This window comes from Gymnoscopelus microlampas (assembly GCF_963454915.1).
Source record: "Gymnoscopelus microlampas genome assembly, chromosome: 3".
Taxonomy (NCBI): domain Eukaryota; kingdom Metazoa; phylum Chordata; class Actinopteri; order Myctophiformes; family Myctophidae; genus Gymnoscopelus; species Gymnoscopelus microlampas.
Window position 1 is genome coordinate 9672328 of NC_139940.1, and position 72089 is coordinate 9744416.

The window sequence follows — 72089 nt, forward strand, 5'->3', positions numbered from 1 at the left end:
AAAAAAAGCCTTTATTTCCTTCTTTTTCTTGATTTGTGTTATATTATGAATACAATCTCAGTGCTTTGCCAATTATTTGAAGGCCCACTTGCAATATGCTTACGGCCCACCAGTGGGACCCCGGCCCACAGGTTTAGAATCTCTCTTTCCCCATCTCTCTCATTCCACGCGCTGCATTTAATCACAACTTTCACTTCCTTCCCCTCCCCTTAACCCACCCCTCCCTCTCCCTCTCTCTCTCCCTCTGTCCCTCTCTCCTTCTCTCTCTCTCTCTTTCCCCTCTCTCTCTCTCTCCCTCTCCCTCTCCCTCTCTCTCTCTCTCTCTCTCTCTCTCTCTCTCTCTCTCTCTCTCTCTCTCTCTCTCTCTCTCTCTCTCTCTCTCTCTCTCTCTCTCTCTCTCAGATTCGACCTCCGCCCCTCGCCCGGCGTTCAGTCGTTCCATGTCGGTGACAGACGAGCGGTCCCTTAAGAAGATGGGAGTGACGACGGCCATGTCAGAGCCCTCCATCTCTGTTCATCAGGGTCCCCTCCGGCTGCACTCTACGCCCGAGTGAAGCCACACGCACGCACACACACACACGCGCGCCCACACACACACACACACACACACACACACACACACACACACACACACAGACACTTTGTTTTTACAAACATGCAAAATGCAAACACACCACGTACACAATCTCTCTCTCTCATAGACACGGTCACACGGACACAGAATCCTTGCACACAAACACACCCACACCCACACACAGACACAGACACACACACAGTCACACACACACACACACACACACACACACACACACACACACACACACACACACACACACACACACACACACCCACACACACACACACACACACACAGACACAGTGACACACACACAGTCACACCCAGAGACACCCCCCATCTGCTCAACCAAGGGAGTTGCCCACTGTCACCGGCCACTGTCACACCTTCAAACAACCTTCCATTGTCCTCTTAGAAAGCTCGGACACCTGGACACCTGGACAACTGGACAACTGGACAACTGGACAACTGGAAACCTGGACAACTGGACACCTGGACACCTGGACAACTGGACACCTAGACCTGACACTTTTCATGTCAAGGACCTCCAAATGAATATGTATTTGGCCCAATGTAGTTATTATTTAGTCACTCACAAGCTCTGATAATTGGTTCAATGTTTATAAAACCTTGTAGATCGTTGTAGATCGGTTATTTTCACAAGGTTTTTTTTTTCATAAAAAAAAAAAAAGATATTAACTTTTTTTTACTTGCCCAAAATAGAGATCAATTAATCATTGATTATTTCAACACTGTCTCACTCCCCAAAAGGCATATTGTGACTTAGTGACCAAACGTCAACATGTGCCTTGAAGGGGGGCAAATAAGGCATATGTTGAGTTTTTGGGACTTCCGCGTCCAGTTCTCAGCATTTTTGACGATCCGTCCAAAAAACGGTTAAAACGTCAAAGGCGCGCCATCTCAAGCAAACTTGAGCCACGGGAGGGACCGCCGAGCAAGCTATAAAGCCAGCGTGGATTATTTTATTAAAATATTGATTAAAATTGTATTTGTAATCTATTCAATCGATGTGTTTGATGCGCTGTTGTACCCCCCCCCCCCCCAGCTCAGCCCACAGGCAGCAGCCTACAGAGACAGGTGCATGAGGGGACTAATAGAGTGTGTCTAATGAGAACGCATGAGAACCAAGGGAGTTCTGTCAATGCTATGGATCCTTTCTTCTTCTCTTACCCGGTCACCCAACACACACACACACACACACACACACACACACACACACACACACACACACACACACACACACACACACACACACACACACACACACACACACACACACACACACACACACACACACACACACGTATCACTATAGTTGTGAGGACAGCTACAGTAAACTGTAGGATGGCACTGTATGGCAAAATGAAAATAGCTGTACATAGCACATCTTCAAGGTCACAATGCGTCGCACGAGCTTGTATATCGTCTATTTTCCGCTGTGTGACATCGCCACACAACCAAGTACAAAGCAGGGGATACTCTTAGGCATTCTGAGGTAGGTTAGGTACCTCTAAATGCCTAATCTTAAACATTACCTAATTATAACCCTAAAATGTTTAACTTTTTATATTTCTTTTTCTTTTAACATAAAAGAACCATTTATCTGGTGAGGACCAAAAAAAAATTGTCCTCAAAATGTCTGTTTCTCGATTATATTATACGTGTCGGGTCATTTGGCCCTTACAAGTATAGTAATACTATACTGTGTAGTACACACACACACACACACACACACACACACACACAGTATCAAACCCACCCCTCCTGCCTCCAATCCGATAGGTCACCCTAGGCCTTATTGACCGAGTGTATCGAAGCGTCGTATTGGCTCCTTGATCTCTCTGTCGCACGCACGCACGCGTGCGCGCGTGTGTACGTGCACGGACATGCGTGTGATCCACAGGGGTCGAGCTGGGGCTAACACGCAATGATGGGTCGATAATGTGGCCATTCATTAAAAACACTATTACAGCTATCATTCTGCGGTCCATTCTCATGGAGAGAGAGAGCTGCAGCTGAGTTCTCTGCACGTGATTATGTCTATATAGGTCCTATACTGTACTAGAGAAAAACTAAAGCTGTTTGATATTTACTTCATTTGTTAATGGAATGTTCAATTTCTATGAAGCAGCATGAATATATATAGAAATGTACATATCCGCCCCGGGCTGCTGGCGTAGCGGTCCGGGCACCTATAGGCTGCACCTAGGGTTCGAATCCCGATCCCGACGACCTTTGCTGCGTGTCCACTCCTCATCTCTCTCTCACATTTCCTGTCAATCTACTGTATACTATCAATAACAAAACATATATATATTAAAAAAAGAAATGTACATATTCTTTCCGTTTTTTTTATCAGTGGTTCTCAACCTTTTCTGGATCGGAGCCCACAAACCACAAAAGCGTGTGCGGCCATTCGGCTGCCGTGTTAAGGGGTCAGATGGGTGGGCCGCGTGCATTTTTCACAGCGTGTTCATTTGAACGATCAATCACTCGATTTGTGTTCCACCTGGGATCAATCGAACTAACGTAGTGTACTTACTTCAAGTTCTAATTTATTGGTATAACTTTCTTTTAATATCTATGTTGAATTATCGTTTAGTGCAGGGGTCCTCAGAGCTACTATAGGGGGTCCGCCAAATCTTTGTGATAGGATTTCGTTTTTTTACATTAACCACTTGAACCCTAGAATTCCTTTTCTGAGGGGAACATTAGCCAAAAATAGCAGATCTACAAGCTCTCAACGCCTCGCATCGGCTATTTTTGGCAAAGAGGCTATGTGTAGAGGGAAAAAAGAGCAGACTAAGTAAAAAAAAAACGTTAATCTGAAACACAATTTTATACAATATAGAGTAGGGGGTCCCTGGTCATCTCTCTCTCAGCTAGGGGGTCCTTAGCCTGAAAACGTTGAAGACCCCTGCTTTAGTGTTTTGACAATTATTTGGCGGCCCACATGCAATACCCTCGCGGCTCACCAGTGCGTGAGAGAAAGTGTACTGATGAAGGCTGGATAGCCGAAACCTCAGTCTTAATGTTTTTCTCCTTGCAACATTTTTTGCCTTTTAAATACTTCTCTCTTAATTAAAGTTGTTTATTTTGATTTGTTTTGTAAAGCGACTTTGGGTACTATGACAAGCGATATATAAGTGTGATGTATTATTATTATTAGTGTCCTTGTCAACATTGATTGATTGATTGAATATTTTATTAGGCAAAAGAATGTAAAACAACACATTTACATTTAAAATACTTTGTCTAACAGGTCCGTTCATAAAAGTCCTTGCGGACTTGTTTCCAATGAGGGCCTTGGTATTCAATTCATAGACATATATAGTGGCACCACAGTTCAAATATCATTACACAAAGAAATAAAAAAATAAAAAAAACAGCAAAAAAATTATATATATATATATATATATATATACATACATACACATACACATACATATATACATATATACACATATACATACATACACACATACATATATATATATATATATACATATATACATATATATATATACCCACATACATATATACACATATACATACATATATACAACACTATGTACAGCCAATGGAATAAAAAAAAAGGGGGGAAAGATATGTACAAGAACAGGGGGGGGGGGTCGGCTGTCTAACGGGAAAATGGTACTACCTCCTCTTTTGGCCTCCTGAAAGGTGATTTTTTAAGGCTCTTTTAAATGAGCCCAGCGAACTGCATTTTTTGAGGGATGGGGTTAGACCATTCCAAACCTGGGTGGCAGTGCTGTAGAAGGAGAATTTGCCCATGTTTGTTTTATGGGTGGGTGGTACCAAATTGTTGTTTGCACTCCCTCTGGTATTGTGACTGTGGGTGTCACTAACCTTTTGGAGGTATTTACTCAGATATGCGGGAATAGGGGGCATATCGGGCAAATTTTCATTTACAATTTTGAACGCCAGTCCCATTTTTAGTTGTTTAACCCTGTCTTCCACCCTGAGCCAGCCTAGGCTGGCAAAATGGGTGGGAGAAAGGTGGGTCATGGGCCCCAATCCGAGGAGTAGCCGAATCAGTTTGTTTTGGGAGGTTTGAAGTTTAGTCTTCAGTGACACTGAGGTGTTGGAGTACCAGGAGGTGCTAGCATAGTCAAAATGTGGTTGAATCAGGGCCCCTGAGAGGGTCCTGAGGGCCTGAGGGTTGACAAAAGAGGAAACTCTGCCCATAAATTTGGTTCTCTGGTTTACTATTTTGACCACCTTTGTCCCCATGCTTTCACCTGACAGGTATTAACATGAGTCATATGGAACAATAGAAATTATGGACTTTCATTTCTGAGTGCGACCCTCCATGGTACTTTGTATTCAGAAATCAGGTAAAGGGGATACTGAAGCCAAAAATACTTTCAGAACGATTACTCTACTCCCATCCCCCTCGTCTCCACACGATGGGACACGGAGCCAGAAATGCCCCTTCCGTTGTGGTTTCCATATAACCTTTTTGTTTTTGTTTTATCGGCAGGACCCATTTTTGAGTCGAGATGCCTTCTACCCTTGTTTGAATCCTCCCTTTACTTTTTTGATTCTTATTTTATTCCATTTCTTCATCCGTTTTGTTTCATTTTAGCCTTCTGTTAAACCTTTCTATAGTGGCCCAACCTTGTATTATTCCCCCTTTATTTTTGTTTGTTTCATTATATATTTTCTTTTAAGATAGTCTCATATTTGTTTGCATTTCTAAACAAACTCAATTTATTATGTATTATGTCAATAAATTACTTCTGCTCTGGTACATTTCGATAATTCCATTTGGTCTTTATACATTCTAAAATCCTCTAAAATATACGCTGAGTTAAATCAACCATAAAGACGTTTTAGGTACACACAGTCACACACACACATTTTTTTCTTCTGTATTATGAATCGTGTATCTTTGAGTCTCCTTTCTGTATACAGGGCACCATGGATAACGATTAACCTGAAATAAAGATTTCAACCTTTTTTTTCCAACCCATTATCAAAAGCCTTATAGCCTTCTACAGGTATATAGATGCAACAATGTTAATTTGCTGCTCTGAGGGCAGTTTCTCAATGCTGCTCTCAGGGCAGCTTAAATGATGATATATAGCTTAACTGCCCTGAGACCTTCTATATAGATGCAACAATGTTAATGTGTTGCTCTGAGGGCAGTTTCTCAATGCTGCTCTCAGGGCAGCTTAAATGATATACATACAACAACATTAATTTGCTGCTCTGAGGGCAGTTTCTCAATGCTGGTCTCAGGGCAGCTTATAGCATTCTACAGGTATATAAATGCATCAATGTTTATCTCTCTGTACTGTGATAAATGTTTTGACCCGATATGTGTGATTTGTATGAAAATACTTTTTGATGTATTTTCGCCCATCTCTGGGCATCGCAAACAGCAGACCCACAAGCTCAGACGCGACGCATTATATGAGCTCGTAGCTCTGCTCATTTTCCGCTTATTTTCGGAGTGTAAATCGGCCTTAAGCCTTTCCATCATTCTGTGTGTAACAGAGAGAAAATGTAACAGGCGAGTCCAACGCGCCCCTCGCCCTTTTAGAAAAGAAATAACAGACTCTCACACAGCCCTGCACATGATTAGCCCGTTAAGACCTGGAACGCATCTGTGTCACTTTTTGATTTGAGCTAAAAAGCATTATTTTACACGTTGGGCTATTCAAAAATAGCAGATCTACAAGCTCATAGCGCGGCACCGAGTGCCACGCTACGAGCTTGTAGATCTGCTATTTTTGAAAAATTGTGAAAATAATGTGCAAATCTTTGAATATATATTGTTTTAAAGCGAACATTTTAACTCAAATCTTTGCGTCTGGGGGCTCCCTGGAACAACATATTTTGAGCTGGGGGTCGGTGCCCAAATACATATCATTTTGGGGGTCCTTGACATGAAAAAGTTTGAGCACCACTGACATAGAAACATAGTTTTTTTTTCAAAAAAACTGTTAGGATTTAGAAGACATTTTGTAGAATGGGAACCTCTCAGGTCTTGATGGATTAGAGACGTGTGGATGGTATTTGGCCCTGTGAAGCACACGCTGCAGCGCTCGTATGTAATCAACTCAGCGATTTCACACTGCGCGGTGAAATGGATCCACAGAGCGGCGGCTGGATCACTGTCACACTCAGCCTGCAGTTCCATCGCTGCTTCAACTGTGTGGATTGGAAGCAAATGAGACACTGCTGCGGTCCGTAACCGCTCACTCCTCACCTCTGTTAGGCTCCGTAGCCCGCACTCTGTGTGTGCGTGTGTGTGCGTGTGCGTGTGCGTGTGTGTGTGTGTGTGTGTGTACGTACTTGTTTTGCTATGTTTCTTTGGAACGTATCCCCATTAGCTGCCGCCTGAACGGCAGCTAATCTTCCTTGTAGTCCACGACAACAATATACATAAACAAGATTGCTAACAACGTCGCTGTCGGACAGAAACCCTCTTATCTCCACATTTTAACGTTTTTTTTTGTTGTAAATTAACGCCCTACTTGATCATACAGCGTCACACAAAAGTAAGTATCTGCCAGCTCGAAAACCAAGCTCGAAATGCAGCTCGAAACGCGCAAAGAGGCGTGTTTTGAGCTAGCGCGGCACTCGGTGCCGCGCTAGCGACACATGAGCTTGTATATCTGCTATTTTTGAATAGCCAAAGTGTAAAGTAAGGGGTATAGTCCACCAAAAGTCCATCCCCCCACCTTCTGAGAGCCTGTGACGTCCCTGCAGAAACATGAACGAGCGAAAAGGATTTTGACCAATGGGCTCGACTCACAAGCTTGCGCACGGGGTTCCGCACAGAGGTGACACTACTGTGCATGCCAGACGACACGCAGAGGCCCCAAATAGCCCCCGTCCGTCACATTTCACAACCCGGAAGAAGGGGTGAAAAGGGAGTATGCGCTGGGTGAGCATCTCCATACAAGTGAATGGGCGGGGATTTTTGTTACCTCTTTATTGTTTTTAACTCTATGGGTGTTCCTTGACCAGCTCTAGCTAGCTGGTAAAAATATTTGGGGGAGTTAGACTTACAATTACAAGGTTTAGGGGTTTGGGGTTATGCCTGATTTATACTTGGTTACTTGGGTGTCTTGATCTAAAAAAAAAAATCATGAGCTAAAAGCTCACAACACATCGCAGCTCTTTTTTTGGCTTTAGGATTACGTTTTTTTTTAAATGACTCTGAAATATTGAGGTCCTCGTAAGTATAGTAATACAAATGTGCGTGTGCAATATACCTCTGGGTGCAGAAGTTGAAATTGATGCACATTATTTAGTACGTTCATGTCGACACACGTTCAGCAATTTACATGAAGAGCAACAGTAGGCTACAGGGCAAAATCCAGTCATATTAATCTTATGTAAATAGGTGTAGTTCTAAAACACTTTCATAATGTAATTTTTTTTTGTCTATAATGACCCAAATGAATACAATTATTATATTGCTTATTCAGCTCAGGTCTTAGACTTAGGTAAGGCACACCGGAAATAGCTGATCCACAAGCTCACAACGCTCAGCATAGGCGCCGATTTATGTTCGTGCTCACGAGTGCTAAACCTGAACCTTAAATAGTACAGTGGTACGATTTTGCAATGAATGTCCTGGGGCTTTTTATGACACACATAACTCACTCATATGTCACCAAATACACATTCCAGCACCAAATTAATTATTTTAATGTATTAATTAATTCCATTGCACCGACTTTCTCACAAAAGATAAGTCGTACCCGCACTAGCAGAACGCTTTTGTTAAAAAGATGAAAAAAAATGTGTCTATTCAAATTGTGGAGGAAACATCTCTCTCCCTCGCTCCCTCTCTCTTTCTCTCTCGTTGACTTAGCTCAGAACTCTTTCTAACGCTATGGACCAGAGCTATCGTTGGCTGTGCCTCCCTTCACTCCCTCCAGTTGGTGCTGCTATCTGTGCATCATGGATTGGCAATCCATGACGTGCACGGATATGCACTGTGCGTACACACACACACACACACACCTCTACACACCTCTTATCAAAGCAGCGTGAATTAACCCCTTGAGGCCTGAGGTTCCGATTCTACAAAATGTCTTCTAAATCCTATATGAGTGGTTATCAAACATTTTGATGTCAAGGACCCCCAAAATGATATGTATTTGGCCGCCGACCCCCATCTCAAAATGTTTTGTTCCAGGGACCCCCAGAAGCAAAGATATGAGTTACAAATGTTTGCTTTAAAAAACTATGTATTCAAAGATTTGCACAAATTTTCACGATTTCTCAAAAATAGCGGATCTACAAGCTCATAGCGCGGCACTCGGTGCCGCGCTATGACCTTGTATATCTGCTATTTTTGAATAGCCAAAGTGTAAAATAATGCTTTTTTAGCTCAAATGAAAAAGTGACACAGATGCGTACCAGGTCTTGGCCAGCGAAGTACTCACCGCTACACCACTGTGGATCGCTAAAAAGTCAATGGACAAGCTTTCATTTCAGTGGGTGGGTCTAATTGTTTTTGCAACACAGGATATGCAGCGCAGCCGCAGCGTGTGCTGGGTGGAGTTCGCCATCAAATCCATGTAAATCCGGGCCCGCACGACGGCCGCGCCACTAGTAAAATCAAGGGCACTTTCTAAGGAGGTGCTCAGCGTTTCTCAGAGGTGTGCTCGGGCACCCCCAGGATTGGCGCGCCACTGCTCACAGGTATAAATCAGGCATTAGAGCAGCAGCAATGCAAATTGGCGCTGGAGTAGAAGCAGAGAAAGAGAGACAGGCACCCAGCAGAGATAATCAGCTGCCTGCAGCACTCGAGGAAAGGCAAGGTTTTTAACCCTTTCGCACCGCGAACGCATCTGTGTCATTTTTAGATTTCTTTGGCTATTCAAAAATAGCAGATCTACAAGCTCGTAGCGCGGCACCGAGTGCCGCGCTACGAGCTTGTGGATCTGCTATTTTTGAAAAAACGTGAAAATGTGTGCAAATCTTTGTAATATATGTATATTTTAAGTGAACATTTTTAAACTCAAATCTTTGCTTCTGGGGATTTTACAAATGTCTTCTAAATAGAGTGTTTTGAAAAAAACCTATGTTGCTATAATATCAAGTGGTTCTCAAACTTTTTTCATGTCAAGGACCCCCGAAACGCCATGTATTTGGCTGCGGACCCCCATCTCAAAATATTTTGTTCCAGGGACCCCCCCCCCAGATTCAAAGATTTGAGTTAAAAATGTATAGATATATTCAAAGTTTTGTACACATTTTCACGATTCTTTTTCAAAAATAGCAGATCTACAAGCTCATAGCGCGGCACTCGGTGCCGCGCTATGAGCTTGTATATCTGCTATTTTTGAATAGCCCAAAGAAATCAAAAAATGACACACAGATATGTTCCCGGTCTTAATGGGCTAACCTACAGGAAGAACAAAACTAAATAAAAAAAAAGCTGCATATCCTTTTTCATTTAGAATTGAATGGCTTTGTTTACATCTCCCAGAGTTTGATATCAAAGAAATAATAAGTAAGTATAGGAAGGTGAGTGAAATTAATTCCTGACGCGCCTTTCAAAACAATGTCCTGTGCGATGAGCGACCACGCCACACTACATCAACAAAAGGAAATACATAAAGGATTAGTAGTAAGTAAGTTAAAAAACAAAACAAAATAAGGACAATATCAAAACAATGCACACTACACAGAAGGCAAACCAAAAATAAAGCAGATTGGAACAAGAGTTTTTACAACTTCTTAAAACAGTAAAGTGAGAGGTTTCTTTTAAAACCAAGGATTGTATGGTAGTATGGGTTGTAGAGAGTGGGAGGAGGAATCACTGCGAAGGCTCGCTCACCCTTAGTTTTGAGACTTGTTTGTTTTTTTGGGACAGCCAGAAGGCCCATTAGATCTCACGTTGGCAAGCGGACGCGGTAATTCAGAGATTTAGTGTGGGGCCAGGCCTGTGTGTAGTGCTTTATAAGTGATTAAGAAGATTTGAAAAATCAATTGGACATTCATTTTGCTAATTAGTGTAGGAGCCAACACTATTGTATTATGTGCCCTATGTGTGGTTGAATGTGTTAGGAGTCTGGCGGACGCATTTTGGACTAACTGGAGCAGAGACTCAAGGGAACGGGACGGGATGAAACAAAAACATGAGTGAATTAATACCTTATCTTTTTTTAGATCTTTTGCCGTTAGAATGGGTTTAAATGTTGCCAATGTTTCATAATTGGATGAAACTTTCTTTCTTTTTTTTTTACTTTAAAAATTTAATCCCACGACTTTGTAACCCATTTTTTCACCCAGTGCCAATTGTCTATGTAATCCTGAGCGCTACACTCCCTCTGCCAGCCTAGGGAGAGCCTAGAGCCGAGCTCATGCCTCCTTCAATGCATTAGAGCTAGCAAGCCGCTTCTTATCACCCGACAGGGGCTGAGAGAGGAGGAGAGAACACGCCCACAACGTCCCCGGTGGGAATCGAACCCAGGACCTTCTAGCTGTGAAACTTTTTTTTCTGTCTCCTGTTCAGGGTCACTCTCATAACCTATCTATTCTATTCATTTATAGCTGTTAAACCCTATATTGTCTCTGTCGGGTGGAAACCTCATTATGTCCAAAACTGCTACTTTTCAGGATTCAAATTCAAAAGTAGCAGATCTACAAGCTCGAAACGCGTCGCGAAGCGACGCATTTCGAGCTTGTAGATCTGCTACTTTTGATGCTATTGCGTGATGCTGTAGTGCAGTCAAGTAGGGCTTACATTTACGAATACACCCATAAAGTGAAACTATGGAGATAAGAGGTTCCTGCCCGAGAGCAACGATATACTTCATCGTCCGGAGTCCCCCAGGGCTCTATTCAAGGTCAGCTTCTTTTTCCCCCTCTACATCATCAAATCTCTTGGCCCGAAAATATCCAATGTACAAGCTCACAACAACATGCTGCATTGACTTGTGACACATATTGCGAGTCAGCTACTTTGGTTGAAATGTTCGGCCCAGAATAGGGATGCTAGGGTTCAAGTGTGTACGCAGTCTTACTAAAGTACAGTGATGGGAAAAGTACTCAAATGTTTTACTTAAGTAAAAGTATCAATACTGCAATGTAGAAGTACTCTGTTACAAGTGAAAGTCCGGAATTCTTGAGTAAAGGTATCAAAAGTAAAAGTACTAAAATGTTTGAAAATAGCAGATCTACAAGCTCACAACGCGTTGCAGTGAGCTTGTAGATCGGCTATTTTCAAATAGCCTAGGTATAAAATAGGGCTAATTGTGGTTAACGTATGTTTTATAATGTAATAATTTATATCTGCAAAGTAACCAGTAACGAAAGTTTTCAAATCATTGTAGTGTAGTAAAAGTACATTATTTGCCTCTGAGATGTAGTGGAGTAGAAGTAAAAGTATAGACAATCGGAAATACTCCAGGAAAGTAAAAGTACCTCAAAATTGTACTTAAGTACATTACTTGAGTAAATGTACTTTGTTACTTTACACCACTGCTAAATTATCACATTCAACACTTTATTGTCGAAATCTTTTGCTGTCGGGCAGAAACCTCTTATCTACATAGATCTGTTACTTTTGATACTTTCGAATTGCAATCCTGAAAAGTAAGACATTTTGGATAGAGAGAGACGATATACAGTATGGATGGATACATATTGCTGCTGTCCCGCAGAAAACTGCGTGTCCAAAACCACTACTTTTCAGGAAATAACCTGTGGTTAAATGTAAAGCCACAGATAGACTTAACCACTTTCAACATGTTTTGGACTTATAGATAAAACATTTGCAAATGTTCCAAAATAGTGCTGTCCCGCAGAAAACTGCGTGTCCAAAACCACTACTTTTCAGGAAATAACCTGTGGTTAAATGTTTATGAAAGCCACAGATAGACTTAACCACTTTTAACATGATTTGGACTTATAGATAAAACATTTGCAAATGTTCCAAAATAGCCAAATATTGCCCATCTGCAAGCTCACATCGTGTTGTGATATTATAGATAGGCTGTTTTCGCTACTTTAGTCTGACAGTGTCATAGACAGAGTATGAAATGTTGGGATACAACTGGTTTCTGCTCAACAGCGTCAATAAATAAAAAGAACAACCCTAACTACAACACATTAAAGTTAATCTTTTAAACCACTAAATCGACTATTTATTTGTGAGCTTCTATTTTTGCATCATAACCCTAATCCTACAAATAATTCAAAACGTGAATTCAAAGATTTGTTTGAAAATAGCAGATCTACAAGCGATGTGCCACGTTGTAAGCTTGTAGGTCGGCTATTAGCCGACAGTCGCTTCTTTTGGGCTTGTTTTCATAGACCTGGTTGCTTATTTCTCTCACAAAATCTGTCAGAACACTGATCAAGGTGTAATAGTTGAGCCACATGGCTCGTGGCCAGATAAACACAGTGTCCTTGACATACAGTATGACCCCCAAATTGCAACATGCTGTACTGTCAGATATTGCACTAGAGACGTAATCTATGAAGTTCCATGGCCTTGTGTTGTGATCTGTTAGAGATCGTGATTAGGAAGGAGAACATGATTTACAGCTGAAAACAACGACAACATGAATGACTGTGGTTGAGCTGTACAATAAGCTTCACTGAACACAACACACACACACACCGTCACTGTCGGGTGGAAACCACGTATGTCCAACACTCTCTTTCTCTCTCGTTGACTCAGCTCAGAACTCTTTCTAACGCTATGGAGCAGAGCTATCGTTGACTGAGCCTCCCTTCACTCCCTCGACTTGGTGCTGCTATCTGTGCATCATGGATTGGCAATCCATGACATGCACGGATGTGCACTGTGCGTACACACACACACCTCTACACACTTTACCAAAGCAGCATGCATTAACCCATTAAGGCCTGAGGTTCTGATTCTACAAAGTATTTCTGAAAAACTGTTTTTTGAAAAATAATGTCAGTTTTTCTCAAACTTTTTCATGTCAAGGACCCAAAAATTTGTCCGCGGACCCCCATCTCAAAATATTCTGTTTCAGGGACCCCAGAAGCAAAGATTTGAGTTACAAATGTTTGCTTTAAAAATATATATATATATTCAAAGATTTGCACACATTTTTACGATTTCTCAAAAATAGCAGATCTACAAGCTCATAGTGCGGCAGCAAGGGCCGCCCATACCTTCTTCTGATTGGTTGAAATGAAAGAACAGGAACTAGCTGTTTCTGCCTTTTTTTTTCGTCCATAAAGTATAGTTTCTGTCTGCGACAGAGACGTATACCGTCTTCGCAACGTTCGGATCGGCGACTCACTCGCCTAAAGCTCGCTCTCGTGGCTCAAGTCTGCTTCAGCCGACTCTGAAGTTATGAATCATAAGTCATGTATTGGGGTGTGCGTTTGCCCCAACTGCCACTCAAAGTGACTACCGGCCACAGCGCGTCTTTGCCGGGACTTGGCAAAACACTGTCGTAGATTGTATATAGGCTGCGCTGGGCAGGGCCGTCCATCCTCTAGATATATCATAACTCTATGATCCGAGGTAGTTCTTGTTTAGTCACAACAAGCTCTTGTTAATACTTTTCATTGGTTTAATATTTATAAAAACAACAGGAAACCACTGTCACTTTCGCTTAAACAATTTCAAAAATAGCGGAAAAAAATATCGCAGATCTACAAGCTCACAAGGCGTTGCAATGCGAGGGAGGGAGGGAATGAAATTACAAAAAAACATAACAATTTAAAACATGGAGATACAGGGTTTCTGTCACCCGTACCGTGCCGATATTGGATTGCGCTACGCTGAAGTACTTCCCCTACCCCCATGAGGACGCTTTGTCTGCCAGCAGCTTCAGCAATAATGTCAACTTGTTACCATTTAGAGCAGAAAGCACAACCGCACGCACGCACGCACGCACGCACGCACGCACACACACACACACACACACACACACACACACACACACACACACACACACACACACACACACACACACACACACACACACACACACACACACACACACACACACACACACACACACACACACACAGCTTACTGTAGCGCTACCCCCATTACCCAGTGTCCCTTACTTCATTATGCAAATTGATTCTGCAAGATCGGGGAGTCCAGCGGTTGTCCAGCGCAGACGATAACAACTGTCACACATCAGGAAGACTACTAGGCTGGGGGGAAGGCAGGAGAAACAAAAACAGGGAAAAATCCTATTAAACCATTAAAGTCTGAGGCCGATTCTACAAAAAAAAATTTAACCATTTTTGGGGAAAAAAACTATGTTGCTACATCAGTGGTGCTCAAACTTTTTCATATCAAGGACCCCCAAAATGATGTGTTTGGCCGTGGATCCCAATCTCAAAATATTTTGTTCCAGGGACCGGCAGAAGCAAAGATTTGAGTTACAAATGTTCGCTTAAAAATATATATATTCAAAGATTTGCACTAATGTTCACTATTTTTCAAAAATAGCAGATATACAAGCTCGTAGCGCGGCACTCGGTGCCGCGCTATGAGCTTGTATATCTGCTATTTTTAAATAGCCAAATTGTAAAATAATGCTTTTCAGCTCAAATCTGAAAATGACACAGCTGCGTCCCCAGTCTTAATGGGTTAACAAACTAGCGTCTGGTGGGTGGAATGTGATGATGTGTATACATCTCTCTAGCAGTTCACTGCAGGTGGCCATGATTAAGCTGCTGGCTGTCATGTGTCTGGATAGCTGTTAGCTAGCAGTAGTTATTATGCTTGACACCGAGGTCACCTTAGCTAACGATTGTGTTGGCAAAATGTAGAACGTAAACAGCAGCGGCAGTGCAGACAATGCAGAAGACGCCCGGCTGCAACAGTTCAGTGGTGGAGAGTTTTAAAACCGGAAGGCTTGTAGAGCATTTGATGTATAGGGCTGAAAGAATTGGGGAAATATTCTGTATATTTTTTTTACCAATATGTGATTCGATTTGCAATAATCTTTTTAAGTCCATTTTAAACCATTAAGACCTGAAGCCGATTCTACAAAATGTCTTCTAAATCCTAACAGTTTTTTGAAAAAACGTATGTTGTTACAGTATGTCAGTGGTTTTCAAACTTTTTAATGTCAAGGATCCCAAACTGTATGTACCCCCATCGGACCCCCATCTCAAAATATTTTGTTCCAGGGACCCCCAGAAGCAAAGATTTGAGTTACAAATGTTCGCTTTGAAAATATATATATTCAAAGATTTGCACACATTTTCTCGATTTTTCGAAAAGAGTAGATCTACAGTACAAGCTCATAGCGCGGCACTCGGTGCCGCGCTATGAGCTTGTATATCTGCTATTTTTGAATAGCCCAAAGTGCTTTTTAGCTCAAATCTAAAAAGACACAGATGCGTCCCAGGTCTAAATGCGTTAATTAGTTCTGTTGACAGTATAACCACAACATTTGATATTGTTTCTGTCGGATGGAAACCTCATGTCCAAAACTGTTACTTTTCAGGATTCAAATAAAAAAATAGCAGATCTACGAGCTCAGATAGGCAATTTTGTTCCACTTTTGTGTGACACTGCAGTATGACTAAGTACGGAATTAATTTACGTATAAAAAAAAGGTTTGAAAAAAGTTTAAAATGGAGATGAGAGGGGGCACGAGGGAGCGCTTTCTGCCAGGAAAAGTTGGCCACCTTTCAAGTCTCTTCAAGTTGAAATGAGTGGAAACCAGCGACTCCCTGAAAGGCATGACACCGTTAGGCCAGAAACCTTGTATGTCCCAAATTATTTTATAACAATCTTTATATGGTGAAAATAGACGATCTACAAGTTGACAACTGAGCTTGTAGATCTGCTATTTTGATTGCTTTTGCGTGACACTCGTACATGATGAAGTGGGGCATAAATTAGGGGCAACATCAACATGACAATGGAAGCCTTTGTGGTTTGAAAATGGCAGTAATTGATAGGCTGTTGCAATTTAGATTTTCTTTTTTTTCTGATTACTTTTTCAGCCCTAATTTAATTTACCTTAATATACTGCAGCATCCCAGGGTGCACATTGGACAGAAGAGGGACCCCCCCCCCCCTCTCGTTGCCATGACTACTCCTTTGGATCTGAAACCCACCAGTCATTACAGTAGAGTAAATCCATGTACTGCCACTCACTGTCACCGCTATAGCTTCTAAACAGAATTCTGTTTTTACTTCCTCTCCCTCAACCTGCAGTTGTACTTTTTTTTATGCAAACCGAGCCTCAAAGACAAACTTTGAAACATAACATGAAAGAATATGGAATAAAGCAGTCTGGTGGTATAGCATTTGAATGTTTCAGAGTGTTATTGTTGAATAGAACAACAGGATCTGTGTGCAGCATCAAGCCAGCTTACATAGAAATCAGACAACCTTTTGTAATAATGTAAAACATGCATCTTTACTTCCTACAAGATCATTGTTATGGTGTCGCTTTGGCTTGCACTGATTGGGCACCTGGCTTATTATCAGCGGTGGAAAAAGTACTCAAATGTTTTACTTAAGTATCAATACTGCAATGTAGATGTACTCTGTTACAAGTAAAAGTCCGGAATAAAACATTTACTTGAGTAAAAGAACAAAAGTATTGGTATCAAAATGTACTTAAAGTACCAAAAGTAAAAGTACTAAAATGTTTGAAAATAGCAGATCTACAAGCTCACAACGCGTCGCGATGCGACGCGTTGTGAGCTTGTAGATCGGCTATTTTCAAATAGCCTAGTTATAAAATAGGGCTAAAGTGGTAAATTTATGTTTTATAATGTAATCATTTATATCTGCAAAGTAACTAAAGTTTTCAAATAATTGCAGTGGAGTAAAAGTACAATATTTGCCTCTGAGATGTAGTGGAGTAGAAGTAAAAGTACTGATAATTGGAAATACTCCAGTTAAGTACCTCAAAATTGTACTTAAGTACAGTACTTGAGTGAATGTACTGTACTTAAGTGTATTTCTCGCCAAGTACATCTACATCAGACATGTCCAATGTCTAGGCCTGGGGGCCAATCATGGCAGGAGGGCCACCGATGTTATATCTGTTTTATATCTTCCTTCCTGAAATGTATTACTGCTGGCCCGCCGGTGATGTGAAATCCATACATTGAAGTTTGAGTGCTTTGAAATTAACCTGGGCAGATAGGAATCCGTACAAAAACAAGCCGCTTGTTCCTTCTGTCGTCTCATTCTCAAGACGTACAAGAAAGGCAATGTTTATTTTTGTAGAGACCTTTTCACACCTGGTGGTTACATTTGTGGCTACACTGCCATTTGAACAAAAGACACATTTATCGGGACTGTAAATATAGCAGCAATATGCTGTGTATACATATATAATAATAAAAAACAGGGGGCATTGTTTTTGGATTGTTCACAGCACAGACGAGTGGATATTGCACCGTAGTTAAATACGGTAAAAATTGTATGTGGCTTATTTTGTATGTGGCTTGGTCCAAAGGTACAGTCGGCTCTGAGGTATTTTCAGCTCAGAGACAATATTATTTGAAAACTTTAGTTGTCACGGTCTGAGTCCGGGCAGATTGTAGGACCCAAGTGCAGGAGGGGACAGATTCTGAACAGGTCGATTCAAAGTGTTTATTAACTCAAGGTGGGAATACAGACTAAAGGAACCGAACCAGGACAAACTACACAATGACCAAGCAAGGACACAGTGTAAACACAGGGTTTAAATAGACAGGGAAATAATAAGACACAGGTGAACTCAACAGACAATCAATACTGGGATAAGCTGAGGGACTAAGATGACACAGGAGGAGAACATGACTAATCAAAGGGTAGGAGAGACCAGAGCCGTATAAGAGAGTTATGACACTAGCGTTGACTCCCATCGTGAATGGAATCCGGAAGTGTTCTGTCTATCTCAATGAGATAGTTCCAATGTTTGGAACTATAGCCCATAGCAGCCCGCTTTGCGGCTAGATCAAAGCGTGACGCTACTCTCTCTTCTACACTCTGGGAGAGACAAGACAGGTAACAGTAGCAAAGAGAACAGGAAACAAAGGAACGATACTACAAAATAAAGGTACAGGATTGTAAAGAAAAACCTAAAACGGCCCATGTACATTTCGGCTATTTGAAAATAGCAGCTCTACAAGCTCAAATTGTGAGCTTGTAGATCTGCTATTTTCACAAGATTTTTATACATTTTATACATTTGAAAACTGGTGAAATGGGACATTCTGCATTATGACTACTTTCTACTTTTGGGACTTTAAGTACATTGTGATACCGATACTTTTGTACTTTTACTAATGTAATTTTTTTATTCCAGACGTTTACTTGTAACAGAGTATTTCTACATTGCAGCATTGATACTTTGACTTAAGTAAAAAAAAAATGGACTAGCCTATACTTTTTCCACCACTGGTCGCACGCAACTTAGACGCTATCTGCATCTCAGTTGCAACAAGGCTCCATTGACAGCCCATTCATTCACAGAAAGGTCCTATCTAGGTATAAACGACGATAAACTCACCAATATTTCAGCTGTATGGAAAGCTTGGGTTATCTTAATAAAGATAAAATCCACCGTTGTCATGTTATGAGCAGCTTTCTGTCAATAAACTGTTCCAGTCTGGAAGCGCTCGTAAATCACTCAACATCCTGCGCACGCCACCTGTTTCCAGATCGCACAGTCCTCGGCGCCAGGGGACCAGCTCCATCTCTAAGGCCTTTTGCGGTGGTGGAAGAAGTACTCAATGTTTTTACTTAAGTAAAAGTATCAATACTGCTATGTACAAATGCTGTCAGGGACCCGGATGTTTTGCGACCCATATGCAGAACTCAACATCAAAGTATACTCAGGAGACCAAGGTTGTAGTCACAGACAAAACAGTCTCTGAGGCTCGTTAGCCAACTAGGCACAGCTGAGTCCACTCTAGGCCAGTGGTTCTGAAACTTTTTCATGTCAAGCACCCCTAAATTGACACTTATTAGCCCGCGGACCCCCATTTGAAAATATATGCCAGGGACCCCCATAAGAGAAGATTTTTACGGCTCTCTAGCAGTGATTCTCAACCATTTTAATTTCAAGGACCCCCAGTTCGACATGCATTAGGGCTACGGACCACATTTAATGGCATTTCTATCTCTGGGACCCCAATTCATATTGTAAAATCAATGTTAATCTAACTCTGAGAGTGTACAAATGGAACCAAATGGACCCGTTAGGGTCCATTTGGTTCCATTTGTACACTCTCAGAGAGGAGCAGGGAGGGGCTGGGCTGGGGAGGGGCTGGGGCCAGACCATAGAGTTAAAAATAAGGGCCAGACCCAGCATGTGACAAATACTCTATTACAAGTAAAAGTCCAGAATTCAAAATGTACTTGAGTAAAAGTACAAAATGTACTTAAAGTTCCAAAAGTAGAAAGTAGTCATTATGCAGAATGTCCCATTTCACAAGTTTTCAAATGTATAAAAATCTTTTGAAAATAGCCGATCTACAAGCTCACAATGCTTCGCATCGCCATGCATTGTGAGACCCCAATCTACGCTGTAAAATACTCACTGTTTATTTTAACTATGATGGAACCATTTGTACAATGAATGGTTCTATTTGTACACATGCAGAGTTACAGACCCATAAGAGTCTATTTGGACCCCTGTTGGCCCCAGAACCCGATGTCGAGAACCAGCACACTAATAACCTCCCATACCACATTATTGTTCCCTTATTATTCCCTTATTATAATTATGGCAGCTGACTAATGCAATGCAGGCTTATCACCCTCTCGTTGCAATTATCAGCCCTTCAGCCAGGGCAAATAACGTCTGCTTAAGGAATGAATGGATATCAGGGACGTGCACAGATAGACTCTAGGTGGTGCTAGAGCACTTGCCCTTTGCCCTCTTGACCAGAAGTGCCCTTTTGAAAAAAGGAAACACAGTTTACAGCAGGGGTCTTCAACAGGGGCTCCGGGACCCCTAGGGGGTCCTCAGAGTTACTACAGGGGGTCCGCCAAATCTTTATGTTATTATGATTTTTCTTTTTACCATAACCACTCGAAACCTAGCATCCCTTTTCTGAGGAGAACTTTAGCCAAAAATAGCAGATCTACAAGCCCACAAGCCTGCGCGGCCTTGTGGGCTTGTAGATCGGCTATTTTTGGCAAAGAGGCATAGGTGTAGAGGGAAAAAAGAGCAGACCAAGTAAACAAAAAAAAGTATAATTTACTTGAGCACCTGCCCCTCAAAATGTCTGTGCACGCCACTGGGAACGTGTACGTTCAAATGTCCAACTATAAACTCCCATCTCGCTTCAAGTAAGTTGCAGTGCATTATCTGGTGTTGACGCACGCTGCTTAGGAAAGTGGAGCGGTAGCATCGCAACAAACGGTAATATAACCTGCATAATTCAAGCCGACTTCAAACACGAACGGGAAATCAAGTATTAGAGCAGCCTGTAGGCTACACTAAGTACAAAGAGATTTATGGGGGGATTCAAATGCAGTTTATCACAAGGGCAGAAGATTGCCCGCTCGCCCGGGTGGAGTGACCGCCCACATATTGATCGAAACCTTTATTTCAGGGAAATCCATAGAGACCCAGGTCTCTTTTTGCAGTGGTGCCCTGTGTACAAAAAGGGACATTTAACCCATTAAGACCGGGAACGCATCTCTGTAACCACTTCATTCATATTTTATACTTTGGGCTATTCAAAAATAGCAGATCTACAAGCTCATAGCGCGGCACCGAGTGCCGCGCTATGAGCTTGTATATCTGCTATTTTTGAAAAAACATGAACATTTGGGCAAATCTTTGAATATTTTTTTTAAGCAACCATTTTTAACTCAAATCTTTGCTTCTGGAGGTCCCTGGAACAACATATTTTGAGATGGGGGTCCGCGGCCAAATACATACAATTTGGGAGGTCCTTGACATGAAAAACTTTGAGAACCACTGATATTATAGCAACATAAGTGTTTCAGAAAACTGTTAGGATTTAGAAGGCATTTGTAGAATCCCCCAGAAGCAAAGATTTGATTTAAAAAAAAATCGCGCTTTAAAAAATGTATATATTGAAAGATTTGCACAAATGTTCACGTTTTTTGTTTTTCTATTGCAGATCTACAAGCTCGTAGCGCTGCACTCGGTGCCGCGTTTGAGATTGTATATCTGCTATTTTTGAATAGCCAAAGAAATCTAAAATGATACAGATGCGTTCCCGGTCTTAATGGGTTAAAGCAATATGAGATTACAGTCACACAGAGACATACACACCATTCATAGTACGGACAAAATGAACGAATCGATAAAATACATTAATTTAGAAGAGTGACACCGTGGGACATTTTTTATGCCAGGCAGGTGCATTTTGGCTTCTTCCCGCATCAAACCTACCAATACAATCTTAAAAGCATCAAAGAGGCCAAATAATACATGCAGCTTCAAATTGTCCTGACATTTGTTCAGTTCATATAAGGTGCATTTTGTCGCTGTCGTGATGGAAACCATGTTTGTTCAAAATCATTACTTTTTAGGAAATGGAAAAAATAACTTGCGTTCCAAACGGATCCAATGAAGTTATTTAGTCACAAGCTCTTCTTAATACATTTGATTGTTTCAATATTTGTAAAACACAAAGCCAGACTTAACCTTTTTTAAACCACTTTCACTTTCAACATCTTTCAAAAACAGCAGATCTGTTGTATCGTTGATTGATTGATTAATTTATTGAATATACTTTAGACAGAAATGTAAACATTATTTTTTTTTAAATATTTATTATTTTTTAAAAGGATAACACAAAAAGGTCATGGTGACACGTTGTGAGCTTGTCGATCAGCTATTTTTGCTACTTTTGTGCGACACTTGAACTATATTATATAGTAGTACAATCTATTTACCAGTAATATGTGCATTATAGGAATATATACAGATAATTAACAGTAAGTAAGAGTGAATCAGTAATATGTCGATTCACTCCACTATCGATCTACATGGAATGGAGTGAGTACAAACACTATCAGTGGTGAAAACCATAAGCAGTCCTGAGTCCTCTGATGATTGTGTGTGTATGTCGTGTCATGTCAAGGTGTTCTTGAGCAACGACGCTGAGTTTGTCAAGATTAATGGCACAAAAGCGTGTGCGTGCGTGCGTGCATGTCTGTTGTAAGGGAATGACACCGTTCACTGTGTCAACCCACTGTGTGTCAGAAGACATCAGGATTGCAGGTTTGACATTAAGATTGACTGCAGCGATCGTAAAGCAGGTTGTTTAGAACATGTGACGGGCCGCCCGGCTGGCTGGCAGACAACATCATGTCCCTGCTTCTAATCATACAAATCAAGACACCAGCCAGCTCGCAGACCTGATACAAGCTTCCTGACACAGAGGCCCCGTGGAGGGAGAGTGCATGAAAAATTACACACACGCACGTACAAACACTTGCCACACACACGCATGCAGGCGCGCACGACCGCACACGCGCACACACACACACACACACACACACACACACACACACACAGTTGATAGCAATAGTTTGACAGCAAATTCTGATTTAGTTTAGTCTTTTGAATAAAGGTCCTTTCAGTTTGTCATATTTTAGTCATCTGAAATGTTTCAGTTTTAGTTTAGTTTTAGTCGACGAAATATCATAAGATTTTAGTCGACTAAATCTACAGTTGATTTAGTCGACTATAATGTATTTTGGCGGTGCCTTGATGGCGTCGCAATGGCTGATTTTACACTTGGTTGCATGCTGAAAATAGCCGATCTACAAGCTCTCAACGCGCCGCGCAGCGACGCGTTGTGAGCTTGTTGATCTGCTATTTTCAGAGCGCAACACCAGAGCGCAACCAAACATAAAATGACAGGTCTTTTAGTTCTACTGGATCTCTTCTCCACTAGATCCCTCCCTAACATTTTAATCTATTTTTTATTTGTTGACGAAATTGTCAATATATTTAGTCTTAGTTTTAGTCGTCATAGCTTCGTTTTTATTCAGTTTTTATTTAGTTTTCGTCAGTGAAAAAAGGTAGTCGACAAACATTTTTCGTCATAGTCGATGAAATCAACACTGGCACACACGCACACACGCGCACACCCACACACACACCCACACGTGCGATTATACGTGCTGTACATGAACATATTCTCACTCTGCAGGAACAGCAGGGGGTTGATATGAGGAGCAAGGAGTGTTCACAAGAAGCTGCTGCCTATAGCCTGCAGCCTGCTACACTACATTAACCACTTTCAACCTGGAAACTCTATTCTGGGGCATATGTCATTCAATCTAAAAGAAAATGTTCAAAAGATTTTCTTTAAAGTGTAAAAAATATATATTCATAGTATACGATGAAGTAAATAGGGCTTAGCCCATCGAGAACTGGAACGCATCTGTGTCACTTTTGGATTTGAGCTAAAAAGCATTATTTTACACCTTGGCTATTGAAAAATAGCAGATCTACAAGCTACGAGCTTGTAGATCTGCTATTTTGGAACAATTTTGAAAATATGTGCAAATCCTTGAATATATATTGTTTTAAAGCGAACATTTTTAACTCAAATCTTTGCTTCTGGGGGTCCCTGGAACAAAATATTTTGAGATGGGGGTCTGCGGCCAAATACTTATAATTTTGGGGGTCCTTGACAAGAAAAAGTTTGAGCACCACTCATATAGAAACATACGTTTTTTCAGAATACTGTTGGGATTTAGAAGACATTTGTAGAATCGGCCTCAGGTCTTAATGGGTTAAGTGGTTCACTTCTCTCCGTTTCCTACTATATTCTCCTCTTCTCTCTGACAAGCTTTCTCTTTGGTGAAATCCCATGTGATCCACCAGTTCTTTGTCTTAATTCCATTCTGAACCACATGGAGCCCAATCTGGGAACCCGTTTGGTAAGATTAAAAAGAAAGCAGAATCTGTCTCGAGAGATTACATGAAGCCTATAGCATCCCCATTCTGCAGCATGTCATATAATAATAGTCGAACATTTGAAAATAGAGAGAGAATATTCATTGAACAGAGCAGAACTACAAGGTCACAACACGTTTACATTGTGAGCTTGTAGATCGGCTGGATTTGGCAGAGATTAGGGTGTCCCTAAGGGACCCCCGGTCATGGGAGTATAGGGTTTAAGTAGTTACAGTAACCGTCTCTCTGTCTGTCTCTTTCTTGCTGCCTCTGCACGTTCCATTGCTCTCCATTGCATTTCACCTCCTCTTGAATCTTCCACTTCTACTTCCTAATCGCATTTCAATTCCTCTCTATTTACCTCTCTCTCTCTCTCTCTCTCTCTCTCTCCCTCTCTCCCTCTCTCTCTCCACTTCTCTTTCTCTCCCTCTATCCCTCTCTCTCCTCTTTTCCCTACATCATCATGCAGGCTGCTCTCAGCTCGCTGTGGAGGAGGCTTCTGTAAAAGAGATATACTGTGTTCATTATATGGAAATGCCCCCTCCAACAGACCATTATCATAGATCCCGGCCCCGTGGCGCTGAATCATTGTGCTGCTGCTATTCCCAGTCCTCTCCTGTCACAGACCTGCAAATAGCACACAGCACCCTGGAGGAGAGACAGGACGCTCTCTCCCAGGAGCCACATATAGCCCTAGGTCCACTGCCACCACTCCTCATACATGTATATTCCATCAAGACCTGGAACGCATCTGTGTCACTTTAGATTTCTTTGGGCTATTCAAAAATAGCAGATATACAAGCTCATAGCGCGGCACCGAGTGCCGCGCTATGAGCTTGTAGATCTGCTATTTTTGAAAAATCTTGAATTTTGTTTAAATTTTTTTTCTTTCAAAAAACTGGAAAAGGATTTAGAAAACATTTTTAGGAATCGCCTCATGTCTTAATGGGATATATACCCTTACTTTACTGCACCGGACAGGTCCTACTGCACCGTCACCTCAGAGTCACTTTCACTGGGTCACACACTACTGAACGCACTGGTTAGGAAGAACAGAGAGAGAGAGAGGGAGAGAGAGAGAGAGAGAGAGAGAGAGAGAGAGAGAGAAAAAGGCAAGACAGTGACCAAGAGAGAACAGCACTGAATGAAGGAAATAAATAATACCTATCGTCGGGCAGAAACCTCTCATCTCCATATTTTTACTATTTAACTCGTAAAGGAATGCCCTCCGTGATCATACTACAGCGTGACACAAATATTAGCAGATCTACAAGCTGGAAACGCGTTTTGAGCTTGTAGATCTGCTGCTTTTGCTATTTTTTTATTTGAATCCTGAAAAGTAACAATTTTGGACATATGAGGTTTACACCCGACAGAGACGATATATAATTGTGTGTGTGTGTGTGTGTGTGTGTGTGTGTGTGTGTGTGTGTGTGTGTGTGTGTGTGTGTGTGTGTGTGTGTGTGTGTGTGTGTGTGTGTGTGTGTGTGTGTGTGTGTGTGTGTACTATCCACGTGGGGGTAGTAAAACCAGACCAAAGTGACTTATAGCTACATTTATATGGTCCCCTTGAGGGAAGAAAGATGTCTCAGAGCTAAGGTCACAATTAGTACAATATGCAGGTGGGTTAGAACAAGGCATTTATAGGGTTAGGGGGTTGGGGTTCAAATGTAATGTAAGTTACAAGCCTCCTGACACAGAGGCCCCGTGGAGGGAGAGTGTATGAAAAATTACACATAGGCATGCATTTGCACACACACGTACAAACACTTGCCACACACATGCAGGCGTGTGGAAAAAACTTGCTATTTTTGTGTGAATATTTCCGTGTCCATAAACTCTCATCCAGCTTAAGCCTACTTTCTTCCACGCGTCACACGCAGTAAAAGGAAGCTCACAACGTGGCACATGCCGGGGCGGCAGTGGCGGCATTGGCTCAGGGGTAGAGTGGCCGGATGGAAGCCGTGAGTTTTCCAGTTCGATCCCGGGCTCCCCCAGAGTTAGTGTAGAAGTGTCCTTGAGCAACACTTGTCCTTGAGCTGAACCCCTAATTGCTCCCGATGAGCAGGTTGGTGCCTTACATGGTTTCCTCCGCCATCGGTGTATGAATGAATGTGTGTGAATGGGTGAATGTAATGCACAATCTATGTAAAGCGCTTTGGATAAAAGCGCTATATAAATTTACCATTTACATCCACCACGTGTTGTGAGCTTGTACGACTTTTGAGACGCAACACTATGTGGTGCAACTAAGTATGAATGGGGCTTTAATGGCCTGTGGCCTATAAGCACACTGATGTATGGAGGAGTCCACTCCCAGATCAATACCCACTGCCTGTTAGTCTGAATAGAGAGGAGCAGAGGAATGCCACCGCCTGCTCGCTGTGAGCACTTAGGGTGTGTATGTATATGTATACATGGGAGACAGAAAAACACGCAAATAAGAGGGATTGCCCTCTGCGCGTGTGCGCGCGTATGTGTGTGTGTGTGTGTGTGTGTGTGTGTGTGTGTGTGTGTGTGTGTGTGTGTGTGTGTGTGTGTGTGTGTGTGTGTGTGTGTGTGTGTGTGTGTGTGTCTGCGTGTGTGTGTGTGTGTGTGTGTGTGTGTGTGTGTGTGTGTGTGCGCGTGTGTGTGTGTCTCTCGTGTCCACGTCCGTATAGGGCTGTGTCCATTTCCTGGCAGTGCAGTCTCTTTAACTGTCCCAATTAAGGGTGAGTGACCATTAAGCCACATAGTTTAGTATGTCACTAACCTAATCACCCTGACCACACGCCAAGAGCTCTGCGTCCATTCAGTGAGGTGGAGCGTGCGTGCGTGCGTAGGGTGCGTGCGTGTGTGCGTGCAGAGAGACAAAGACCTTGGGTGTGTATGAACACACACTTTTAAACACAGATTGTACTCTTTTATACAGTTAGGTGCAAAGTATCGGTAAGTGAGACTGGATATTTCTGCATCCATAGTTTAGTGTCTATATGCACGTTGGTGTGCGTGCACGCGCGTGTGTGCTCGTGCGTGCATGCACGTGTGAATTCCCAGGAGTGGAAATCGTGCATAATGACTAGACCAGGGGGTCCCAACCTTTTCCCATTTAAGGGCCCACTTGAAAATCCCGAAAGCGTTTTGCGGCCCACCCACCTGACCACTTAACTTAACTGTTAAGTGGTCAGCTTTAAGATCAATGAATCGATTTTGTTTCTGACTTGGATCAATGGAACTAACGTAGTATACTATTCATCGGCATCACAATGACGTTATTTTTCTACAGTTTTAAGACCTGAGGCCGATTCTACAAATGTCTTCTAAATCCCAACAGTTTTCTGAAAAAACGTGTTTCTATACTTTCTTTGTCAATGTCAAGGACCCCCAAAATGATATGTATTTGGCCGCCGACCCCCATCTCAAAATATTTTGTTCCAGGGACCCCCAGAATCAAAGATTTGAGTTAAAAATGTTCGCTTAAAAACAATGTATATTCAAAGATCTGCAGATATTTTCATAATCTTTCAAAAATAGCAGATCTACAAGCTCGTAGCGCGCTATGAGCTTGTAGATCTGCTATTTTTGAATAGCCAAAGTGTAAAATAATGCTTTTTTAGCTCAAATCAAAAAGTGACACAGATGCGTTCCAGGTCCTAATGGGCTAAAGAAACAAATACCATGACATTTTTAGTTTACATTAACTTTTTTAATATTAATGTTACGTTATCAATCAAATCGGTGTGTTTTTGCCAATTGTTTGAGGGACCACGGGCGATATATCCTCGCGGCGCACACAGGGTCGGGGAGTCGCCGGACTAAAAAGCAAGGCCAGAAGCTTGTGTTCTCTCATCATTACGGGTGTCAGCAATACAGTTTTTAGCTCCACTCATCCGCATAAATGCCTCTAAATCCACTGTGCACTAAGCCTGCACCACTGGGAAGCCAATTTGTAACCTCTGCCCAGAAATACGTTAACTGGACTTTATCTGGGGACAAGCAGACTGTTAAATTCATACAGTATCTGTGAGAACTAATTGAACCAATTAATCCATTGAGACCGGGAACACATCTGTGTCATTTTAAGATTTCTTTGGGTCGCGCTATGAGCTTGTAGATCTGCTATTTTTTTCAAAAATCAAACATTTGTAAAATATTTTGTTCCAAGGACCTCCTGAGGCAAAGATTTGAGTTAGAAATGTTTCTTTAAAAAATATATATATTCAAAGATTTGCACTTAAAGGTAGAGTAAGTGATATTTTTGGGTTAAAACAAAAAGTATTTTGTTAAAAGGTTAAAGCACTATATTCTGATAGTAATCATTGCTATAGTGTGTTTGTTCAGTAACAGGAGTCTCCCCGTCTCTCCAGCTCTTTATAAAACAGAAAATACATTTTCCGGTAGGTGTCAAACTCTCAGCCAATCAGGAGAAAGTACCCATTTTTAAGATTCATTTTTATAGTGTTCCAGTTCCAATTTTGAATGCTCATTTCTTAGTGTCATCTCTTCCAATTTCACTTGTTTAATCTATATCCTGATTGAGTTCTCTATTCTGATTGGATAACATTGGAAATGAAACTGAAACAAAAATGCATTTTCTGTTTTATAAAGAGCTGGAGAGACAAGGAGACTCCTTTTACTGAACAAACACTCTATAGCAATGAGTACTATCAGAATATAGAGCTATTTAACACTTATTTTAACCAAAGAAAATCACTTACCCTACCTTTAATGTTCAAGATTGTTCAAAAATAGCAGATCTAAAAGCTCATAGCGAGGCACTCGGTGCCACGCTATGAGCTTGTAGATCTGCTATTTTAGCCGAATGGTTATAGCTCAAATCTAAAATGGCACAAATGATGCGTTGCCGGATTGTATGGGTTAAGGCAGAGAATATGGATTACAGCGGGGACGCGCGTCCCCTCCAGAATAGAGTCGGGGACCACTGGCTTCCCGCGATAATGACTGCTCACTGGAAATGGATGGCGAGGTCTGCTGGTCAGCCTCGACTTTGTTTGGCTCGAGGCACACAGACGTCCTATAGGCGGCTGATCACAGAGGCTGCCGTTCTGTGCCGTAATTAATTGCAGTGCGGCTGGGTAAGAGGAGAGTCAAGGATAAGCGTTAGAAATATGGTGCGCTGCTTTCGTTTGTTCCCAGTCGTACTTGACATCAGACAAGTGCAGACTTGTACAATATAGCGGCTGCTGCGCGTCATCTACTCTCCAGTGCCCACTCCAGAGACCACATCACACCAGTCCTCAATGACCCTCACTGGCTCACAGTCAAATATAGAATGCACCCCCCCACCCCTGGGGGTCCCTGGACCCCACTTTGAGAACCACTTCTTTATAAAGGTAAAAAAAAAAAAAGAAGAGGATCCTGCTTCCACAAGTTTCTTCTTTGCATCTGAAGTCTGGAATGTTTTCTGCCTTCTGTTTAAAATGTTGTTTTGTATTCCACAGTAAACTCTTTACAGTAATGTTCTGTGATATAAAGACATTTAACGACAGTTTCTGGCAACGGATACAATCCTCAACAACGTACTTATAATTATTTAAAATTAAAACAATCTTACAGACAGACAGACAGACAGACAGACAGACAGACAGACACACACACACGCGCGTCTTCAATCAATTAGACATAAATGGTCCTCTGTATTCCTGGGCATTTTAAGTACTTCAGGTCTCCACAATGTTCATTAATAAATGCCTCAATTATATTTTTCATAAAGCTTCAGGAGGCCATGGTCGTAAACATGGTGTCCCTGCTTTGGCTGCGGTTCAACTCTTCCAGGAAGGACATTAATTATATTTAATCTCACAGCGTTTGGCTGTGAGGTTTTAATGGGCTGAACGAGAATAATGTAAATGAACACGAGAGCAGACAACTGTCCGACTGCTAAGACAGATTATTACACTTTACACCAAACATGGGCAACTGGCGGCCCGGGGACCACATGCGGCCCCCACCTTCACTTAATGCGGCCCGCAGGTTAATATGGGAATACTGATATATTATTGATTTCAGCTGTTACAATTCCAAACATGCAAACATGACCCGCTTTAATTACTTCAGTCTATATTAGTGGCTTAATGACTAGTATTACAATTCTGTAATTTTTATGTCCAATGTATTTGTATTTAAGTTCATAAAGTTAACATAAGTAGGCTATAACTAAATGCATTTTCAATTAAATAAAAATGAAACTTTTCAGGATTCCAATTCAAGGATAGCAAAAAAACTATCAGGATTATAATTTAAAAATAGCAAAAATAGCCGATCTACAAGCTCAAAACGCGTCGCACTGCGACGCGTTTTGAGCTTGTAGATCTGCTATTTTTGCTATTTTTGTGTGACAGAATGGCGAAGTACGGCATTCATTTACGAAAAAAGTTAAAATACAGAGATAAGAGGTGTCTGCCCGACAGTAGCCTATACAATGTGGCCCTCTGGAGTGAGTGTGGAAATATAGTGGCCCTCTCCATCATCAAAGTTGAACCACCCCTCCTTTACACCCATAAACACTGGCAACACTTTCTATGAAGAATATGTCTATGATGTACAGTATTATAAATAATACTGAGAATACATTACATTTTCATAAGCACTCATAAATACGAATAATGCGTTGTAATAATAATCATGACATAAAACATGTTATAATGACTCATAAGTTCAAGTATGAATGCAATATAATCTAATGTGAAAAGACAAACGTTCCGTGGTCTCTGTGGTTTGGCTCATTTTTATTACCACCTGTTTAGACTACCAGAGGCTTCTCGTTATGATTAGGATTCATTTTCATTTTATTGTTATTACTTGACTAACTGTAGTGTTGTTATTTGTAGGAATAAACACAGAAGCAATTCAAGAATCACACATAGACCCTGGCCTCCCTAGGCTGGTGAGGGGAGTGTAGCTCCCAGGATCACTTTGATCCACACTTTGAAATTGGCACCGGGTGAAAAAATAAGGGTTACAAAATCGCTGGATAAAAAAAATAGGAGAAGAATCACACATAGATGCATCATATAAAAGATTACACCACAAACAACCTGATAATGACAGAAATAATAAAATACTAAGCACATATTAAGTAATCATGTTGAAACTCCATACTGTGTAGTATTGCATAGGAAAATGTACACTAGATCCTAAAAAATTAAACATGATACTGACACACGTACGCACGCACGCACGCACGCACGCACGCACGCACGCACGCACGCAAATGGACCCGAGAACCACCACTGGACTAGAGCATCAGGTATAAACCATGCATCATTTGTCAAACAACAATATGGGAACCCATTCGGTTCAACACTTTTTTTGGGTGGAGACAGGAGCTCGGTTTGGCTCCTCCCCTTTCTTTATCCACTTCTGTGTTTATTCGTACGAACAACACATGTTTAAGGCAGTGGTGTTGACCGATTCTCCTGTTAGCAGAATCTGCCTGAGATTTCCTTTGTGGTAATCCATTAAATTAGATATGGGAGCAGGATCCAGTGTGCCAGACTCTAGTTACCAGCTTGCAAAGCACGCTGGTCTAAGAAGAGACTGAGTCTAGTCAACACTTTCTCAACACTTTCTCAACACTTTTTCATCCTTAGCTGTCCTTTAAGCCAATGGGGATACTTTCCCATACTCTGAACGGGCGGTCTCGTCCTCCCAAGCTATGGTACTAGACACGCCTCTCGCCTCTATGTCAGTGTTGCCAGATTCTGCGAGAGAAATAAGCAACAGGTCTAAGCCAATGGGGAGCCACTAGCAGTGTTGCCAGATTCTGCGAGACAAATCAATGAAAACAGAAAGCAAGCTGGTACTGAGTCATGTCTTGTTTTATACTCTAGCACGTTCTTTTCTCCAGCACCACTGTACTTGATGTTTTTGTTATGTAAATCATGTTATGTTAATTTATTTTAGATATGACTGCCCACACACATGAACTGTGTCACCTTCTTGTCTGTTTGTGAGAGGCACAGAAATGGATTCGATTTGATTTATTTGATGTTAGGTTAAAAGAGAACACATGTACATAGATATTGCTTCCTCACAAATGAGAGCATCAAGGATAAAGTCACAGACATGTTTCCATTGTGTTTTCTTGGTCTTAGACCAAACCAAACGAAGCAACAAAGGACAGGCACTGGTACATACAATTATGTAAAACCCTTTAAAGACCATACAAAACTAAGTCCTGGATATTTTTGTGTTTTTATCCAGGAATGTTTTCTAACAAATGTATGATTTGCAATTCAAATCAACTAAACAAGCCTGCTGCACTGGCCAGTGTCCCTTAGCTCTCCCCACGCACTCTCACACACACACAACGCTCTCTCTCACACACACACACACAAATATATACGCTCTCTCTCACACACACACACAAATATATATGCTCTCACACACACACACACACACACACACACACACACACGCTCTCTCTCTCTCACGCTCTCTCTCTCACACACACACAAATATATATGCTCACACACACACACACACGCTCTCTCTCTCTCACGCTCTCTCTCTCACACACACACAAATATATATGCTCACACACACACACACACGCTCTCTCTCACACACACACACACACACATATATATACGCTCTCTCTCACACACACACAAATATAAACGCTCTCTCTCTCTCACACACACACACAAATATATACTGTATGCTCTCACTCACACACACACACACACACACACACACACACACACACACACACACACACACACACACACACACACACACACACACACACACACACACACACACACAGAAACGGAGAGAGAGAGACAGAGAGAGAGAGAGAGAGAGAGAGAGAGAGAGAGAGAGAGAGAGAGAGAGAGAGAGAGAGAGAGAGAGAGAGAGAGAGAAGCACTCAACAGAACAAGCAGAGGGGGCCTTGGGTAGTTCATTGAAATGAATGCTTTAAATGTCTTAATCAGCTCGCCCATAAAGCCTCCCAATTTTTAATTGCCCTGCCATAGCTATTAATTACATAACAGCCTTTGTGGAGAGCGCGCCCATATGTCTGCTAATGGGCGGAGAATGGATTGGAGTAGCGTGAGCAGAATGCACTGCAACGCTGGCTTTATTGATGTACACAAAAGGTGGAATTACACACACATCCCCACTGCACCGGCACGTGGATGTACTGTATTTATCAGTGGTGGAAAACGTACTCTAATCTTTTACTTAAGCAAAAGTGTCAATACTGCAACTGTAGAAATATTCTGTTACAAGTAAAAGTCCGGAATTCAGAATTTACGTGAGTAAAAGTATAAAAGTATTGGTATAAAAATGTACTTAAAGTACCAATGTAGAAAAGCACTCATTATGTAGAATGTCCCATTTCACACGTTTTAAAATGTATAAAAATCGTTTGAAAATAGCAGATCTACAAGCTCACAATGCTTTGTGAGCTTGTAGATCGGCTATTTTCAAATGGCCGAAATGTATATAGGGCTGAAGTGGTTAATGTATGTTTTGTAATAATAATCAAAATCTACAAAGTAACTAGTAACTAAAGTTTTCAAATGATTGTAGTGGAGTAAAAGTATAATATTTGCCTCTGAGATGTAGTGGAGTAGAAGTAAAAGTAATGCAAATTGGAAATACTCCAGTAATGTAAAAAATACCTCAAAATTGTACTTAAGTACAGTACTTGAGTAAAACGCCAGGCCGAAGGCGTGGTTCCCAAATGCTTGAGACCCTGATGTCTCACCAGGACCCAAACTACGGTAGTGAACATTTTCACAATTTTTTTTTTTTACTTTTTGAATATTTCTTCAAAAACGGCACAAAAAAAGCGACCCATAAAAATGGGTCCGCGACCCAAACATGGGCCCGCCCCAGTGTTTGGGAACCACTGCTGTAGAGATAAAAGAAAAGTTAACCCTCAGTTCACCTTTTTCATTCTCATCTCAGACAGATCTGCAGTGGATTATCATGTACATTTTAATGACATGTAAATACGCTTTTAACACAAGCTCATTATCAGCTAATCTATGTATCTTAAAAAGAAAAATCCCCAAATATTTGACATGCCTTGAGGAAAATGGATTCTGGACTCAACAGTGACGTGAACATTCATTTTATATAACAGCAAAAAATAAATATTACAAGGGTCAGGCAGACTCTCGCAATGCCTTGTGGGGGATTATGAGCTAACATTGTAAAATTGTAACCCTTCCCTAAGGGGCCTTTCAGACCGATGCAATCTGCAGTGGTAGAAAGTACAGTAAGTACAATTACTCAAGTACTGTACTTAAGTACAATTTTGAGCTACTTTTACTTCAATTGAGTATTTCCATTTTCCATTTGTTACAGAATATTGTACTGTTTTATTCCACTACCACACGGTTTGCAGGATTGGTCTGTTTTGAACAAAATGCCTCAAATCATGAAACTTTGCACGTACACTCACAAAAATCTCTGCCTGTTCACATCTGCTTTTTATAGCGCTACCAGGAGGCTGACTTTTGTAAAACCATTTTTTTGATATTTCTCCTAACACATTTTGTCCAAACATCACGTAAATCGGTACACAGTATCTCTATAGTCATGTGATCCAGAAGGATCTGTCCAATTTTCCATATTCCATCCGAAAAGAAAGGCCACCCTTTTCACATTGGCCTGTTATGGCGCCACCAGCAGGCCAATTTTTGCAAAAAAAGAAAATGAACAAAATACCTCAAATCATGGGCGTCCTGAAAGGCAGAGGAAGAAATGGCAACCTTTTCACATTGGCCTATTATAGCGCCACCAGGGGGCCACAATAACCTACCTAACCTGGTGGAGTTGCTACATCAGTATCATGTCAGTATCATGGTCAGTATCATGTCAGTATCATGGTCAGTATCATGTCAGTATCATGGTCAGTATCATGTCAGTATCATGGTCAGTATCATGTCAGTATCATGGTCAGTATCATGTCCGTATCATGGTCAGTATCATGTCAGTATCATGGTCAGTATCATGGTCAGTATCATGGTCAGTATCATGGTCAGTATCATGTCAGTATCATGGTCAGTATCATGTCAGTATCATGGTCAGTATCATGTCAGTATCATGGTCAGTATCATGTCAGTATCATGGTCAGTATCATGTCCGTATCATGGTCAGTATCATGGTCAGTATCATGTCAGTATCATGGTCAGTATCATGTCAGTATCATGGTCAGTATCATGTCCGTATCATGGTCAGTATCATGGTCAGTATCATGTCAGTAACATGTCAGTATCATGGTCAGTATCATGTCCGTATCATGTCGGTATCATGGTCAGTATCATGTCCGTATCATGTCGGTATCATGGTCAGTATCATGTCAGTATCATGGTCAGTATCATGGTCAGTATCATGGTCAGTATCATGGTCAGTATCATGTCCGTATCTTGGTCAGTATCATGACTTTTTGTTTTCTTAAAAGAAAACAAAAAAACAACAACAACAACAATACAATGGTTATTACCAGATTTCTTGGGCTAACTGATTGCCACCACTCTGTTTATAAGTGTGTGCTTTCACTACTGAAGATGATAAGCAAATTAGTTCAAACTGCCTAAAGTACCGCTGTACCGTAGATGTAACATACATTTTACTTAACAACTTTACAAATCGTCTTTGCTTCGTTCTACAGGTAGACCCTTTTGAAAGCTTCCCCAGAAAACACTGATTAAATTAGCTGCCTTCATGCTTATCAAATGGCCTTTTCAGCTTCATATTCAAACAGTAATAATAGCTGAAATATAGGGGATCTGCATATCACTGCTGTCGTCGGGCAGAAACCTTGTACTGTATCTCTCCATATTTCAACTTTTTTTATGTTTGTTTGTAAATTAATGCCGTACTTCATCATACAAGACTGTCATGCCAAAGTAGTGAAAATATCCCATTTACAAGCTCACAACACGTTGCAATGTGGCGCGTTGTGAGCTTGTAATCGGTTATTTTCACTATTTCAAAATGTCTTTTTAAACAATAATAAAAAAGGAAAGGTTTTGGACATACTGTACAAGGTACAGCAATATAAATATAAATATAAATATAAATAAATTATGCAGATCTGATTTAAGGTTAGACTCTAGCTATCAGCACTTGTTACTGCTTCCCTTGTTAGTGCTTTGACTTTTTTTTAAATCTATGTTTTCTACTGCTGCTATTATTGTTGCCTTGTGAATTTTATTACACTCTATTTTTAATGTTCTGTTTTTGTTATTGTTTTTTATGTTGTTTGTTGTATGTTGTTGAAACCGTTGTACTGCCTGCTACCCTGGAAAGTTCTCCCTCAAAAAATAGACATTGTATCGCAACGGGATGTTGTATAAATAAAGATAAAAATAAAAACAACCGAATGAGTGCACTTCTTGGAACGCAGATCTCCGCCAGGTCGGGTTGCCTACCCAGGGCTGTGTCAGTCGTGGGGTGCATCCGTCAGGACACAAGGAAGATGTGAGGGGAAAACAGTGTACAGAGACAACTGTTCACGTTTGTGGCGTTCCTAGAAGTGAAAGCGATTTTGGAGGTGTGTTCTACAGAGGGGGCCCCTCAGCATACGATTCCAATTCGGGTATGATTGGCCGTTGCGTTCATTATACATGATTTTTTGTAAAAAAATAGGCCCCGCCCATAAAGTTGTGAAGGCAATCAGTAAGTATCAACACCCTGTTTGATGATCTCACAAGATCATTTGTGGCTACTGTGGTGGTTTGTTTTTACAACAAACACTGACATTTCTAGCTTTTTTTCAAATCTGCGTTCATGATTTATGGCATTTTTTTTTGGCTAAATGAGCCCCTCCCGCAAAAGTTGGAAGGCAATCGTAGCCAGTCACTCCTTGAGGTCCTTAGCGAGTTTGAGACAATTTTGAAGTCGATCGGTCGGACAGTTCTCAAGGTATGCAGGGGACACACAGACACACACACACACACACACACACACACACACACACACACACACACACACACACACACACATGCATGTACAGATTTTGTGCATTTGTAGATAGATGAATTGATCTGCACCAAATATGATTCTTTCACATTATCTCATGCATCTCCTTGGGCTACTCGTAGTTATGGCCCGATTTATCTTCACGCAACTCTGTGACATGGATTATTTTGGCTTGATCATTTACTATAGACGCTAAAGCTACGAACAAAGAAAAGCCCCCATCGCACTTTGACAATCAACCATGTGTAAATTTATGAGTGCCATTATGTTGATGCTAATTCTCCCCATTGATGTTAATGGGAAGATTAGCTTAAAGATCCCCCGCTAGCACTAGGTCCCCATATGTGTCAGGAAACATAGCAACCAAACCACTAGAGATTATTTTGTGTGCTCGCTCGCAGACAGAATCAATTACTGCTGCGGGAAGAGAATCACAACATACAATGTACACTGTTTGAGTAATTCTGGTAACCCATTGATACCTGGAACGCATCTGTGTCGCTTTAGATGTCTTTGGCTATTCAAAAATAGCAGATATACAAGCTCATAGCACGGCACCGAGTGCCGCGCTACGAGCTTGTAGATCTGCTATTTTTGAAAAATCGTGAAAAAATATTTTTTATATTTTTTTCAAAAAACTGTTAGGATTTAGATTTTTTTTAAAGAATTGCCTCAGGCCTTAATGGGTTAAGCTTCTGTGAGGATTCAGTACATGTCTTAGCAACAATGTTGAAAAACAGAAGGCCCATTGAGATCCGTACTGTTTGAAAATGGCATGTTTTGAAAATGCATACACGCCACAATCCTGTGTAAACATTTTGCTTTCTACACTCTTAGGGACCGTGTACAGCAAGATGTGTTGTTTTTCCTGAGCGCAGCGAACGTATTTGGAAACACCAGCATGGCGCGGTCAGGTGCTGAGCATTTATTTTGCACTTGTGCCGTGCGCGTGTGGCGTTTTTATCTGCATGCCGAGAGCTGAAATATTTTCAACTCGAGCGCTTGCCGTTTTCCCAAAAAATAGGCACCAGTGGACACGGCCCCTTAACCACTCATTTAACAAATCGATCGACAAGCTCACGTGTCACATTGCAACACGAGCTTCTAAAAGTGCTATTTTCACTTTTTATGAAAGTTGCTGTTTTTTTGTATTTTTGAGTGGTGCCAACCACTCCTATACATTTGACTTTGTCCGTGTGTCCGTATGTCCGTCCGTATGTCCGTATGTCCGTCCCTATGTTTGAGCACGGCTGATTGGTCAAGCTTCACGTGACACGTGACAATATATGTTGTCACGTGTCACGTGACAACATATTGTTGCTGATTGCAACACAAGGATGCAACCAGTTACACTTTCAAAGGCACCACTCTCTTCACACTGGGTGTGATTTTTTTTTTTACATTTGCACAAAATAGGGACGCCTGGCGGCCTATGTGGTCCTTTTTTCCCTCTACACCAAATGTTTTCACCGATGCTGTACTGTACATACAGACTCTATACGCTATAGGGTTCATGTGGTTATCAGGAGTATATACCATTAAAATGACAGCACGTAGAACAGTAGTTCCCAAACAATGGCTCGGGATCCATTTTTGGGTCAAGCAGCCATTTTAGCTTGACTCTGGCTCATTTGCATATAATGGGATGTACATGACACATGACAGATGCCTCCCATTAAGACCTGGAACGCATCTGTGTCACTTTAGATCTCTTTGGCTATTCAAAAATAGCAGATATACAAGCTCATAGCGCGGCACCGAGTGCCGCACTACGAGCTTGTAGATCTGCTATTTTTGAAAAAGAAAAACTTTTTTTTTTTTTTTTTCAAAAATCTGTTAGGATTTAGACATTTTTAAGAATCGCCTCAGGTCTTAATGGGTTAAGGATAACCAACCATTTCATTGTTGAAGAAGGTTACGCAGGAGTCAATCCTCGTTTCAATGCACTACACCCCTGGGAGATGGATTGCTGGGGTGGGGGGAAAAAACTACCACCAGCTTGTTGTTGATAACTATATAATCGTTTTATTCACTGTGGATATATAATGTACATATATTATCTAGATACCACACTGTTGTAAGCTGGCTGAATTGTCTTGCAGTGGCCAAAGCACCACATTTAACCCATTAAGACCGGGAACGCATCTGTGTCATTTTTAGATTTTAGCTATAAACATTATTTTTATACTTTGGCTACTCAAAAATAGCAGATCTACAAGCTCATAGCGCGGCACCGAGTGCCGCGTTACAAGCTTGTAGATCTGCTATTTCTGAAAATTCGTGAACATTTGTGCAAATCTTATTTTTTTGAAACATTTTTAACTCAAATCTTTGCCTCTGGGGGATACCTGGAACAACATATTTTGATGGGGATCGGTGGCCGAAAACATACCATTTTGGGGTGTCCTTGACATGAAAAAGTTTGAGCACCACTGATATAGCAACAAAGGTTGTTTTTTTTAAATAAGACATTTGTTGAGACATTTGACAGTTACAAAATGTTCGCTTTAAAAAACATATATTCAAAGATTTGCACACATTTTCACGAGTTTTCAAAAATAGCAGATCTAAAAGCTCATAGCGCGGCACTCGGTGCCGCGCTATGAGCTCGTAGATCTGCTATTTTTGAATAGCCCAAAGAAATCTAAAAATGACACACAGGCGCGTTCCCGGTCTTAATGGGTTAATGGTGATTTGTTTGTGGCCTCTATGAGGATTGAATTACTTTTTTCAACAAGTGGCCGGGGGTGAATATACTGGCTCGTGCTGCAATGAATAGATAAAGTCTAACATTAGGCTCTATTATATAAGTCATATAACACATCCTGTTCCATTACCAGACAGTACATGCTTCTAAAATGTCTCCTTGATTGAAAAGGAGAATGAAGACTATAAGCGCACACTGGCTCGGGCTCCATTATTGTATTCCTGGCGTAACAGTGTCTTCGGGTATATTTATCTATAGGTCTCTCTCTGTTCAAGGTTCTATTTTGAGAGCAGCTAATTAAATGCTGTGAATAGTTGAAAAGTCTTAAACAGACAATATGGTAATGATCTCTGCTGAGCCTTCATGCCATAAAACAGCCCGCATTCTTTTTTATTCTGCCAGCCAGCTAGCTCACAGAACATCTATTACAACTTCCCATAGCTCGGGGCAAAGCTTTTCTCCCCCCCCCCCCCCCCCCCTCTCTCTCTCTCTGTCTTTCACTCTCTGTTATCTCGCTCGTTCTCTCTCTACTTCGTCTCCCTGCTCATTTGCACCTTAACTGCCCCTCTGTGTTTTATTTCCAAATCAAAGTGATGAAATGGAAGCTACAGTGAGATGATTTTGCAATATGGAGCCGTGACCCCCCCCCCCTCTCCATGTAGAGGGGAGAAATGAGCAAGAATGGAGAGACGGGGGGAAAAAAAGAGAAAATATTAGACTAAAAGGCAAAGTGCAGAGAGAACTACAGAAGAAGCAAATAAAATAAAAATAGACAGGCAGACAGACAAACCTTAGTTCCTTAACGTATTTATTTGAGGCGTTTATAGAGTTATAAATGGGCATTCAGGTTTTTGCAATCAGCACTATTCAGTTAACTAGTTTAAGGTAGGGTAAGTGATTATTTTGTTAAAGTACGTGTTAAAGACTGTAGCTCTATATTGTGGCAAGGACCAAAGTGTTACTGCGAGGATTCCTCTTTGCTGATGACTGTGTACTGACAACTACCACTCCCGATGACATCCGGCACATCGTAAATCGCTTCTCAGTATCCTGTGGGCGCTTTGGTCAGACTATAAGCCCATGGTGAAGACAGAGGCCAAAGTTTCAACCACCTCCATCACCTGCTGCGCTCCCCCCCACCACCAGTGTAGACCAGACAATACTGATCTCAGAACCGTGGAGAAGCGTTGCTATCTATAGGCAGCACCATCTCTAGCAATGGATCTCTCGATGACGAGATCTCACTGCGCACCTCCAAAGCCAGCTCATCCTTTGGAAGACTGACTAAGAAGCTGTCATAGCTCATCATAGTAAAGCTGCACACAAAAACTGCTGTCTACAGAGCAGTAGTCTTTAGCGTCTATACTCTACTGTTGTGAAACTTGGACAACCTAGCGTTGTCACATCCAGCAGCTGGAACGGTTTCACCAGAGGTGCCCACCAGTGTTGATTTCGTTGACTAAAACTATGACGAAAATTGTTTGTGGACTACCTTTTTTTTCACTGACAAAAACTAAATAAAAACAAAATGAAAACTAAGCTACGATGACTAAAACTAAGACTAAATATATTGACAATTTCTTCAACAAATAAAAACTAGACTAAAATGTTAGTGATGGACTAGTGGAGAAGAGATCCAGTAGAACTTTATGTTTGGTTGCGCTCGGGTGTTGCGCTCTGAAAATAGCAGACCTACAAGCTCACAACGCGTCGCGCTGCGACGCGTTGTGAGCTTGTAGATCGGCTACTTTCAGCATGCAACCAAGTGTAAAATCAGGCATTACAACGCCATCAAGGCACCGCCTTGATGGCGTCGTAATGGCCGTTGATGGCCCTTCTCCGCTTTAGAGACACACTGAAGGCCAAGCTCAGGAGCTGCAGCATTGATGTAGCAAACTGGGAGGATATAAAGCTGGCGACAGGGAAAGGTGGAGGCACCAGGTTACCCAAAGCATTGAGACCTTCCAACAGGCAAGAGCGGCATTAATCCAAGAAAGTCCCTGCAGTATCTGTGGAAGACTGTGTGCCCCAGGGATAGGGCTATACGCTCCCACACGAGGAGCCACGCTAAGAGGAAATAAGTGCCTGTGTCTACTCGTCCGTCAGATCGATGGGAGTCTCCATCACTCATTGCAGAAAATTGCATTTTCAGGGCGGGATACCAATTTTATCCAATCAGGAGAGAGAACGAGTGAATTTGTAAGTGATGACACAAAGGATTGAGCAGACAAAATTGGAACTGGAACACTATATCGATTTGAAGCTGATAAATGGGTACTCTTTCCTGATTGGTTGCAATTGGCATCCCACCTGAAAATGTATTTTCTGTTTATTAAAGAGCTGGAGAGGCGGGGAGACCCCTGTGACTGAACAAACACTCTATAGCAACGATTACTATCAGAATATAGTGCTTTAACCTTTTAACAAAAAACGTTTTGTTTTATCCCAAAAAATATTACTTACTCTACCTTTTTTGTGACATACTAGGGTCATGTCCCATGTACATCAAGCTGCCTCACACCACAGAAACAGGGGATAGGCTCCTGCCCTATGGGTCACATGGCTCGGCAAGGCTTAATACTACTTATTACCTTCAACTACAGAGTTAGAAATGGATTTATCTGGATTTTGCATTCCGGATTTGGCAATCTGGAGATTTCATTTAACCACTGAACTGGAGATGCAAAAGGCGAAAGCCCTAGTTATCTCTGGAACCCCAATCTACACTGTAAAATCATTTAACTCGAGAGTGTACAAATGGAACCAAATGGACCCGCCATAACTCCTCAAAGACCAGTGGGGGCACCCAGACCCGTTTTTAAGCATATTTACATTTAATGACTTAACTAGAGCTTATAAATGGACATTGCAGAGTTTTTGTTTCAAGAATGAGGAAGATTCAGCAGTAGATCTGGCACCTACTGTATAGCATAGCTCAGAGGAACCCTAAACCTAGTGGTTCCCAAACGTTTTAGCTCGACACCAAAAAGGGAAATGTGATACAGTATCTCCCAGCAGGCACCCAAAGTTTAGTGAAAAATAGCCGATCTACAAGCTCGCAACGTGTCGCAATGCGATGCGTCGTGAGCTTGTAGATCACGTATTTTCACCACTTCTCAAAAGTAGTTTTTTTTTTATCTAATTTATGGAATTTATTTGATTTATTTATGAAATTATTTTCGAAAATGGTTGAATTTGTATTTAATTTATGAACATTTTGGGAGATTTTTTCAGAAATCTTTTGAAATAATAACCATTCAAGACAAAATGTAGGTAACAAAATAAATACATTTACTCTCGACCCATAAAAATTGGTCCGCGACCCACTAATAGGCCCCGGCCCAGTGATAGGGAACCACTGCCCTAAACCACGAACACTGAAACGCATCTCTCTGGTAAGTGCATCATCTGCCCCGCTCATATCTTACTTCCTCTGTTATATCATGTCCTGCTTTTGATTTAGCGGTTCTGACAAAACCCTGCTGCTATCGCCTCCCTTTTTTATTGTCCTCCTTGAACTTCACCTCACAAGAATGTAATCTTTCTAGCAGGCCAGGAATTTCACAGGGTGCCATGAGGGTTGAGAACAGCCCCCGTAGTTTGGCCTTATGCCCCTCAAAAAATGATATCTATCCCCTGCGGCCACAGGGCCTCGTCCCGCCCTGTCCCAGCTGATTTCATCATTTCCTCCCCTGCCACTTTACAGTGGAGTAAAGTAACTAAGTACATGTATTCAAGTGCTGTACAATTTTGAGGTACTTTTACTTTACTGGAATATTTCCAATTGTCCATACTTTTACTTCTACTCCACTACATCTCGGAGGCAAATATTGTACTTTTACTCCACTACAATTATTTGAAAACTTTAGTTACTAGTTACTTTGCAGATATAAATTATTACGTTGTAAAACATACATTAACCACTTTAGCCCTATCTTATACCTATAGGCTATTTGAAAATAGCAGATCTACAAGCTCACAACGCGTCGCATCGCGACGCGTTGTGAGCTTGTAGATCTGCTATTTTCAAACATTTTAGTACTTTTACTTATGGTACATTTTGGTACATTTTGAGAACAATACTTTTGTACTTTTACGCAAGTAAATTTTGAATTCCGTACTTTTACTTGTAACAGAGTACTTCTACATTGCAGAATTGATACTCAAGATTCTTATATGAGGGCCCGGAACGCTGGCCTTGCGGTCCGGGCACCTATAGGCTGCAAAGCCTGACAGCGTGTAACGGGTTCGAATCCTGACCTCGTGTCACTACCATCTCTCCCCATTTCCTGTCAATCTACTATAGTCCTGTCAATATACTATCAATAAAGGCAGAAAAAGCCCCAACAAATATTCGTTGCTGTCCGGCAGAAACCAGCCAATTCCATTGTGACGCTTTTGCATTTTTTTTCCATAAATCAGTGCTATTGAACACCCTTTACTAGACCCTCCAGAAAAATGCGTTTATGCGATCGCAGAATTTACCACATAATAAGCAAAATGGTGCATAATTATGCGGGGGTAACGTTTTTTCAAAAAGGCCGCATCGCATCGCATTATATGCGCATCGCATCGCATAATGCGCACATCATATCGCATAATATGCGATGCGCATCGCATATTTCCGCATATTTCGGAACTTTTAACATATTTCGCATATTGCCGCATATTGCCGCATATTTCACAACTTTCCGCATATTTTGCAACTTCCCGCAATTTCACCGCATAAAATTGCAAAAAATCCCGCATATTTCGTCGCAAAATCAAGGATTTTAGCCCGCATAATCAAGAGTTTTAGCCCGCATAATCAAGAGTTTTAGCCCGCATAATCAAGGATTTTTGCAGCTAACTCCACCATAGGGAGGTGGAGTTAGCTGGTTTTGCTGACTCCAGGCTCCACCGCCTTTTGACCTGCAACCTCATTGTGAGCTTGGAGGTTCATTCAGCTGTTCTTATCAATGATGAACAAAACCTTTTAACTTTGTTTTTGAAAAATGAACATGTTGGAGTTAGCTAGTTTCTGCCAGACAGCAGAGATATATTGTTATTGGACAATTTATGAAAAAAACATTAAAACAGATACACGGTTTGTGCCCGGCAGAGACGATATAATATGCCAATCGCAAAATATCTATTGCAATATTGGCACCATGTCGCATCGGCCAAAACATGGCCTGTCATTGTCCTTGTCGCTGTGTGTCATCGTAATGTATTTACACATGAGTCGATACGTTCCTGCGCCAGTTGACCGTGACCACCACGGTTAACCAATCAATACGACGCATTCCTGTACACACACACACACACGCTGATGAAGAGGTTCTTCACTGTTGTGATGTGTGACCAGTGTTGGAAAAAGTACTCAAATGTTTTACTTAAGTAAAAGTATCAATACTGCAATGTAGAAGTACTCTTTTACAAGTAAAAGTCCAGAATTAAAAATGTACTTGAGTAAAAGTACAAAAGTATTTGTATCAAAATGTACTTAAAGTACCAAAAGTAAAAGCACTAAAATGTTTGAAAATAGCAGATCTGTTGATCGGCTATTTTCAAATAGCCGAGGTATAAAATAGGGCTAAAGTGGTTAATGTATGTTTTATAATGTAATGATTTATATCTTAAGTAAAATAATATTAAGACCTATATATTTCAAGAGTGAGAGATCACAGTAAAAATCCTAAGCATTTCTTCCTCCATACTGGGAGAAAAACAGCATCTGAAAGTTTGATGGGATGCATTTTTACACGTGAGGCTGTGACCACTTTTACATTGCATCTTATGAGAGGTCGGGTTTTTTTGGTGCCGGCCTGTGCGCGCATACTGGTTCTTATCAGTGTGACGTTGTCTGTTAACCCATTAAGACCTGGAACTGTGTGATTTTTAGATTTGAGCTAAAAAGCATTATTTTACACTTTGGGCTATTCAAAAATAGCAGATATACAAGCTCATAGCGCGGCACCGAGTGCCGCGCTACGAGCTTGTAGATCTGCTATTTTTGAATAATCGTGAAAATGTGTGCAAATCTTTGAATATATATATTTTTAAAGCGAACATTTTTAACTCAAATCTTTGCTTCTGGGGGGTCCCTGGAACAAGATATTTTGATGGTTGTCTGCGGCCAAATACATATCATTTTGAGGGTCCTTGACATGAAAAAGATTGAGAACCACTGATATAGAAACATATGTTTTTTAGAAAACTGTTGAGCTTTAGGAGACATGTAGAATCGGCTTCAGGTCTGGGTTAATGCTAGCACTTTTAGTCAAGTAAAAAAAAATGTAACACTGGCCCTTCACTTGTAACAGAGTATGTCTACATTGTGGTATTGCTGCTAGTAAAAACCAGAGTAGGCCTACTTCTTCCACCACTGTTGTGGTGAGGGCCCTCAGGGCTCCCAGCGCTCACATATTTCCCCCTTTTCATACGATGCCGAGGGAGCCACAGTTGAATTATTCCCTACATTTTCAATGTACCTATAATATGTGCTTCTTTGCCGCCTCTAATTGGTTCCTCTGCTCGGCCATACAAGATAACAAGACGTGTAATGATACTGTACATGTGCCGCATGCTGGGTGGAACTTGCCTTTCAGCATAGCTGATAGGGAAATTACATTACATTCACACACACACACCCACTCGCTGATTTCTGACGCACGCAAGAAACCGCAGTGAGTTTTCTGTGGTATTGAGATTGAGTCGCTGGAGGGCAGTGGTGGAAAGTAACTAAGTACATTTACTTAAGTACAATTTTGAGGTATTTGTACTTTACTTGAGTATTTCCAATTTCCAATAATTTTACTTCTACTCCACTACACCTCAGAGGCAAATATTGTACTTTTACTCCACTACAATTATTTGACAACTTTAGTTACTAGTTACTTTTCAGATATAAATTATGATATTATAAAATATACATTAAACACTTCAGCCCTATTTTTTTTACCTAGGCTATTTGAAAATAGCCGATCTACAAGCTCACAACGCGTCGCATCGCGACACGTTGTGAGCTTGTAGATCTGCTATTTTCAAATATTTTAGTACTTTTACTTTTGGTACTTTAAGTACATTTTGATGCCAATACTTCTGTACTTTTACTCAAGTACATTTTTAATTTTGGACTTTTACTTTTAACAGAGTATTTTTATATTGCAGTATTGGTACTTTTACTTAAGTAAAGAATTTGAGTACTTTTTCCACCACTGCTGGAGGGACATGTGAATTTCTTTTTCAAAACATATCGGGGTGCAGTTTTTTTCTTCCTTTTTAGCCTGTGAAGCTACGGAATGCCCCAGAACTGTGTGAAGTAACCTACATCTGTGTCTGTGTCTGTTACCGGAGGGCTCCGACATGCTTCTCTGGCTCTGCAACACATCAAAAACATCACATTGCAGGCAGTTGCTGCACTTTGTTTAAAAGAGGCCACCAGGCAAAGGGTAATTGTGGGCTAATTAGTAGCAAAACATGATTTCAGTGAGTCCCACGCCCCTCTCTGTGCTACAGATATTTAGCCTCTTTTTTGAAGGCAAAAGAGGTGGGAGGTAGTGCTGTCACCATTGTGAATGTTTAGTTGATGATTAATTGTTGTATACATAATTGTGATTAATGATTTAATAGTGTTTTTGGCATTGAACTGTGGAACATATAAATAAAAAAGACATTTCTGTTTGCCTTTTTGGCTTTGTAAACAAAGATTGCACAGGGAAAATATGACAAATAACTGCCAATGCCAATAATTAAAATGAGAACAGTAGTAGGTTCGTCATAGTGTCGGGGATTTGTCAGAGTACCCGTTGTACCTGTCTGTCTGTGTCCCTTTTGTGCCCATATATGGAGATCTCTGTTCTGTCTGTTTAGTGTTTACCTGTGTTCCTTTTATGCCCATTTATGGAGACACCTGATATCAGTAGGACAAAGGGTCAAGGAGGGACAAAAACTTAAAAACTCTCTGGGATGGGATCTCCCTACTACATCAGCAGTTAAATTGGCATGGGAAAATGAGTTGGGGACTCAAATTCCTGTGGACCTCTGGGAAGCAGGGACGTGCACAGATAGACTCTAGGTGGCGCTAGAGCACCTGCCCTTTGCCCTCTTTACCAGAAGTGCCCCTTCTTTCAGTTTACATGGGGGTCTTCAACAGGGGGTCCGGGACCCCTAGGGGGTCCTCAGAGTTACTACAGGGGGTCCGCCAAATCTTTATGTGATATGATTTTTCTTTTTACCATAACCACTCGAAACCTAGCATCCCTTTTCTGTGGAGAACTTTAGCCAAAAATAGCAGATCTACAAGCCCACAACGCCTCGCAGCGCGAGGCGTTGTGGGCTTGTAGATCGGCTATTTTTGGCAAAGAGGTATAGGTGTAGAGGGAAAAAAGAGCAGACCAAGTCAACAAAAAAAAAAGTATAATTTACTTGAGCACCTGCCCCTCAAAATATCTGCGCACGCCATTGCTGGGAAGACAGTCTTGAAGAAGTTAATGCTTGCTCTATCAACTCCGGACACTGCCTCATTCAGTTTCGAGTCACTCCATTATTCCAAATCAAAGCAATAGAGGCAAATCTTCACAGCTTCGCCCTTTGCCCTCAGAGATATTGGATTAATATTTCTGAGAGACATTCTCTGATATTTTGAGTTTCATATTGATCCCGATCCTGTACTAACTATTCTGGGAATGTCAGATTCCATTTCTATTTTGACGAGAGCGCAGCGACAACTTCTCTCATATGGTCTGATAACAGCAACAACAAAAAATAAATTGACAAATGGAAAAAGAAGGAGGCTCCTGCATTTAAACACTGTCTCAATGAAATGACTAGTACACTTCACCGTAAGAGATTCAGGTACTCCTTAAAAAATAATGAGACTTAATTTGATAAGGTTTGGCTGCCCCTTGTTCGTTACCTGAATAGTAATATAATAACGGACATGACACCATTGGTGTGGTCGACTGTCTATCATCAAGTTCTGTCTTTGTTTTCCATGGCAACATTTCATTTTACTGCTTTATTTTATGTAATGTCACTGAGCAGTATGGGTGGGAGGGATTGAGGGTTTTCTATTCCTTTTGTCTTATTTGTTCTTCTTTTTGTTGCCAGACCCAGGGGTCGGCCTACAGGAGGCTTTGTCAGTCTGTCGGTCGGTCGGTCGGTCGGTCCCTCTTTTCCTCTGCACACACGTCATGTGAAGTCCGGCCATTCAGATCTCAACCACTAGGGGTCTGGCAGTGCTCCGAGGAGCACTTATTCTAGTTTCTTTGGATGTTGTTGTACAGAAAAAAATAATAATGTACATTGTAACATTGTATAACACTTTACAATCTGTTAACCCTTGCATTGTGTTAAGGCCCCTGCATGCTACCAAATGAGGTGGTCACCCTATCACCGCTTGTGACCACCGAAACGGTGGTTTGGATACTAGGCGCTCATAGTCCGGTGATTTCGGTTAGTAAAAACAGAGAGATGTGTTGAGGTGAGCGGTGAGTCGCTTATCACCGCGGCTCAGTGACGTCATGTTGTAGTTTTCAAACCACCGCGGTGAGAGGGTGATCACCGAAAATGGTAGCATGCGCCCCCCTTTAGAGACCTGCATACACTTTTGGTGTTAGTGGGTCAAATTTGACCTGTGATTCAACTCAGCCCAAAATACTCATTTATTTTTCTCCCACTTCATAGCTGACTTGATATGCATTCATATCCATATAAACACTTTTTAGAATATTATTTTTCTCCAGTGTGGATACGCTGGTGTGTCTTCAGGTGACTTATTTGATTGAAACTCTTGTCACACAGTTTACAATGGAAAGGCATTTCTCTCCAGTGTGAATAAGCTGGTGTTTCTTGAGAGTACCTAAGACATTGAAACTCTTGTCACACAATTTACAGTGGAAAGGTTTTTCTCCAGTGTGGATACGCAGGTGTGTCTTCAGATAACCTAAGTCATTGAAACTCTTGTCACACCATTTACAATGGAAAGGTTTTTCCCCAGTGTGGATACGCTGGTGTCTCTTCAGGTAACCCATCTGATTGAAACTCTTGTCACACCATTTACAATGGAAAGGCTTCTCTCCAGTGTGGATTCGCTGGTGTGTCTTCAGGTGACTCTTCTGATTGAAACTCTTGTCACACCGTTTACAATGGAAAGGCTTCTCTCCAGTGTGAACAAGCTGGTGTGTCTTCAGGTTACCTAAGAGATTGAAACTCTTGTCACACCATTTACAGTGGAAAGGTTTTTCTCCAGTGTGGATACGCAGGTGTGTCTTCACATAACGTAAGTCACTGAAACTCTTGTCACACAATTTACAATGGAAAGGTTTTTCCCCAGTGTGGATACGCTGGTGTGTATTCAAGTAACCTATCTCATTGAAACTCTTGTCACACCGTTTACAATGGAAAGGCCTCTCTCCAGTGTGGATACTCTGGTGTGTCTTCAGGCGACTAATCTGATTGAAACTCTTGTCACACAGTTTACAGTGGAAAGGCTTCTCTCCAGTATGGATACGCTCATGTCTCTTCAGGTAACTTAAGCTACCGAAACCTTTGTGACACTGTTCACAGATGTGAGTTTTCTTTCCTGTGTAAATCATCTTCTTCTTCTTTACATCTCCTGGTTGAGTTAGAATCTCGGTAAACCGTTGATGACTTTGAGATTTCAGTGGGTCTGCGTCTCCTTGTTTCCGGCTGGTTACAGAGCTGACTGTTTGCTGACAGGCCTCTGAGCAGATCGGTCCATTCCTCAGCATTTGGCAGCTGAGGTCGTCGTAGCTCGGATGAGACGTGAAGGTACACTCAGAACTGGAGAGCTCAGTCTGGGAGGATTGGAGGGACCACACTCCTCCCACGAGCGACATTTCATGGTCGAAGCTGCTGCTGTACATGGATTGTGATGGGTACGGAGTTGTAGGTTCTGTTTGAGGCTGGAAAATGTGTCCTCTCTCGAAAATAGCTCCCTGTATTCTTTGTCTACCAAACTTCTGTATCCGTTTCTCTCGCAACACTATTTGTCGACACACTAGCTTCTACTATCGTCTCAGTGGAATGAAGTGGAAGTCTAAAGTAACTGCACACCTCATATGTGCTGAGCAGAGCTCTGGTCTGACCTCACTCCCAACACAATCGGTTGCCATGCATGCCTAGCAACACCGATGTGCGCAGGCTGCCGCCCCTCCATATTTGGGCAAGAATGATGTCATCAATAAAACATCATCGTCATTACGGCAGAGATCCCCACATGGAAGCCACGCCACGCCATGTCATTTTCATTTTCATGTGTTTATCATTTACTAATTAGTTAAGTAAATGACAGTTAAGTTTGCAGTACAACACTATCTATCTATCTATATATACAATTGAGAAAAGTCAGCACTTCCTGTCCCCCGCTGAAGCCACCCCTATCTATATATACAAACCCCCCTGGACAGGAAGTGAGGTCAGACAACACACTCCATATTTGGGCATAGCTCCATTGGGAACATCTCCTATTATGGCTTTATATATTATAGAGACCAACGAACACAAAGCACCGTGCAGCGGATAGGGTATCCGCTGCGCGGATCTAGTATGCGGTACAAACACGTAACTCGTATCTCGCTCGTTTCGCTCCTTCGACTGGCAGCTCTGTTTTTGGACTCCCTCCTTAGACTCCCCTGGCAGCACGTTTCCACCGAGTCTGATGACCAGTGTTGATTTTGACCGCAATTTTTGATTTAGTTTTAGTCATAGTCTTTTGAATAGTTTTTGTCTAGTTTTAGTCGACTAAATATCATAAGATTATAGTCGACTAAATGTACAGTTGATTTAGTCGACTAAAACGTATTTTGGCGGTGCCTTGATGGCGTCTTAATGGCTGATTTTACACTTAGTCGCATGCTGAAAATAGCCGATCTACAAGCTCACAACGCGTCGCAGCGCGACGCGTTGTGAGCTTGTAGATCTGCTATTTTCAGAGCGCAACACCCGAGCGCAACCAAACATAAAATGACTTGTCTTCTCTTCTCCACTATAGTCCCTCCCCGACATTTTAGTCTAGTTTTTATTTTTTGACGAAATTGTATTATATACAATATATATATATATATATATATATATATTTAGTCTTAGAGTTAGTCATCATAGCTTAGTTGTTATTTTGTTTTCGTCAGTGAAAAAAGGTAGTCGACAAACATTTTTCGTCATAGTTTTAGTCGACGAAATCAACACTGCTGATGACTCAATCGTGCACGTCTGTGAGACACCACCACCATGGTCTGGTCTTTAAAGATGGAGTGCCATGATATTTTTCAACCCTAAAACCTGATCATAAGGTATTATTATTATGTAAGGATTAAAAAAAAAAAAAAAAAAGTGTACAGAAATTGTTAAAAAAAATGTTTTTATGTGGACACGCCTCCAGTTCATTAAGTATGCCTGGTTCTCACCTTAGCACCTCCTCCACCACCTTAGCACCACCCACCTGTCCTAGTCCCTCCTCCTCCTCATGCCCACACCTGTTGTGTTATGATAATGAGGGGGAGGGTATGTTTTTTGGGGGCTCTGTGATGTCACTATGCCCCTGTTTTTGGATTGGCACGTTTGACTCTCAAGGTTTCAGCCTCCAGGAAAAAACTCCAAATAGTCAAAGAAGACATGAAACACCATAAAACCACCAGCGGGGGCCTTAATGAAGTTCTATCAACCTCATAGACACATGAAAAACAGAAAAAGTGCAAAACCATGGCACCACCTCTTTAACTAACACCACAGGACGTCCAGCACCTGCTTCATACTGTCGCTCTTCAACTGATTTCCATGCAAGCTCACGCACGCACCTCAGGGCAGCTTATACCTTTATCGGCGAAAGCGACAACAAAAGGTGGTCTCCTGAACGTGTTATGATCTGGATACTGGTAGCTGCAAAGTGCAGTCACTCTGTTGATTCTAAACCACATGGAAAGGAGGCACAAATGAACCCTTTTTATTACGACTAAACACAATCGGGTTTAGGGTTATGGTTGATAGAGTTGTAAATGATTGAACAAAACGGAAATGGGTTAGGGTTAGGTGGGTATGGTGTTACATAGCAGAGGAAGTAACTAAGTACATTTACTCAAGTACTGTACTTAAATAACAAAAAAATAAAAAAGTATGTATGTAGCTTTGCCATTCCATCGTTGAATTTCACAATCATGTGCATTCGATGACTCAGCCTCTATTGCTGTTGGTAATGGCTTAATGTCAAACACACAGCCTCTGTGGAGACTGAGACGGTATGCTGGTTTGCTCTCATGGGTATTTTATCGCGGTGTAAAAACAGCCATGGGTCACACGGCACACATGGCTGGTGGCTGTCCGTCGGCAGTGGTGCTGAACCAGTCACCAGGCCATGCATGTAGAGTGACGCGTGCCGTCCTTGCTTTGTACATTTTATCGTGACTGGCAAACTGTTTTATTACTTTTTTTTGTGTGTCCTATAAATGGAACAAAATGGACCAGTTTACGGTTCATTTGGTTCCATCTGCACACTCTCAGAGGTACTTTAACACAGATTTTACAGTATAGATTGGGGGTCCCAGAAATAAAAAATGCCTCGGAAATGAAAAAAGGCTGGGAAAGAGGCTAGCCGCACGCGTAGTTGTTCCATCACGATCGTGGCCGTATGTGATTGGAGGGTATAGCTATATGAGCATGACGACTCCAGTGCTGCGAGCATCTGTGGAAGTTTGGCAAAGACTGGCACTACTGTATGTGCAAATGTATATGCATGGGAAGGCAGATTTCATAATAATAATAATGACAAAAAAGGGGACCTGGTAGCAGAGCTGCATGGCCCCTTGTTAACAGGCAGGGATGTTACAAAGGGTACAAAAAAAACGAGCAATTTAAATAACCGTTTAAGTTCTAGTTGCTATAATTAACACTGGCATACTCTGACATACAAGAACCTGGACAAAAATGAACAAGAATGGCTTTGTAATTTATACAGTATCCCTTACGGTCATTTATGACTTTTATGATGCCCTAAATACATTACCGTCACCTTCATTGATTGCATCCAGTTTTTTATCCCTCGTGCAGTCGCTTCTCATTAAGCTAATTTTAGATCATTTTGTCATACAACTTGTTTGACCCAAACCGCTGCTCTTTGTCCCTGGGAAAGTTAACGCTCTCTAGATTAATGGCAAATCAGAAGACAGGTAGGTATCTGTATCTGTGCAACATAGGCTAGCGCTCCCATGGGACGTGTTCACGAGCGCATGCTTGAATGAGCGTGCGTGCGCGTAGCCTATACATGTCATGTGTGCTTGAGTATACAAAAGCCATTATGCCGGGTAAAGGACACAGCTGCGTTCCAGAACAACTTGTCACATAGAATATGTGCATGCACACACACACACACACACACACACGCTCCCCGCTGACAGCCCTCCCCTCTCCTGCCTCAAGCTGGGTCCTTTTGGTCTTTTTTAGTACAGACTGCTGATTGTTGTCTAGCCCTTTAAGTCCTGGAGAAGCATCTGTGTCATTTTTAGATTTGACCTAAAAAGCATTATTTTACACTTTGGCTATGCAAAAATAGCAGATATACAAGCTCATAGCGCGGCACCGAGTGCCGCGCTATGAGCTTGTAGATCTGCTATTTTTGAGAAATTGTGAAAATGTGTGCAAATCTTTGAATATATATATTATTTTAAAGCGAACATTTTTAACTCCAATCTTTGCTTCTGGGAGTCCCTGGAACAACATATTTTGAGGTGGGGGGGGTCCGCGGCCAAATACATATAACTTTGGAGGTCCTTGACAATTATGAAAAGATTTGAGAACCACTGATATAGAAACATATGCTTTTTAGAAAACTGTTGGGATTTAGAAGACATTATTTTGTTGAATCGGTCTCAGGTCTTAATGGGCTAGTGTCAATGACAGACCACCTCTCTCTCTCTCTCTCTCTTTCTCTCTCTCAGACTCTGCATAGTCCAACCTTGCCTACAGCTCACCGTGTTGTAATAATGAAAAATAGATGCTGGAGGTTTTTGCATGCCTGGCTGCACTTTTGAGAGATTGTGTTCGCGTGTGTCGCTGTGAGAGATTATAAGAGAGAGAGAAGAAGGGGGGGAGATGGAGAGAAACAGAGAGCGTGCATGCATGTTTGCACCTGCTTGTGTGCTTGCTTGTGCATGCGTCTATCTGCATACAAATGTGTGTGTGTGTGTGTCTATCTGTGCATCTGTGTACACTGTGTGTTTGTGTGCGTGTACCTGTGCGTTTCGCCTCTTGTGTAGGTTTACAGGCTGCCGCCGTACTGTAAGGTGTTTGTTGTGGCACATGCCTGCATCCATGTTAACCTATTAAGACCTGAAGCCGATTTTACAAATGCCTTCTAAATCCCAACAGTATTCTGGAAAAAACGTACGTTTCTATATCAGTGGTGCTCAAACCTTTTCATGTCAAGGACCCCCAAAATGATATGTATTTGGCCACGGATCTCAAAATGTTTTGTTCCAGGGACCCCCCAGAAGCAAAGAATAGAGTTAAAAATGTTTGCTTTAAAAAATATATATATTTCAAGATTTGCATACATTTTAACGATTTTTCAAAAATAGCAGATCTACAAGCTCATAGCGCGGCACTCGGTGCCGCGCTATGAGCTTGTAGATCTGCTATTTTTGAATAGCCAAAGTGTAAAATAATGCTTTTTAGCTCAAATGAAAAAGTGACAGAGATGCGTTCCAGGTCTCAATAGGTTAATGAGAAGGTATAAGGGAAGGGCTCCCATCTCTTCCAAGGTCAAACGCACATGGAAGGAACAGCGTTCTGCAGGGATTAGCAAGCCCCCTGCATCCTCATCCCACATGCTCTCTGGATGGCCACGGACGTTCACAGATTAGACTGACCTTGCTGTGTGTGCGTGGGTATGTACTATATGCGCACGTATTACGCACGCACACACTCGCACGCATGTCTGCCGACACACAGAACACACTCACAGTGATGTATGCATTCGTGTCGGTTGACGCACACGTGTGTACCTCTTGGGTGCAAGAGCACGCATGTCGGTTAGCGTGCCCCCTAGTGTGTGTGCAGTGTGTATGAGTGTTTACGTGCAGATACATGTGTTCCTGTCTTGTATTTACATGTGTGTGCATGCATTTGTCGCACTTACATACAAACACGAGCGCTCGCACACTCACACACACACGCGCGCGCGCTCAAGGTGAGCGTTCATGCCCCATCCATCCACTCTGCCTGTATCAGATCAGTGTTATTTCTTATCCGCATCCATGTCATGATTGTAAGTACTAAGCAGACGGCGTGTTTTTGAAAGCAGCGCATCCGTCTTAAGTATTAAGATGGCGAGAGGCTTCTTCCCTCTGCACACGTCCTTACAGATGCCCCGAATGTTGCACGTTTGAATTATATACAGTATATGATTGAACTAATCCATTAAATCAATTATAAGAAAGAATCGATTTGAATAACATAATAGATTTTTTGGGGGTACATCAGGTTTTTTTTTGTCCTTGTCCTTCTCATAATAGGCAACAAAATGTTCAAAAATAATTAAAACAGCAGATCTACAGTACAAGCTTGTGGCACATTGTGAGCACGTAGATCGTCAATTTTCGTTGAAAAATGAAAAGAAAAAAAAAAGAAATGAAAGAACAACGTGTTTTCATTGATACCGATAAATACGGTAGGAACTTAAATGTTATGCTATGTTAGTTCAACTGATCCAAGCCGGAACATAGTCGACTGATCGGTCATTATAATAAACATGCTCTGAAATCTTTCGTGGCCCACATTTTTCTGAATATCTCGAAAATGTGTTCAGATAATGTTGGGAACCCTCTGGCGTACACACACACGCTACATAACAGTGATGTTTGCAGAATGCAGATGTGGCTACCCAAGGTTTATATTTCAGACAGCGGGATTGAAGTGAGGAGAGAGCAGTCTCCAGGTCCCTGAGGTGCTCGGTGTACTGTAAAGTGGTGTCTTTGTGTGCTGTAAACACTGGTTCAATACCTGGCCTGGTCTGGGGACCTCCAGGAGACCTTGAGGAGGTTCCAGGAGGTCCCCTGCAGCTAAATGATGAATGGACCCTTTACAGGCAGTGGTGGAAAGTAACTAAGTGCGTTTATTCTGGAACTGTACTAGCTGTTTAACATTTATTTGTCCATGTTTGCTCCACCATGGGGATTCAGTCTGTTCGACCAGGGACACATTTGGGAGCATTTTGAGTCAAAGCTACACAGTCTGTTGAGCTCTATTCTACTCACAGTACATTCTGTACCACTACCACGGAATACGCTCGCCCCAAAACACAGTCGCCCCGGGGCAAATCCGGCGGTATTCACCGGGTATTCCCTAAACGTAACCTCAGTAAACTATGCCGAAACCTAACCTAAGTAAAACAAATACAAGAATACAAGAACCGCTGGTCCGCGAAAAAAACTCGGGGTGAGCGTGTTTTGGGGCGAGCCATCTGGTTGTAAAGTGGTTCCCAACATGTAAGTTCTTATTTATTAGGTATCACTATTTAATATGAATGTTATATTGCCATTTAAATCTTAGTTTTTCGCCAATTATTTTAAAAGCTATTTAAATAAAGACATATAAAGTGACAATGAGCTGGTGATTATTAACTAAGTTGATATGTCATGATATCACAGACGTGTCTAGACATAAATGAGAAGACATTGCTGTAGGAAGGTGTGATTGTTTGCATGATGCAAACACACCAAAATGCCAGTTTCTCCCCTCTCCTGAGATCATTAGGCTTTATCACATTATCAATGCTGCTTGATGGTTGCACACTTTCACTGTTTTCTCAGCAAAATATTGTTGCATCTCCCCCAATCTGTCATTTCAATAATGTGGTAAGTTCAAGCACATCTAGCTCTTAAAGGGATTGGGAGAAGACATTGATTGGGCAAATTTATGTTACTAGATCTGCTTCACAACCTGAACATCTTGTAGCGCTGATCAGAGCACTGTGTCACGCAAAGATTGACCAATCAAATACGGCTTGGCGTTTGTGACACCCCACCGTCGAAATCAAATCCGAATGTTGCGTTCGCGACACCCACCATCCACCAATAAGGTAATTTTAATATATATCGTTGCCGTCAGGCAGAAACCTCTTATCTCCATAATATGGGTAACCGGAGTACCTCAGGGCTCATTACCAGTGTATTTTCTGTTTTCTGTTGTTCTGGGGAAAGCTTTAGCTGAAAATAGCCGATCGGCAAGCTCACAATGCGACACAACACGTCACATTTTTGCATTTGAATGCTGAAAAGTAACAGTTTTGGACCTTTGGAGGTTTCCACCCGACAGAGATGATAAGATGCCAAAACACGCCCATGACTAATTCAGTTGAATAATAATATAACCGCTTTGAGCCTATAGCGCCAAGCTTTGCGCTCAGATAACACACCGTTGCAATTGCGCCCTGCGATTTAGACCATCTAAACGGGCGAAACCATCTAAATAGGTTTAAGTGGTTTAAAAAATGATGCTGTACAACATGACAGCTCTGTGGCTCTCCGTTCATCTGTCCAAACTATACGTATACAGTAATGCACTGGGCTATACAACCAAAGTTAGACTAATGTGTTCAATCCTTCATCATTTGAGTACCAGGCCCCAAGGCTCTGAATCCCACCGGAGTCGGTTCTCATGGGCTTCACTAAGTGCCAGTTGGCTCTCTCAACTCCGCAAACTGCCAAAGCAACAAATCGTTTCTGTCGGGGAGAAACCTTGTACTGATGTATATGTCCATATTTAACCCATTAAGACCGGGAATGCATCCCGGTGTGTCATTTTTAGATTTCTTTAGGCTATTCAAAAATAGCAGATATACAAGCTCATAGCGCGGCACCGAGTGCCGCGCTATGAGCTTGTAGATCTGCTATTTTTGAAAAATCGTGAACATTTTTGCAAATCTTTGAATATATATTTTTCTAAAGCTAACATTTTTAACTCTTTTCAAAAATGTTTTTTGAAAAACGTATGTTTCTATTGTGATCCTCAAACTTCTTCATGTCAGGGACCCCTAAAATATATTAATGTAGTAATGTATTTGCCCGTGGACCCCCATCTCAAAATATGTTGTTCCAGGGACCCCCAAAAGCAAAGATTTGAGTTAAAAATGTTCGCTTTAAAAATATATATTCAAAGATTCGCAAACATTTTCACGATTTTTCAAAAATAGCAGATCTACAAGTGATTACACAGATGCGTTCCCGGTCTTAATGGGTTAAGCTTCTTTCTTTTTTTTTGGGCGATTTAATAACCCTACTTCGTCGTACTTGATTGACACACGAAAGAAGCAAAAATAGCCAACAAGCTCCACAAATATTTAATATGAAAAGTATTAACAAAAGCTTGTATCTAAATAGCTACTGTATGTACATTGAATGAATCTCCCCATTTCCTGAAAAGTAGCGGTTTTAGACATACTGTACTTTACACGGTTCCTGCCCAACAGCGAGAAAATTGTATAAGCTTGTGCTTCTTACATGCGCACACACACACAAACACACAAGTACAGTATGCACGCACGCGCACCCACACACACACAGCTGGGGTGGGGTTCACACATCTCAAAGTCTCACAACTTTTGTAGCATGTCATCCCCTCCCCTGTTGGCTCTCTCTCTCTCTCTCTCCCTCTCCCTCTCTCGCTGTCTAATCAAAAGCAGCCCTGCCTCAAAGATAATCCCCATCAAATGACTGAGCTGGATTGGATAGGACCACAATCAAGTTGCAGTAGGCCCTGCTTTGCTGGGTTGAGTTTCCAATTGTCGGGTTTACACGCTCACACACGTGCACGCACGTACGCACGCACGCATGCACTTAAGCACTCAAATACTCACGCATGCACACGTGTGTGCGTGTGTCTGTGTGTCCGTGTGTACAGCTGATCTCCGGCACTGTTGGCCCGGTCGATGTGAAACCGTGCGCACACACTCCCTGGAGGCAAGAGCAGAACCTCTGCCCCAAATATTTGACATCGGCCTGTTATACTGCCACCAGGAGGCTGATTTTGCAAAAAAGAAAAATATGGTTATTACACCTACAGATTTGCGTTTTGAAATCGGTAGACATTATCTCTATAGTATGTGATCAAGACCGATCTGTCCCGATTTTTCATATTCCATCCTGATTGGCTACCTGACCTGGCGGAGACCTGTACTCCGAGGAGCCAATTTTCCAAGTTAACCATAAACCTGAAAACAGCCAGCAAGTTGCATTGCGACACGTTGTGAGCTTCTACAGTAGATCGTCTATTTTCGGTGTGCAACACTGGCGCATAACACCAGGCATAACTCCAACTCTAGCTGCTAAACCTAACCTCTAAATGCTTAATCCTATTCCTAACCCCAACCTGAATGTTTCGTGAGGACCAGGAACATTTTCCTCATAATGTCTATTTCTCAAATTCTACTATACTGTGTGGGGACATTTGGCCCTCACAAGTATAGTAATACAAGTACACACACACACACACTCCTGGCAAGGCATATCCTATCCACACACACGTGTGTGTGTGTGTGTGTGTGTGTGTGTGTGTGTGTGTGTGTGTGTGTGTGTGTGTGTGTGTGTGTGTGTGTGTGTGTGTGTGTGTGTGTGTGTGTGTGTGTGTGTGTGTGTGTGTGTGTGTGTGTGTGCTCACGTGCGTGCGTGTGTGTCGCTGCCTGCCTCATAGCTTGGCCCTCTAAGCCCCCCCAGAAGGCTTCCAAGGGGAGAGAGAGAGGGAGAGATTGCCATGCTTGAACTAATCTCACAACCCAGAACCAAATCTTTGTGCTGCGGTGGTGAGCTACTGGGCTTTCTGTGGAGAGGGATTCCGTGGCTCTCTCCACCTTAACAGCCAGAGTCACCCAAGCATGAACCCTCTCCTCCAATGGGAGGTCGGCACGCGAGGGGGGGGGCTAACGCTGTTTTCTCTCCCGTCCGTCAGTCCGTCCGTCTGTCCGTCTGTGTGTGTCACGGCTCAGAGTGCACCTGTCCACATTATAAAAATACTCTGTTTAGTAAAAGACCTGTGTTCAAAATGTTACTTGAGTAAAAGTACCAAAGTATTGGCATCAAAATATACTTAAAGTACCAAAAGTAAAAGTACTACAATGTTTGAAAATAGCAGGTCTACAGTACAAGCTCACAACGCGTCGCGATACATTAGGGGGTTTGGGTTGGAGTTATGCCTGATAGTCAGGTGTGGCGCACCGGAAACAGCTAAAATGTTGGTGTCCTCACAACTATACAGTAGTAATACAAACGTACGTACGTGCGTGTACGTGTGTACGTGTGTGTGTGTGTGTGTGTGTGTGTGTGTGTGTGTGTGTGTGTGTGTGTGTGTGTGTGTGGTGGTTTTCACTGTGTGTGTGGGTAGTGGTTTTCACTCTCATCTCTTGGGCAAAGACATGCTTGTTTAGCTGCCAGACTCAAAGACTTACAGGTAGCTGACACTCTTTCTGTACAATTTTCTGTTCAGAAACTAGTGCATTTCATGCTGCGAACGTGTTGTATAGCCAGAAACCAGCTTCTGCCAGTGTTCCTGAACACAGTACAGTACAGAATACAGTAGTACATACTGGGGAAAAGGACACTTTTCCCCAATATGGCTGAAGGGGTTGTCAGTCAACGGTACAGGCCCTCATGCCAGACTCCTTCCTGAAATCAGATGTTTACCAGGCTACAAAACTACAAATGTGTGTAGTTTTGTAAATGTTCTGACAATGCGCACACAAGTATCTGTAAGGATGGAATTATAGGACTTTGAGGGGGAAAATGTGGCTTTAGCAGGAGTTTTGCTCACTCTGCCATTGCAATATTAAACAAACTGCCTTGATGATATTGTCTCTGTCGGGTGGAAACCTCATAAGTCCAAAACTGCTCCTTTTCAGGATTCAAAAAACAAAAAATAGCAAAAGTAGCAGATCTACAAGCTCAAAACGCGTTGCTTCGCGCAGCATTTCGAGCTTGCAGATCTGCTACTTTTGATGATTTCGTGTGACGCTGTAGTATGATCAAGTACGGCATTAATTTTACAACATAACACAAAAAGTTAGACTATGGAGATAAGAGGTTTTCTGCCCGACAACGACAATATGTTGTTGGGTGTTGAAATTATTCGGCCCCCACTGCACATTCTGGAAGTCCTTGGAAGATACAAGAACGGTCGTCACAGTCTCCTGACTTGAACCCCGTAGAAAATCTCTGGTGGGATTTGAAGAAGGTGGCGGCAAAAATATAATCCTAATAATGTTAGTGAACTGGAGGCCATCGCACGTTGAATGGGATAAGAGACTCTTCAGGAACACTGCCAGAAGCTGGTTTCTATGGCTATACAACACGTTCGCGGCAGGTCATAGCAGCAAAAGGGTGCTCGAAGGGGCCTACGGTAGTCATTAACCCAAGACCAGGGAACTCATCTCCAAGATTTCTTAAAATATTTAAAAAATAGCAGATATACAAGCTCATAGCGCGGCACCGAGTGCTTCGCTATGAGCTTGTACATCTGCTATTTTTGGGGGATCCGCGGCCAAATACATATAATTTTGGGTGGTCCTTGACGGTTAGGATTTAGAAAACCTTTTTAGATACTGTATGTATTTGGCCACGGTCCCCCATCTCAAAATATGTTTTTCCAGGGACCCGTCAGAAGCAAAGATTTGAGTTACAAATAAAAAAAAGAATTGCAGATCTACAAGTTCATACAGTAGTATATCTCTATATCTACTATTTTTGAATGACCAAAGAAATCTAAAAATGACCCATATGGATTGAATGGGTTAAAAGTGGCATTATGTGTTGAATGTACTTGTGTTTAAAGCCATTTAAAATGTATGTGTTTGATTTGTTTACTGCAGTTTGTGAATTTTCCCAATAATCATGATTTGCAGTGGTACAGTAGCTGAATACCTGAGTATGGATGTATTCCTTATATTCTGTGTATTGTCTACATGTACAGTATGATGTGTTGTGTAATTGCTACTGTTTGTGTTTCTGTGTTGAACAAGCTGTGAAAGCAAACATCCCTGTAGGACAATTTAGTCTAAGGATGCAGTACTTCGCATTTCGATTTTAACCACTTCAAAATATGCGTCTGACAAATATCAAAAATAGCAGATCTACAAGATCACAGCGCTTAGCGATTAGCGTTGCAATCTTGTATTATCGTCTCTGTCCGATGGAAACCTCATAATATGAGGTTTAGTGACAGGTTTAGTAACATACTTTGTATAGTAACAGTTTTGGACGTATTATGTCCAAATTTCTTACTATACAAATTCAAATTCAACAGTAGCAGATCTACAAAGCTCAAGCTTGCACAAGGAAAGAAGAAATGACCTTCCTGGGTTGTATTTTAAGGCCAGTCCACACCAATGCAACTCTTTGCAACTGCCGTTGGGTTGCAAGTAGTGAAAATGGCAACAAAAATATTCAAGAAAGTCCAAACAACAAGATTTTTGGGGCAGGATTTCCTCATTGGTCAGTAGGAATGCACTGAGGACACTAGCTGGAGCACTCATCCAATGTCATTTTGACATTTATGCATGCACCTCACTCTAGCACCTCAATGTACTCTAGCACCTCAAAGGCATTAAAAGCAAAATGTCAGACCTCTCAAAACCAAACGATCCGGTTACTACTAAACCTCACACCTAAGACTCACCTAACCGCTGCTCATTATGATAGGGTGGGATGGCTCAGGGTAGAGGACAGAGTACAGCAACTGGCAATGGGCCTGGTCTACAAGATACTCAAAGGATCAATGCCCATGTGCCTGTCAATACTGTCTACTACTACTTCAATAACGTGAAAGACACACACAGGCACAACACCAGAGGGAGCTCCACTGATCTGGTTTAACCCAGATTCGGCACAAACATGGGGTTACATTTGTTTTACTGTTACTAAGAAACAGCCATCAAAAAGTGTGACTCCTTAACCTTCTTCAAAATTGCAATAAAAGAGCACCATTTTTTTTGTGTTATCCTTTTAGAATCATTGTATAATCGTACCACTGTACTATTTACAAACTGTTAATAAAGTATTCAATGAATCAATCAATGGGACTATTCTCATGGCAGACCACTGAACAGTATTTTTTGCAGTGTTTGGTGCGGATCGGAGAAACATCCAGATGTTATGTTTGTGACGTCCACCGTCTGTCCAGCATCGACCCACTCTAGAAAATCTTAATAATATAATATATGTAATTGTAAACATTTTGAAATTTGTTGAAATGAGTCGGCGTTTTCTGAGAACATTTCCCTATTAAGACATGCCCTACACAGGGACGCCTGGCTGAAGGTGGTCAACACATTCACTGGCTCTTGTCCAGAGTGATTAACAGGCTTTAATGAGCAGGTAGGGGTAGAGTCCTAATCAAGGACGCACAGTTATTAATAGACACACATTAGCTGTGGAGGCTATTATGCCCGTGAGGTTTTTCGTTAATGTACATTCTATAGCTATTACTGAAGAATAACATCCCTGCCGTTACACAACCAGGAAGCCATGAGGACAACAATGACCGCTGCAGTTCCTGGTGGAGAATGTGTGGAGGTTTGGGTTAAAATGAATGAATACTGATGGCGTAAGACATGGGTCTTCAACACGGAGTCTGGGACCCCTAGGGTGCAGGGGCTGATTAACCCCTTCGTACGACGCGTTTCGGTACCAGGGACCGTTTTGTCAGCAGGGGGAGAGGGGGGGGGGCAGTTCAGCGTGGGAAATTGATGCTTCACTGGCGCGTTTCACCGTTTCAGCGCTCCTTCAGCAGCCGTTGCTTCTACATTTTGGTGCTCTTGGCGATAAATGCATGTAAAACCCCCAAGGTTGGTGCCCTGTGCTGCAGCACCTAAAACCCTTACGTTACGCTGCTAGGGTGTCCTCAGAGCTTCTACAGGGGGGGCCGCCGAATCTCTTCTTTTTTTAGCGGTGCCAACCGCTCTATATCTGACTTTGTCTGTGTGTCCGTGTGTCCGTGTGTCCGGGTGTCCGTGTGTCTGTCCGGGTGTGTGTCTGTCCCATAAACAAATATTGATGACAACATCAATACGGGGCTCATCAAAGGCACCGCTTCCTTCCTCCTTGATTTTTTTTTACATGAACCACTTTAACACTATAGCATCCCTATATTCTGGGGGTGACCGAAAGTAGATGTTTATACAAGTACACATGAACACAAACAAACACACATGATGACAGTGCTGTCAAACAAGTCTATGAAGCTATCTATGTAATCAATGGAAAATGTTTAAGGGCTCTCTTGGCCTGAAAAACATTGAAGATCACCGACATAAGGAATCAAATACCTCTTTAAGGATAGTTTTTGTTCGTCTGGGCAATTAATCTATACCACCTCCCAAGAGGGCAGCATTTTTCATAGTAAAAATGGAAGCTTTGTTCAGCGTTGCTGAACCTTTGGCCTGATCTGAACCACACGTGCACGCACCCACGCACGCACAGACTTTGCTCTGACTTTCTAATAATTCTAGCAGCTGTACCCTGTGTGTGTCAGTGGTATTATACAGAGTACATTTGCTCTGCAGTGGTTCTGCTCCTGATGATCCTGTTACGGAACGGCAGTCTAGGATGAGTTTGTAGGCAAGGGGGGCCGGGTTAAAACCTCTTATGTCAAAAACTGTTACTTTTCAGTATTCAAATTCAAAAATAGCAAAAGTAGCAGATCTACGAGCTCATTTCGAGCCTGTGGATCTGCTGCTATTGATACTTTTTGTGTGATGCTGTAGTATGATCAAGTGCGGCATTCATTTACGAAAAAATAATTAAACAAAAAGTTAGGATATGGAGATAGGTTTCTGCCCGGGAGCAACGACACTGTACTGTATATTTGGCCATGGACCCCCATCTGAAAACATTTTGTTCCACAGGAACAACCATACAAGGTTTATGATGTTAAAATGTTAAAAAGATTCCAAATGTTTCATTTTCTTTTGTTTAGTCTTATTTCTTCCGATATTTTTTGAAAAAGACTACAAACTCAGATCGGCTATATTTCCATATAGCCGGTGTATTTACTGTAGGGTTAAAGTGGTAAAATGGATTTTTTTATCCTACGTCATAGCTCATTTTGCTGGGGACCCCCGAGGAACCCCCTCAAGGGCCCCTGGGGGTCCCCCGGAGCCCATGTTGAGTAAGGGCCCAGTATTTTAATATGGACTGTAATTGGTAGTTGGTTGTTGATCTAACCAATTGCGTCAAGGGCCATTGTTTTGATCCCGCCCCTTGGGGAAAAAAAACGTCCTCATGGAAGCACCAGACTTCCACGCAGTGATATAGTCTGGCTACGCGAGGCTAGTTGAGAACCATTGTGTTAAATAACCTGTTAATGACTTCCTTTGTCTTCTTGTTCTAGTCACGGTATAGCTTATCTCGCTGAACAATGTTTCTGGGGCTCACACACACAGGAACATTGTCTGCATGGGCGCTGTGGCATTGACCTTCCTCCTTGCTTATTACTGGACACTTGTAATGCTGGTAATGAGCTTTACAAGTGGCTCAGGAGGCAGAACGGCCGTTCGGGGACACTGGTGGGTCCCCAGTTCGATGACACATTTTTCAGAAAACTGAAAAAGACATTTCTAGAATCGGCTTCAGGTCCTAATGGGTTAAGCATAATGTGTATAGGCTACCTCTTCCACCTCTGTACAGAACATATGTCCCATTTAGTGTTTGTGGGGGAAGGGAGGACACTGTATGACCTGCATGATTATTATTCAGCCCCCATGACACCTAAATCTATTTCACACATCTCTGAAAAGTGAGTAACAGGACCTTCTGAGACAGGGATTAAATATTGAAGACCCCAACACACAGAAACACACACACACACACACACACATACACACACACACACACACCTATCTAAATCTCTGCACACATCCGTGCGTACGCCATACGGCACACCGCACATACAGTGCAATTTATTTTGTCCCACAGGACTAAAGCATGGCTCACTTTCTATACCTCTATACCTCCCTCTCTTCCTCTCAGTGGTGGAAGAAGTACTCTGATTTTTTTTGGTACTTACTTTTTAAAAGTAACAATACCATAATGTAGAAGTACTCTGTTACAGTACAAGTAAAAGTCCTGTAAGTTTTACTTGAGTAAAAGTACAAAATCAATTCCCCAGGTGAGGGACCACTGAGCGAGCTAAAGCGAGCGAGTCGCCGTCCCGAACGTTGCGACTATGCAATCTATGTGAAGCGCTTTGGATAAAAGCGATATTTAAATGCACCATTTACCATTTATATGAATATAGGTTGAAAAAGACTGAAGTCGTCCTTTAAAGTACAGTACTTGAGTAAATGTACTTTAGTTACTTCCCACCACTGTTCTCCCTCCCTCCCTCCCTCCCTCCCTATCAGGGTTGTAAAATACAGTAGCTCACCACGGCAGACAGAGACAAATGGGGAGTGCAGCTCTATGCTGCCGCGCAGCTCCAATGATTTATGCCGTCGCAATACATGTACACACCCCCACACACACACACACACACACACACACGGGGGGAGACTCAGATATATACATGTATGCATGCACTTTACTGTATGCATGGAGGGATTAGATGGCACGCATAAAAATGTGTGCAGGCATGGAGGCGCGATAAGGACGATACACCCGTTTAGATTCATGACAGCACCTGTCTGGCCCTGTCTGCCGTCATTGAATGTTAAATGCCACATGCCAGCGCTGTGTGTGTGTGTGTGTGTGTGTGTGTGTGTGTGTGTGTGTGTGTGTGTGTGTGTGTGTGTGTGTGTGTGTGTGTGTGTGTGTGTGTGTGTGGGTGTGTGTGTGTGTGTGTGTGTGTGTGCACGTGTGTGTTTTAACCCATTAGAACCGGGAGAAGCATCGGTGTCATTTTTCGACACTTTGGCTATTTATTTTTTTTATCGTGAAAATGTGTGCAAATCTTTGACTATATACCTTTTAAAGTTTAACATTTGGAACTCAAATCTTTGCTTCTGGGGGTCCCTGGATATTTGAAAGAATATTTTGAGATGGGGGTCCGCGGCCAAATACATATACATTTTGGGGTCCTTGACATGAAAAAAGTTTGAGAACCACTAACATGGTAACATAAGTTTTTTCAAAAAACAGTTAGGATTTAGAGGACATTTTGTTGAATCGGCCTCAGGTCTTAATGGGTTAAAGGACATGTGCATCAGTGGGGAAGTGGCAACAGGTGTTGACATCGTTTGTCCCTACTGTATACCCTCATGTCCTCGCTGTCGGTCGGAAAACCTTGCGCGTCCAAAAACCTTTCACGACAACGGAGCGAACACTTTCATAAGTAGTGAAAATATCCGATCTACAAGCTCATAACGCGTCGCGACGCGCTGTGAGCTTGTAAATAGCCTATTTTCTCTACTTTAACTCAATACGTTATGACGAAGTAGGGCTCTAAAATCACGAAAAGAAATACAATACATTTTGGAGATACAAGGTTTCTGCCCAACAGTGACGGTTGTGACCGTTAAAGAGGGACACAGCGGTCCCCCTGCCCCCTATTATTCTACCTGAATAATGTGTCACACTACAAAAAGGTTGTCATGCCGCTATACAACTCGCTGCCCCCCCCACCCCCGTTTCTGCCGCAGTATGAAGACTCTCCCCCTTCTCCTCACCCCCAGCACAGGAAAAAGAATGGTTTGAAATGGTTCTTTAACCCATTAAGACCTGACGCCCATTCTACAAATGTCTTCTAAATCCTATTCACATCTCAACATATTTTTTCCCATGGACCCCCCCAGAAAAAAAGATTTGAGTTACAAATGTTCCCTTTAAAAAATATACATTCAAAGATTTGCACAAATTTGCACAAGCTCATTTCACTTTCACTTCGTACCACACTATGAGCTTAGATCTGCTATTTATGAAAAAACTTGTGCAAATCTTTAAATTTAACAGTAAGACACAAAAGTTTGAGAACCACTTAAAGGGCTATAATGGGTCCACGAAGAACCCTCACCTGCTAAAGAAGAAGAGCTTATGTGTGGCTATTGAGGTGATATTGAGAGTTATGACAGATGACATCAGAGTTTCGAAGTAGTTCACAGTCTTGTAAGCTGCCGCCATAACCCGTCTGATGCGTCTCCTACACCAGTGGTTCTCAAACTTTTTCATGTCAAGGACCCCCAAATTGACACTTATTAGCCCACGGACCCCCATTTGAAAAGATAAGCCAGGGACCCCCGTAAGATTAGATTTTTACGGCTCTCTAGCAGTGATTCTCTACCATTTTAATTTGACATGCATTAGGGCTACAGACCCAATTTAATGGGATTTATATCTCTGGGACCCCAATTTATATTGTAAAATCAATGTTAATTTAACTCTGAGAGTGTACAAATGGAACCAAATGGACCCGTTAGGGTCCATTTTGTACACTCTCAGAGTTACAGACCCATAAGGGTCCATTTGGTTCCTATCCATCATTTAGCTGGGGACCCCCTGGAACCCCCTCAAGTACCCCTGGGGGTCCCCGGACCCCACTTTGAGAACCAATGTCCTACACGGCGGATGTAGGACATTGGATTAACATTAGAAACAGTACAAAATCTGTACAAAGCATATTGCAATTGTACCCAGTTGTAACTACCATCGTCAATGTAGTTGGTGCAGTGGATGCATTTGCAATTTCTGTGGACTATGTAGCTTGCATACAAGAAGGCACTTCTCACCGGTGGACTCTACCAACAGCCGACGCTACCTGACGGCCCCTCCTTCCAGTGAACAGCTACCGGGAAGAGAGGCAATAGACCCGGCGGCCTTCCAGCGGTATGTCCGCTGTCGGAATAACAACGGGTGGATCTCCAGGCCCATGAGAACGACTACAGAGAGCGCTTTAACACCAAGCAGCAGTGCAAGACTAAGTTTCCTCTGGTGATCCAGCCAAGGACATTATACCCACGGACTGGTTGTTGGAGAGTTTCGAACAACTTGGGATGCCCAAAGACGAGGCAGAAAGGCTGGCAAAGCATTGTGCCATCTCTGCTGCCATATGTGGCGGATTTCATTCGGTGACCGTGCATCTTGCGCACGCTGTGCGTGTGGGAGGGAATAATGATGGTTTACCCTCCGAAAAAAAACAAGACTATACCACCGCTTTGTCCACCACTACTTTACGTGACAATTTAGCCTGTGGTTTGTTGACTATAAGGTTCATGCCATTTACTCTGATCTCACACACTGTAAGTAGCTCTGCATTAAGAGCTGCTGAATGTCTACATTGTAAATGGACATGATGCAGTAGGTCAAACTCTCTGTGCGAGCCACAACACAGTGTTCACTGATCATTTGCAAGCATAAATGCCAACCGGGCAAACTAAGCGGATATTTAGGAGTAACTAATGAGCACCATCGCAGGCCAGGGTTGTGTGTGTGTGTGTGTGTGTGTGTGTGTGTGTGTGTGTGTGTGTGTGTGTGTGTGTGTGTGTGTGTGTGTGTGTGTGTGTGTGTGTGTGTGTGTGTGTACAACATTGAGAACAACTGGCCTATGCGCATGCTTTGGCACATTGCAAGGCCAGTTTATTTTTGTAGCACATTTCAACAACAAGGCAATGTGCTGTTTACACAAAACAAAACATCGAGCAAAGGAAACACAATTATAAAATTGCATTATAGGACCCAATAAAATCAAAGGAAGTACAAAATAACAAATAACAAATAACAGTGCAGAAGAAAAAGACCAAATAAATAGATTTAAGATTGGCAGCAGACCTGCAGTTTTTTCGGGGAGCTTGTTCCAGATATATGGTGCTTAAAAACTAACTGATTGTGTGTTGTGTGTTGATTGTGTGTTACTTTTAAAGGATTCAAATTCAAAAACAGCAAAAGTAGTAGATCTACAAGCTTCGCGCCGCATTTCAAGCTTGCAGATCTGCTAATTTTGATGCTTTTGTGTGATGCTCTAGTATGATCGAGCAGGTAGATTATGTGTCGATTGTGTGTTGAATGTGGGGTGCGCATGGTGTGTGTGCTCATGCAGCAGCATGGTGTGCATGCTCATGCAGCAACATGCTGCAACATGCAGCAATATGCAGCAACGTGCAGTAACATGCTGTAACATGCTGCAACATGCTGCAACATGCTGCAACATGCAGCAGGATGCTGCAACATGCTGCAACATGCTGCAACATGCAGTATCATGCAGTAACATGCAGTAACATGCAGTAACATGCAGTATCATGCAGTAACATGCTGCAACATGCTGCAACATGCAGCAGGATGCTGCAACATGCTGCAACATGCAGTATCATGCAGTAACATGCAGTAACATGCAGTAACATGCAGCAACATGCAGTAACATGCAGTAACATGCAGCAACATGCAGTAACATGCAGTAACATGCTGCAACATGCAGTATCATGCACATGGTGTAGGTGCTCATGCAGTAACATGGTGTGCGTGCTCATGCAGCAGCGTGGTGCATGGCTGTGGGCTGCAGGTGACTCTGCTGCAACAGAGGACACGCATGCTGCAGCAGCAGGATGTGTGTGTGTGTGTGTGTGTGTGTGTGTGTGTGTGTGTGTGTGTGTGTGTGTGTGTGTGTGTGTGTGTGTGTGTGTGTGTGTGTGTGGGTCATTGAATGGTACATGTTCTCTCTGCACACAGGCAAGCCCATTTTTCATATTTATCCACAGTGTGAGAGGAAGGGAGGTGGGTTTTGGTTGGGTGGGGGGCTGTGTGTGTGTGTGTGTGTGTGTGTGTGTGTGTGTGTGTGTGTGTGTGTGTGTGTGTGTGTGTGTGTGTGTGTGTGTGTGTGTGTGTGTGTGTGTGTGTGTGTGTGTGTGTGTGGGGGGGGGGGGGGGGGGGGGGGGGTTAGAGGACGGAAGGCTGACATGGAACGAAAGAGGGGGACCAGAAGAGGATAAGGCCACTGGAGTTGAGAGAGAGAGAGAGATGGAAAGAGCTTGAGTCACAGTGGGGAAGTGTCAAGAAGGAGGTGGTGGAGATTGAGGGGTGGA

General features: G+C 42.0%; 1 protein-coding gene across 3 annotated transcripts in view; it reads left to right on the forward strand.

Annotated features, from left to right (window-relative positions):
* pitpnc1b (phosphatidylinositol transfer protein cytoplasmic 1b) overlaps window positions 1-1856 on the forward strand; it is a 55897-nt gene extending 54041 nt beyond the window's left edge. For 2 of the 3 annotated variants that reach the window (XM_084049156.1, XM_084049155.1), the window contains one exon: window positions 403-1856. In XM_084049156.1, coding sequence (XP_083905282.1) covers window positions 403-554 — 152 coding nt within the window. In that variant the 3' untranslated portion in view covers window positions 555-1856. The remainder of the gene's footprint in view (window positions 1-402) is intronic. The other variant, XR_014600159.1, reaches the window with a different exon arrangement.
* The last annotated feature ends 70233 nt before the right edge of the window (window positions 1857-72089 follow it).